The 72,089-nt window shown below is 37.6% G+C and overlaps 2 protein-coding genes and 1 non-coding gene across 14 annotated transcripts; 2 read left to right on the forward strand and 1 right to left on the reverse strand.

Annotated features, from left to right (window-relative positions):
* Window positions 1–3,146: 3,146 nt before the first annotated feature.
* Window positions 3,147–6,208, forward strand: LOC141671085 (uncharacterized). Of its 12 annotated transcripts, none has more exons than XM_074477181.1 (4): window positions 3,147–3,288; window positions 4,816–4,930; window positions 5,189–5,779; window positions 5,935–6,208. In XM_074477181.1, exons 2-4 carry the CDS (start codon window positions 4,856–4,858, stop codon window positions 5,998–6,000), a joined length of 732 nt encoding a protein of 243 aa, XP_074333282.1. In that variant the 5' UTR covers window positions 3,147–3,288; window positions 4,816–4,855; the 3' UTR covers window positions 6,001–6,208. The 12 variants fall into 12 exon arrangements, with proteins under 12 accessions (XP_074333282.1, XP_074333290.1, XP_074333281.1 ...); XM_074477180.1 differs by lacking the exon at window positions 3,147–3,288 and adding an exon at window positions 3,327–3,798; XM_074477183.1 differs by lacking the exon at window positions 3,147–3,288 and adding an exon at window positions 3,327–3,798 and having other exon boundaries at window positions 4,822–4,930.
* A 149-nt stretch (window positions 6,209–6,357) lies between these two features.
* Window positions 6,358–14,499, reverse strand: LOC141671084 (coatomer subunit gamma-like). The gene is made up of 18 exons (XM_074477178.1): window positions 14,342–14,499; window positions 12,139–12,233; window positions 11,985–12,035; window positions 11,344–11,457; window positions 11,045–11,245; window positions 10,862–10,963; window positions 10,448–10,555; window positions 10,132–10,362; window positions 9,774–10,024; window positions 9,486–9,657; window positions 9,226–9,381; window positions 9,060–9,110; window positions 8,199–8,339; window positions 7,924–8,124; window positions 7,705–7,836; window positions 7,451–7,624; window positions 7,138–7,377; window positions 6,358–6,762 (listed from the first exon to the last, which is right to left on the reverse strand). The coding sequence occupies exons 1-18, from the start codon at window positions 14,382–14,384 to the stop codon at window positions 6,568–6,570; spliced, it is 2,658 nt and encodes an 885-aa protein (XP_074333279.1). The 5' UTR covers window positions 14,385–14,499; the 3' UTR covers window positions 6,358–6,567.
* Window positions 14,500–41,246: 26,747 nt separating this feature from the next.
* On the forward strand, window positions 41,247–41,353 carry LOC141675701 (small nucleolar RNA R71). Its single transcript, XR_012556341.1, has one exon. It is a non-coding gene; the product is annotated as a small nucleolar RNA R71 (small nucleolar RNA).
* Window positions 41,354–72,089: the final 30,736 nt, after the last annotated feature.

The following is a 72,089-nucleotide window of genomic DNA, read 5'->3' on the forward strand; positions in this document are numbered from 1 at the left end:
AGACGAATTAGTAATTCAGAAAGAATATTCATGTACATTCTTCCATGATTCCGTGTATGACACTAATGGTCCAACAGAACAACACAAGACACTTATGTGCGCAATTAATAATGTTGAAGTAACAACAGCCCCTCCTGGCCTACCACATACATATTGGAAGAAGCCAAATATTCTCCCTCATCACTATGTGACAACAATTCAAGAATGCCAGTTCAAGTTAAACCTGGAATCAGCAACTACAGAACTAGATGACCCTGACCATCCTGATTTCAGGCTCCACAAAAGAGAACTTCCCCTGTTTTATAAATATCTTCCTGGCCTTAAATACTCGGTTCCTGTTTCGTCCGACAGCGAAGAGGAAGATGAAGAAGAAAACATGGAGCCATGACCTTTTTTCACCAGGGGAAAAAAATATAAATTAATTATTATGCTTGTAAAATAAAGTTTGTGGTGTGTACTAAATTAAAGTGTGTGGTGTATTTGTAAAATAAAAGGTGTGGTGAGTATTGACTAGAAAGAGATATTATTATCTTGAAAAGATGAGATATCCTTACACGTGTTTAAATCTGATCTGCTTGTAAGATTTTATCCTATCAAATTGTCCCATGGAGGACTACTATAAATAGGATCCCTTTGTAATAAACTTCAGTGTATTCTTAGGGGTGTATTCAATTGGAATTTTGAAGGATTTTTATGGATTTTAGAAATAATGGGATATTCAATTTGGATTTTAAATAATCCTTTAAAATCTAAAGATATTCAACAAGAATTGGAAAAAGTCTTTTAAAATCTGAGTGTATTCAATTTAGATTTTAAAAAATCAATCAAAATTTGATGGTATTCAATTGGGATTTTAAAAAATCCATCAAAATTTGATGGTATTCAAAAGTTCATTTATTTTCTTTTATTTAAAAAAGTTGTGGATTTTGAGGGATTTGCTAGAACATTTTTAATATTCTGAAATCTCTTCAAAATACATGAGATTTTGATGGATTTCTAAAAAGCTCCACAAAATCTGCAAGACTTTTGGATCGACTCCATCAAAATCCACTAAGAATTGATATCAACGAAAATCTTATAAAATTCATAGATTATTAACATTTCTTTAAAATCTGAAATGAATACACCCCTTATATCTTTTCTATCTTTCTATATTCTTGCTTCTTTATGTATTTTTTTAACCTCCTTAGTGGTTGTATGTTTCTTAGTAAATTGTATTCTAAACATCTTTTTGTAAATTATATTAAGAATAATTCAAGATTGTGTAGCTTGGTTGTAATCATTGATTTACCTATAATCAATAATAAATTTGTTAAAAATAAGCTTCTGAGATCCTTTTTTCCTTTACGCCAGAAAAACAAGGTAGCAACGGAACTAATTTGAAGCAAATTACTGTGGTACTCGATTTTCATTTATTCATACCAAAGACCACTTACAGAACTAGCCAAACTAGCAAACCTTCTTATTGCAGCCATAACATTTGCAATTGAAGAAATAGAAATACTGTCGGCTAAGGCTCTGGCTAAAAATAGAGAATCCATCTCCTCCACCCACCTTCCAAAAACATTACTCGATAGCTGACTCGATTGCACGCAAGCAACCATTGCCAGAGATCTTGCCCTTAACAGTACTCATTTCCAGGTTGATATTAGAATGTAATATGCAACATCTTAGTATCTGGAGAAAAAAAAAGAATGATAATCTATCAAGTTACATAAAGCATGCCATATTCACTTAACTAAAAAGGATGAAAAAATGGATAATACTCTTGACCCCAGGAAATCGAGTTGTGTTCAGGAATTCTCTTGACACCTGAATGATAATTGATAAGGTATGAGAGACCCGGGTAGGCGTCAACCTAGACTAAAGGGAGGCAGGCTCAACTGACCTGCTAAGACCCCCCTCTCCCAGGCCAATCAAGCATAGGAGCCCAGGCCCGGGTCTATCCTATTTCCCGGATCCAAATCCGCCTGCATACCCGGATCCGGATCGGGGCCAAAACCACAGTGAGGGACGTCCCAACAAATACATGCACATCCCACAAGCCGCGAAGCAAAGGTACGTGGGCACGTGACTATGACAACTATCAACAACCAGCACACCAGACAAGCACGGCGCGTGTCAGAGGCCGTTAGGACACTCTGGAGGTGGTCCTCCCCTGGACACGTGTAAGCAATCCACCCAAGTCAGACGTCCTCTGGTCCCAAAATCCAACGGCCCAGATTTAGAGGTAACTACCCCTAAACCCTACCTTGAGGCTATATATACCCCCAAGACTGAAGGGTTTAGGGGTTGAAAAATATTCACTTTTGCACACTCACACACTCTCGTACACCCAAAAACACACAGCAGCCATCACATATACACATCTACACACAAACACACAGCAGCCATCACATACACACATCCACACACAAACACACAGCAGGCTCTAAATTACATAAATTTACATACCTTCATCTTCTCCAAAGCCTGTTCTTATTCTCACACCGGAGGCGTCGTGGGAGCCAAACCCCCCTTCCGCTGTTATTTTGCAGGCGCCCAACCAGCAGCTACACCTCGCCCACGCACAGAAGGTCCAGGAACGCCGTCGGACGGAGCCGCCCGCTCACCGGAGTTATCAATAATACTCGTTGTAAAATAAAAAATAGTCTGATTGAATAGCTCTCTTCCTGTAAACCACATTACACTATCCATGCATCCCCAGCTGGGATCCCAAAAATTTGCATAAATTAGAGAAAAAAATTATAGAATGCAATAAACATTTGTGAGTGAAAAGATATAGTAAGCCATGCGTGCAAGTTGATTGAGCACCATAGTTTACAAAGTGTATTATTCTGATGCATGTGCTTGTTTCATTTTATCTAAAAATAGCTATATAGATATATCATAAAAGTTCAATTTTATTCCTATATATGTATGCATGAGTAATGTTTTGGTGATGGATGGTTGAATGTCCTTGTACTATTTCTTAATTTTGGATAGTTCAGAGATGTCTCCATGAATTCTGTAATTTCACAGAATTATCATCTATAGGCAATTAGCATCTCCAAATTATTTGAACAACAGATAATCAAAATACAATTTTATAAAATGTTGACATAACTGGAAAAGGCTTAAAACTTAAACTTAGCATATGCTCTCCCAGAAATGGTAATTTCCAACCCATATCTAACATCTTTGTTTTAGATCACATCAACTTGAATTCTACAGGAAGTGTGTTAAACTGGATTGGCTGTCCCCTGCTCTTCATATTCTCATATCTGGTCTTTTAAAAGACTAAGCAAGGTATCAAATTTCGTCGCTCTTTTACTCTGTGAGTTTAACTGTTATTGTTATGCATTTCGCCACTCTTTTACGCTGTGTGTTTAATTGTTCTGGAGACTAAGATAACTAATTCTTAGTTATGTTTCTCTTCAAATTTCCTCAAGAAATTTGTAACCGGAAAAAAGACTTGTCCATCAAATATTTTTACATTGTAGTTAAGAATTAGTTAGCAGACTTCATTATCTTCTTTGACATTAAGTATGCTAAGAGCATCTCCACCTCTTCTATCCCATTATGTATAATTGAGGTGGCAGATCAAATACAGAGAGCTGAAGCGTGATTTTCGACTCCAACGAAACCTCCCCATTATTTATAATTTTACAATTCTGTACATGAGTTCTTTCTCCAGAACTCTCCACATGGACTCCTGCCTCTTCTCAATCTCCCTCCCGCACTCTTCTTCTTTTTCATTCTAGTTCCAGCAAAATTTTGAGTTCCTTTATATTTCAAAAAACACACATTAAAATCAAGGTATGTTTAAACTGAACTAATATTTGCAAATGCTGTAATTTTGTTTAGATGGTATTTTTGTTAAATTGTGGGTTAATTTTGTGATGTTGAAAGCGAATTTGAAGGGGTTTTCATTTTTGAGATCTTGCTGTATTGTGGAGATTTTTTAATGTTTTCTTGATCTCTTACATATCGCGCTTTTTTGATTTAGTATTGCACTATGTTTTGAGAGTACAAGTTTTTGCCACTTTTCTGCAGAATTTTACAATGTTAACCTTTCTGCATCAAAATTTTGGAATTTGAATAAATGTAGTATAATATTGATATTGGATTATAGATAACAAAAATGTAGTAAAAGCATGTTGGAGTTTGCATTGTGTTTTTTAAATGGACCTCAAGCCTTATAGTCGCAGTCACCCGTCTCCTTATTTAGCTCTGAAATTACAAAGCAACGCCTTGATAGTATCCTGGTTTCTCAGTCGCCATTGATAAAGAGGAGCGTAAAGATGCTCAGCATGTGTGGCTTTATTACCAAGAGTTTTGTAGCTTGCAAGGCTTTTTAAATTAGCGACTTGCAATCTTCTTCTAATTTTCAATCTCTATCTGTATAACCAATAGCATTCTATGCAAACGGAAACTCTCTCGCAGTTGTTTGTGATGAATGACCAGTGAATGCAAGTCACAATTTGGCTCAACTTGTTGCTGAATTCTCTTTGATTGCCTCTGAATTTGCTTAAGATTCTTAGAGCTGAGTTATGTGGCATGTCACCAAATTTATGCATCAAGTTCTATAGAGCTAGTTTCCAGTCGTCGATTCTTGTTGTTGGTATGTAAAATTTGAAAGTAACAGAATTACAGTCCTCTTCCTTTCTTCTTCTACCATATACCCCAGAGAATTTGCTGCAGTTCTAATGCTATGCTGCCATATGTTAAATTTCTGAAGTGTTTTTTTTTCTCGCTGCCATATGTCATTAACATACCTAAACTGTCAGTAGGTTATTTTCTGTTGAAATTCTCTTAATATTTTCTTTAATCTAGAGGTAGGAGGATTTGAAGAGGGAAGCTTTTAAGATAGAAAATGGAATCAATGAAATCGAAGAAAATTCCAGCGTTTTTCAAGCCATTTATTGCAGAAGATAGGGAACAACGATTAGTAAGTTTTTTGATCACTAGTAAAGTAGTAGTTGTTTTCTCCAGTTGGGTTCTGGTGAAAAATGCTTTGACAGATTGTTATGCTTATGTCTCTAAACTCATATGCAATTTCTTTCAATCACAATGATTTAAGTATGACTGCTTTGATATCATATGATGGGTTTGTTCCAATAATCATAGAAGTAAGTTCTGCTAAAAAAAACCTTAACTTTTGTAAGTTTGTTCATTGTTGTTTTACTTTTTTTGTGCTCACCTTCAGCTGATCCCAAGTTTTTTTGTAAAATTCATGAAAGACAGAATGCCACACAGTGCATTCATGAGGGACGGTAAAGGAAATCATTGGCATGTGGAGGTATCAAAAAGAGAAAATAAAGCCTTTCTTGAAGCTGGTTGGTCAAAGTTTGTGCAAGAAAAAATTGTCCAATGGGGAGACTTTTTGCTTTTTGAGCATGACGGTGAATCGTTTTTTGATGTTAAGATCTTTGGAGACACAACATGTGAGAAGGAGTTTAATGCTGAGGTTTTTGAAGCCCGGGTAAAGGAAGAAGAAGAGATGGAAGAGGAAGAAAGTGAAGAAGAAGAAGAAGAAGAGATGGAAGAGGAAGAAAGTGAGGACAGTGAGAACGATGAAGATGATGATCAAGATGAAATTCTTGTGTTGAGGGATGAAAATAGAAGACATAAAAGTAAAAAAGGAGATAGTAGCTGTAGTGGAGGGAGAGGCAGAGGGAGGGGGGACAATATGAAGACCACTACTGAATTATCTGATGAAATGATATTTGACCACGTTGATCGACCTAAGAATCCTTATTTTGTGGGAAAACTAGATCCCAAACGAAAAAGTGACTTGGTAAGTATCATTTCTTTGCTTAATGTACATTAGAAATCAAAATTTTCAGTAGGGTTTTAGGTTGGTTTTTTAAAACCATATCAAGGTTTGTCCATATCACTTTTTTTCTTTGTAATCAGAAATTGCTTGCAAACTACTAATTGATAATATTGCAGCGTGTCCCGACAGATGTGATCCGGGACTTCAAATTGAAGCCTTCCAAAACATATAGACATTTATGATGAAAAAGGGAGGGCATGGTCTGCAGTTGTGAAGAAATGGGGTGATGGTCGAACCTGTCTTACTCGAGGGTGGAGCCCTTTTTGCAAGTGGAATATAGTTAAGCGAGATGATTATTCATTACAACTGAAGGGTTTTTCTCCTTTTAATAAATGGCATTTCAAAAAGAAAACTGGTTAAAACTTGATGATGAAAACAATTCTTTCTTTTTCAATTCCTGTAAAGATATCCACGGCTGTTGCACTGCTGCCTAAGGTTAACTGCCTCTGGGCATACAAAAAATGACATTAACAGAGATGTGAATGCCATCATTCTCAAATTCAATTGAACCTGGTGTCTTAAAGCACTATCATCCTTCACACAAAAAAAAAAAGCTGTACCACATTTAATATTCAACTTTAGGATCAAAATTTCAAGAATAATTCACAAAACTTGACAAAGAGAAACCTAGTTCTTCAAAATCTACATATAAAGCAACGCTAGTTCGTGTTGCGGAGGTCTGTTTACAAGCCTTTAGTTGCAGATCTCATTTGCTCCAACATAAAATTCAACATATATCATAAAACCAGCTACCCACTTGCTACTATTTCATGAATCGCTTCACTGACAGCTATATCATCAGATCTGACAGCAAGCTTCATTGCCACCTCTTTTGGTCCATCGAATCCAAATGATACCCGGACAAGCACCTTGTAGTTGCCAATGTATATACCAGATAATAAACATGTGTGTGATCTAGCATTTTTTGGGACAACTTCAGTTCCCTGAGAAGCATAAAGAAATATCAACTTTATATTATACAACTTCTCATAAAACAAAGGACAAATCGCTCTAGGGTAGTATTTACACTTAAGCTACTTCCTATCATGACTCCTAGTTTCATTACTTGCGGTATCAGATGATAAATGCTAGAGGAGGAAATCCAAAATAACTCCCTACTCCCTTCAACATTAGACAAGAGCCACTTTTTAATTTGTTTGCATATATTAACGAAGTAATCCTTCTACATTATCAGTTATCAATAGTGTATAGTAAGTAAACTGTACAATTGATAGTAGCGGAACAAAAAATTTGGTGGCATTGAGTGTTTGGAACAGGAATATGATAAAGATAAAAAAACATAATTAACAATTCCATACCTCGCAAGGCTGCATGCCAAGAAGGTTGTTAACAACAGCGACAGCCTCTGCCAAGGTTTCTCTTGGTCCAAGGCCATACTCATCTATACGCTCACAATCTGGGTCCATACTTTCCCAGGCATTCCTGAAATTGGAGACCCCCACTTTTACAATGTAATCAGCTGCAACTACCTCAAGATCCTCCAACTGGTATTCATCTTCCACCCCATCATCCTCAGCCTCACCAGAAGAAGTATCAACCTGAAAATGATATAAAACATTGAATTTAGCCAAGTATAAGATGCTAAAAATTAATCTATGTAACGAATAGTACCTCTTTAACAAGAAACTTCAGAGTATTTGAGAATCTGCCAAATGAAGTAACACCTGCTGGCTTCTCAAAAGCCACAAATGTCTGTCCAGGTGAATCATATGGAAGAGAATGTATAGGCTTGATAGCTACTTCAGAAAATTCCTCAGCTTCAGAAGCATCCACTATAACAGAAACCTAGCAATACGCAGATCAAGATATTAAACAAACATACTAGTGTAAGGCACTGATATTTATTCATAGCATACGAGACATACATTTTCTAACAATTGTTCAGGAATTGTGTTGGTGCAGTTATACTGGAACACCACATGCTCATCAAAAATGTGTTTGACGGCATTGACTGCATACTCTGTTTCAGCTTCTGTGAGCTCCACTGGCGTCGAGGACTGACAATTGAAATGATTGTGTAGATCATATTAATATATGAAAAGGAATAAGCAATTATACATCTAAATCACAAACTATACACTAACCTTGAAAAGCTTCCCAAAACTTGAAAACTCCGGGATAGATGATAAGAGTTTTTCGTAGGAATCTGCGGTAGAGGTAGGAGCAGCTAGAGGAGCACCCAAACAAGTATTAATATTGCTGATATTACGATTATTCTCTACATATTGATGAGATTTGACTTCCTTAGGCACAGTATTAATATTAAAAGCTTCCTCGGAAGGCTCCTGTAATTCCATAAGGCAATTTTGTCAATTAATCAATGCACAATGCAGGAACGGAAACTAATCAGCACACTCACATAGTTCTTTAAACTTGTCTCCAGGTTGACCAGAGGAACATCAAGTGACCCGAAGAGAAATTCCTTCACATCTTTATCAGTTTCAACAACTGAACCATCACCTCCAAGCGTATTCAAATATAGTGTAGCCCTATCACGAACCTGTAAACACAAGCAATAATTATTTTTCAAATGCTGAATTTTCAGGAAAATTTCCTACTTTTAAACTTCAGGGTTATCTTCTTAATTAAAAAGCTAGACAATTTAATAATATTGTACACATCAGTTCCAAAAATGATGACTTCTGACTGTATAATAAAAAGACAAAATCATAGATTAGAAAGACAGAATTCACTAAATGAATGGTTTATTTGACAATGAAAGCCACTGGAGGATATTTTTTCGGCAGAGGTAGGATAAAAATCGCACCACTTGTGTAAGTCTCAGTTTTAACTTTCAACATAAGGAGGGTTAACGCATAATGCTAGAGGGCACAGAATAACAAATGAAAATGAGTAACATATGGTAGAAGAGCATAAACTACAACACTGACAAAAATATTTTAGTGACGGGAGATTCATGCCAAGGAAGGAGGAAGTAAGACAATTGCTAAGATGGTAAGATAAGAGATCAGTCAGTTGGTAGGAATTATAAATGTGATTAGAAACAATAAAAACCACAAAATTTATAACCTCCTGCTAATGACCCATTACATAATAAAAAACCATTATATTTCCGAGAAATCTAGCAGAAACAACAATGATTAGAGACAATCCTATATCATAATCTACAGCCCCATTTGACAGATATAAAATTTAAATAAAAGCAGATCCTCTAAAACATTGACAAGAAACCAAAGCAAATAAATTTAATGATACTGACCTCATCATCACTGTCATAGAGACAACGTCTTAGAAGAATGAATATGCGGGGCTGCAACACAGTATATCAAAGCGTCTCTAAATTAGTGGCATAAAATTAACTTAACGACATTATTAAGAGAAATTTGACATCTTTGTTTTTCTATAAGTATAACGGTGAAGTTTACCTTCAATGCATCGACCATTGCACCAAACTTTGCTAATGTGCTCACAGCACTGGCACGAACAGTTGCATTCTCAAGTATCACTCTGTTATAGATATACCTTATATATTTGCTCGGGTCAGAAGTTTTAGGTCCTTCGTTTCCAAGAAAATGGAGTATCTAACAACAATAACACAATACCCTTTAGTAACCATACTAATCAGATTTCTGCATCATGTTATGACAAAAATGGGAACAAAAAAAGATGAGGAAAAAACACCAACCTGAGTAGAAAGATAAGTGAACTCACAATCCTCGATGAATTCACAAAGATGAAGCAACCCACTCTCTTTTGCATCTGGGATCTCTCTTATAAAGATCACAATTGAATCAACAATTGCTTTTTTGTATTCAAAACCACCTTCCTCCCTTAATATATTGCTTAAGAAATTCATCCTGAGAAATGAAAATGACAATAAAGTATGAATACTACTTTAAATGCCATAACTTGCCCAAGTGAAGAAGTATGCTAGCATTTAACTTAATAAAACATACATAAATTACACACTTACAAAGATTTGTACTTGAGGGGGAACTTTAAACACAACGATCTGATGGCTTCCACCACTACGATTTTAAACTCATCAGCAATATCGGACATAAAATTGGTTATTTGTTTCATCAAACGATCAACACTTGATTCATTGCCTGTTTTGAGAAGTGTGGTTATGGCAAGTGTGGCTATGCTTCTATTCTGGTCTGAAATCAAGCTTTCCATATCAATATTGCAATTGGTTACAGCCAATGGATGGGTCATAGCCACCTGTAATCATTTATATAGCTAAGCAATTAGGACAGATCAACCATTGACATAACAGGTTTCATAACTGATGTAAAATGACCTTTATTGTCACATTTTATAAGGATTACCTTGTTCAAAGTACGAACAGCAGCAAATCTAAGTACTGGCTTCGAAGAAGTTAGGAAGAGTTGTAGAACAGTAATTGCAGGAGTTAGCTCTCGATTAGTCACACCACTCAACTCAGTAATTGCCCTAGCTGCTTCAAAAATAACCATTTCTGCTTTGTGACGGAGACAGCCTTCGAGGTAGTCATAAAAAGGTCTGTCTCCAGCTTGGTTCACACCTGACTCTCTGATGACCTGCACAATCTATTATTTATCACGCCTGCATAAAAAGATTTAAGAAAGTACTCCAGCAACAAATACCACATCATTGTTAAAGCACCTGACTAGTATAGCGAATCAGCAAACATTGTGCTAAAGGTGAGCGAACAGTTCCCTTGGTCAAGCTTGTTACTAGCTTATTAATAGCCAACCGATCATTTTGTCGGACCTGCAGATGTGCAAAAGGTATCATCAATAACATTTAGCTGTATCTTAATAATGAAACAACACCAATCTACTTAATTATGTTGACGATTTAGATGACATTGACCATGCAATGATAAATTTTAGCTTTATTTATTATACGCCTAAACAAATGAAGAACAAAACAGTTACTTTGTAGTCCATCAAAAACCAACTATTCAGTGAAGTGCTCAACACATTCAACCATGTCACAGAAAATTATTTGACGAGAATGCAGCAGATAACGTCTGAAGTTAAATTTTTCCCAATAAAACCATAACATATTATGCACCTGATGAAGAAGAGCCAGCGCGTGAAACTGTACAAGTGCCGCCCTTGATTGAACAGCTTCCTGTACCTCATTACTCCACCTCCTCACAATTTCTGGGTTTGTCTACAAATATTTTAAGGCAAAGGATAAGTAAAGAACTCCAAGAGAACAATTCAGATCAACACATACCAGAGTTAATTTTACCTGCAACAAATGAAATCCACTAACAAGGGCGGCACTTGCAACTACAGGATTTTTATCAACAATAGCTTGCTTCAAGTATCTCTCAATTTGTGTGAGAAGTGTACCATCAACTATATGACAAAGAACACGGATAGCATTTGCCCGGTACATATCAGTCTTGCTATTCATGTCCTTCATGAGGGAGCTTGTGACAATGATAACCTTCAATAGACAACAGAAAACATTTGTATCAGCATTTATTTTTCAACAAATAAAAGATAGGGCACATGTGAATACATATACATAAGTATCTGTTGCACCTCATCAGACGATGGAGACAGCTCTTTAATAATCAAATAAACCATTCTCCTCAGACCAAGATCTCTTGACTGAAAAAGTTTCGTTACAGCAAAGAATACATCTGTTGCTTCAAACTACATATTGATGGCAAAAAAATTGGGTTAAATAATCACTTCCAAGAAAAGCCAGATAAGACGAACCTGCTTATTTTTCAAGCTACCATATTTCTAGATGAAAAACACAAAGTTATCTTAAAGTAACCAGTTCAAGGAGCCCCTAAATTGTCAATGCAATTGCCTGCCCTCTTTCAATTTTTGTAAAGTCACACTTAAGTTACAATTTTCAAAAGTCACTATATAAGTACTTTGTTCCTAACTTTAAAAATTCAACCTAAAACTAAACTTTAGATAGAATTACATTTAACCAAAAAAGACGAAAAAAATGATTGACTTGTGTTAACTTATAAGTTACTTAAAAACAAACATGCCCTAATCTATTTACCTATGGCCCATGATATACAACTTCTAATTTTACGATATAAGATGCATAGTAAAAGGATGCATAACACCAGCGACGATATATCCTTCATAAAAGAATTAAGAGTGTCTTGATGGTTCTCTCATCACTTTTAAAGAAAAAATAGGCAGCAAAAAAGGCCAACCTTTGTAAATGACTCTCCCTGATTCAGAAGATACAGCAGCTTTGTGATGACCTGGAAATAAAATAGTTCAGATACAGTTTAGACAGCACGTAGTTAATTCCAGGAAAAGAAAGTTCAAGGACTAATCACATTACACAACGAAAAATATATTTACCTGTGAACATCTTCTTGGATCCAGCTGAGGATCGTTAAAAACTCTGGCTTCTTGAAGAACTGCACCCTTCTCGATTCCAAGAAATGGAGAGTACTCTGCAGAAGAGCACAGTATCAAGATCAGACGTGAAACAGTAAAAAGTAAGTAGCTGGAAATCGAAATATTCATCATACTAAAAACAAGCTATAACGGATTAACTAGACTAACAAGTGTACATTTTAGTCAACCTTTCTGATAATTCTTTTCAAGTATTTAAAAAAGATTTATGGAAGCAAATAAGGAAGAGATTATACTAGGGTGATGTAACGGAATCAAAACCTTAGAGTTTCCCAATGAAAAGATGATGGATAGCAACACATCAAAGACGCTCACTTCAATCATTTAAATTGAATAGAATCTGCTAATGAAACAGAAAATATAATCTAATAGAATAACTTGGGATACACAACCAACCAAATATTGGCACCTAAGTCCTAAGCATTTGGACCCAATTTCAGACAAAATTTGGGACCACTACCATATTTCATATACCAAATTCCAGACGAGGTTTGAACCCAAACTGAATGTAGCCTGCTACTAAAAGTTACTTTCCTAAAAGTGCGCAGGAGAGGGGGACAAAGAACAACTTTTATAACATGCAATAAAAAGAGCTTACAATTACTTTCAGGTCAAAATCCGGCACATGTAGCAGGTATCTTTTTGAATGTGTCGTGCTCGGTAAACTGGTCCTAGAATTATTTTTTTAAAAACAAACCAGTTTAACTTAACTAACTACAGTTATAAATGGCTTTAGCATTAACTTTAAAGCAAAAAATCTATTTTTGCACCAAAAGCTGCTTGTTTGTGTCAAATATTAAGATAGCTATAGCAATATATTAGTGCTAGCATTTAACTTGCGCTGGCAGGTATCTTTTTGAATTTATCCGACTCCTAAACTGGTCACAACTAGTCTTATAGCTATAGTATTGGCATTAATTTGACATCTTATACTAGCAATGTATATCAAAAAAGTAAAGAGGGATAAGATCAATTATTCATTTCGAAACAACAGGATAATAAATCTGTTTGTGAAGGGAGGCCCCAAATTGTAATTGAATTCTTATCCACCCAGAAATCTTGGTCAGGGACTCAGATGTAAAACCTAATTTCTAAAAAATTTCATGTCAAATTATAATAAACATTAGTGCGTCTTTTATCCCTTTTTGAGGGGCAGTCCCAACTTCCAACAGCATCCTCCAAAATGCCTATTTGATTTCTAAAACATATTTTTTACGAGGTAAATAAAAATGACTAATCTTAGTTATTTTGAATCAAAGAACTAGAGTTCTGTTCAATAAAAACATTCCTACTGATGCAGTACAGGTAACTAAAACCAAAGATTCCACAATCGAGCAATTTCGTAGACTTTGGAACCCAATAACTAGAATTTTATTCATCAGCCTCTTAAGGCTAAGAATCGACTAATTTTATACCATCTATTAATATATTAGTTGAGTTAGGAAAGTAATTTAGACTTCTTATACATTTACAGAATTCCAGTGTATTTAGCTCTAAGTTCATTAGTGGGGATTGATATAATCGTCCCATGGCAGTTTTTTTTCTTAAAACCCTAGAATCGCTAATTATATAACCCAGTCTAGATGCCTCCCCATCACCTATAGATCCTAAGATTGACACGACAATGGTCACCAACATTCTTTATCCCTGCAGAATTTACGCTACAGCAGCACGTAACAACAATCCCAAACAGTCCCTTCCCAACAACTCTAAACCTGCCCTACTCTTAAACTAGCCACAACTAGCATTCCAAACCTATCACATTTCAAATATCCGTCAACCCATATCATCCAAATCGCAATCACACTAATATAACCAAATCAAATTATCATCTATAAACAAATCCTAAACACGAAAAGTAACGAGCGCACTAATTTCACAAACATTACAGCTAAACCTTTATACAAACACATCGAGATCAATATTTCAACAACTACTTTCGAATAACAAGTAAATCTAACAACTAAACCATCTAATCATCAAATCAAACAACACAGATCTATATATACACACAATTACATATAAAACATCGAATAAATCGCAAATGTGAGCTGAAACAACAACGAATTGAACAAATTGTATCGAAACAAATAGAGATATTGTAAATGTATGTATATATAAGTTATGTAAATGTATTGATTGATACCTTCGCCGTCGAGATCATCATCTTTCTTCACAAACTGTGCCATTTCTATAGATACAGAGATCTGTATGTATATGTGTATGTAATTGTGTTTAGAATATGAATGGAGATCTTGCAGATCTGTAGGGAGGTAGTATGTAATAAACTAATAACTGTGTGTATAATTTTCTGCTTCTCAGTTTATTAGGCCCTCAATTAATTATAATTTAAAACCTAAATATAATCATTAATATTTTAAATAAAATTTTAAAAGAAGTAATAAAATATCAAAATTAGTTAACATAGAATTATTACCATGTTATGAGATTTTTAAATGAATTATCAAATATTGTAAAATACTATATATTTGCTTTTTATAAATAATATTATAAATATATATGATATAAATATTTGTTATTTTTGAGATCTAACCCAAAATTTTGGATAGTTTATTCACATATTATTTGAAATCAACGATCATGATCATTTATTAAAAAGAACTAATGCGCGTAAGATAATCACAATAATCAAAATGACATTTGAGTATAAATATAGATATATTTGTGATATTAACATATAACTCAGAATAATAATAATAAGTTTAAAGATGTATGTATTTGTGAATTATAAGCGGGAGGTAAATAGTATCTTTATTTTAAAAAGCGTCATTATTTTTTCTATCTTAAACTGAAAAATGAAAAGTCTTGACCATGCCTTATGATGATATTTAAGTATGTATATTTGGGCTATTTCAAAATTTCATATATATATATATAATTACATTTTAACCCCAAATTTTAAACAACTTGTTTTTATTATCTTTGTAAATGGTTGTTTTTTATTATTAATGTATTGGTACATGATTGAACATTATAGGTACTTGTGAGAATATTCCAAAGACAGTTATGTTAGATATATTTGAGATGTCATGTCTAATATGTTTCATGTTTAGTTTTCAGATCTTAACAAACAGGAAATATCATTACTTACTGGAAGTCAGAACTTAAGGTCATATCAGAATTTAAGGTTATGTCAGAACTTAAGTGCGGGAGGACTTACAGTTAAGGAATGAAGCTGATTTACAGGATAGAAGATCGAGACTAAAACAAAAGAAGATATGCATGGAAAGAGTTAGAAGATAATAAGACTTGTATAAGATATCTAATTGATATATTTTAGGAGACAGAATTATATTTCATATCAATTAGAAGTTATCTTGTAACTGTGTACTATATAAACGCAGACATATGTTTACACTATATGTGTTATCATTATCGAGAAGATCATACATTGTAACCTAACAGCTCTTAGTGATATTTGTTCATCACTGAGAGAGAACAGTTCCATTGTAATAGAGTTTATTATATTGAATATATTTGTTTACTGTTACTTGTGTTCGAAATTGATTTGATTGTATTAAACACTGTATTCTACCCTCTTCTACAGTGTTGTGTGACCTAACAATCGGTATCAGAGCTTATCTATAAACACACATACAGTAAAGATCCAAACAATCATGTCTAAAGAAGAACAAACTCCAACCAAGCCCACTAAAACTGAAGAAACTCAAAAGACTCAAACCCACAATCGATATGAGACTATTAGGGTTCTCATACTGAGACCTTCTGAGTATTCCCATATGGAAAGTGAAGATGGCTATGTTTCTGGAAGTTACAGATCCAGAATACCTTGACAAAATTAATGAAGGACCATATAAGCCAACCAAGATCTCTATTGTAGTTGCAGATCAGCCAGCAAAGACCATACCAAAGGAGAAAAGTGAGTATACAACTGAAGATATCTCATCCATTGCCAAGGATGCAAAGGTAAGGCATTTGCTGCATAGTGCCATTGATAATGTCATGTCAAACAGAGTAATTCATTGTAAGACCGCAAAGGAGATAGGGATCTTCGCTACCAACAGGTTCCTTCTTACCTGGAAAAGAATATAAACAACATCACACAAATGAGCTAACTAGCTCAGCAAGTCACATTGACAAGACTGAGAATTATGATCATCAAGTGAAAAGAGTTATGATATCAAGTGAACAATGAATAATGATTTAGAATTAAATATTATATTTTTATTTTAAAAAACAAGGTTAGGTTGCTGATCATTCACGCACTAACCCCGAGCAAGGCACATAGCTCTGCTCTAATTACTGGATCCAAGGCACACATTGGCCTAACTTTACCACCAATCTGTTCTGACCACGAATCCGGTCCACAATTTTATAAAACAATCCAATTCTAACATAATAACAGAATAAATAATGTAAAGCAGTAAACAAATCATATGCAACATTGGATGTCCAATAATGAGATGGTTCCAATTTTCACAAATGAAATATGGCTATCAAATGGTGAAAGAAATGGATAACAAAAGAATCAAAGTTTCAAGGTTATAAGGATTTGGTCTTTCAGAGCGAAAGGTACAATGGTTTGAATATGTAAGCAATCTGATTCAGTGTTTGGTATTTAGTTTACATATATTTGTGGAGTAGTATCGTATATATGTGGTTTGTATTCGGGGATTTAACAATCAATGATTCAGAAAGAATAAGGTTTACGGCTCAAAGATCAATAGCTGGAATCAAGATTTAGGGTTCAGTGCTTCAAAGCACTTGCAATATAGGACTATCAATAATCTACAATATATCTCGAGAAAGTTCAGAACACTTGCCTGGTACTAGCTTGCTATACTTCACCAATTTCCAATCACAATCTCCTACTCCTCGACTATCTGTTTCCCTTTCCTATGCCTTGCCTCTTCTGCTCACATAACATAAGTATCTATCAATACTCAACTCATACAATTCTATTTAATAAACACTTCTATCTACCCTTCGTTTTACCCAAATCTGACTAACGGATTGAAAGTTATGCTAAAAACAAGTAAACGTTGAACATATAGACCGACAGTCAAACAAACAAGTCACATATAGCACATAGCACATCAGACAATCAATGAAATTTCATTTATAAGGAAGTCTCGGGTCATAAACAGTCTTTTGGGTATTTAATATGATTTTTAAAACATTTTTCGGAGTTAAAACGGGTCGTTGGGTAGATTTTAAAGCAATAAACAAGGTTCGGTTGGCCACATCTGGCTTCAAAATAATTTTCTAATAATTATCAAGACTTGAAAACAATTTAAAATAATATTTTAAAGCTCGAAACTATTTTTCGGAATTTTTAAATCATTAATAAGTAATTAAATCTAATTAAATAATTAACTAAAATCAATTAATAATTAATTAAATCAATTAATCAATTAATTTTCGAATTAATTGACCAATTAACTAATTAATTATTAACTAAAATTAATTAACTAATTAATTCAGATTTATTTTTGAATTTAAAATAATTTTTGGAATTTAAAATAATAATTTTTGGAACTTTCAGTAATTAAAAATGAATTTTTATAATAAAAATAAATAAAAAATATGATTTTTAAATAATTTATAAACAGGAATCCAATTTTTGCAATTTCTGGAAAGTTCAGGGACCTACCTATTTCTTCTCCAAAACTACACGTACTAAACTGCAAGTTTTACAGGGGTTCGCCGGAAAACACTCTTATCTCGCCGGAGAAGACGATCCAGGGATGCACAGGCCACCACCACCTCCAGATTACATCCACACAATACCAGGAACACAACCATGCCATCAATTCATTCTAATAATCCATGAGTTGGTCGGAAATTGGCCGAGAAGTTCGCCGGTTTCCGGCGAGCTCGACGTAAACTTCAAATCACAACTCACTCCTCTACAGACCTCGTTGATTTGCAAAACTTATACTAATCGATTGCAAATTTCATAAGGAACACAACCCACCCCTCTAGAACATCTATCTATCCCGAAATAAGAAACCCCAAAATTCAATCAAGAACATTCAAACGAATTATAAACCCTAATTTCAAAATTCGAAGATCAAACTCAATTTTGAACATATTATTTAACTTCAAATCAGTCATATGACATATCAAAATCATCAGGAAAATAAGCTCTACAACATGCAATCATCAAATCATTCAAACAATCATCCGTACAAAAATTCATATTTTTAATCAAAATTATTCAAAATAAATAAAAATTATACAAAAATAACCTTTGATTCTGCAGTTCTGACACACTTATATAATCTGATAGTACTCTTCAAACCCTTCGATTTGGTTACTCGAGCTTTCCAAACAAAGATCAATAACACCTCCGATTTGCAGTTTGATTCTTGAAAGGTTATATGAATATATGTATTTTCTCTGTAAAATTATATAATTACTGTTTGCAAATGATTTTTGGTACAAAATAAAATACAGTAAAGGCTATTTATAATTACGGAAAATTAGTATCCCGATGGATCATTCCGGATATAAAATAGTACGTTTACTTATAAAAACAGATGCAAACGGTACCGGTTTTCGGGATAATTATCCAAATGAGTACAATTTGTACTGCGGTCTGGGTCTCAGCGCCTGGTTACACGTATTACGAGGTGATAATTATAATAGTTTAATAAAAAGATCTCGTTTATCGAAAATACGAGTTTTATTGATTTACCGAAATAAATTTTGTATCGAAAATATTGCGCCGGGACCCGCACAGGACAAACCGTACGCCGGATCGAAAAAGTCGAAATATGGAAAATGCTCGGAATATTGCAATTAGGTTAGGAACGAGTTCTCGGAAGAGTTTCGGGTTATAAAAACGTAAAAATGGGTGAAGTCGGTTGGTTCCCGATTATATAAAATAGTTTTTAATTACTTGGAAAAAGAATTTATAAAATCCATAAATGTCCTATAAAATCATAAATCAACATAAAAAATAAATAGGAAGATATGACAATTATCTATATTTTATTTTGGACATATAAAAATTAAAATACTCAATTTATATTTTTTTTAAACATCCAAACACATATACTACTTAGCAAATACTTCACAGAATAAATACGGAACATGCATAATATTTATATATTTGCAAAATAATTACACGATAAATCTCAGATATTACAATTGGCCTATTATGACCACGAATCTGGTCCGACCATGAATCTGGTCCATATTTAAACACAATCCAATTCCAGAATAACAATATGATAAACAATATAAATCAATAAGCTGAATTATAAACAACATTTATCGCGAAGCGTAGGGTGATTCAAGATTCCAAGAAATTATAACAATGGAATCATAAAGGTTGGCTTTCAATTAAAGAAAGAATCGGAAAGTAGAAGACCAAGGGTTCAAGGGTTACAAGGATTGGTCTTCTGTTAAACAAAAGCAAAAGGTTGGTGTATCAAGCAATTATGTATCAAGAATCAGTGTGTGGTATATACGTATTTGTGGAGTAGTATCGTATAGGTGTGGTTTGTATCTGAAAAATCAATAATTAATGGTTTATGAAGAATCAAACTTATGGCTCAAGATCAATAAGAATCAGGGTTTAGGACTAAGTACTTCAAAGTACTTGTAATATAGAATAAGTATTGTTTGGAATAATTGCAACATAATGAAGAGAGTTCAAAATACTTGTAATATAATCAAGAAGAATATGAACACTTGCCTTATCAATCCGCTTTTACTTTACTAACACTTGTTAGTTGGTTCCCACTCGTCAATCACTTGCTTTCCCTTTTTACATCTCGTTTCCTCTATTAAACATCACATTTACTTATCAATACTCATTCTCATCTCATTTTATTCGTTATAAGTTTTTAACTACCCTTCGTTTCACCCAAATCCGACGTACGAATTGAAAGTTATGAATAAAACAGTCAAACAATGCATGTACAGTCATATTATGCATCAATCGGATCACATATAACATGTAGCACGTAAGATATTCAATTAAAATAATTACTCAAAGAAGATTCGGGGTTAAAATGATTTTCCAGGTATTTTATATAAATTTTTGAAAATTTTTCGGAATTAAAACGGGTCTCCGAGTCATTTTATAATTAAATAATAGGGTTCAAATACTCGAATCTGACTTTAAAATAATTTTATAATAATTATCGAGCCTTGGAAATAATTTTAAATAATATTTTAAAGCTCGAAACTATTTTTCGAATTTTTAAATCAAAAATAAATAATTAAATCCAATTATTTAATTAATTAAATTAATTAATCAATTAATATTAAATTAATTGATTAATTAAAATAATTAAAAGCTAACTAAAATTAATTAATAAAATAATTAAAACAATTTTCGGAATTTAAAATAATTAAATAAACAATTTTTCTGATTTTTAAAATAAACTAAATAACAATCTGGTTTTTACAAGTTTTTAAAACTAAAATACTAGATATGCAAACTATGTACAAGTTCGGGGGTCAGAATGTAAAACTACAGACATCCCCCCCCCGGTCGCCGGGAAGCCATGGTCGCCGGCCATGAGCTTTTCCAACGACCTGATACCCGCCCAGAATCGCTTCAAAATGGCCAGGGATAAACTACGATCACCGAGGAGTCGATCTGCAGGATCAAAACAGCTGAAAAATCAAAGATTTGAACGGAACAATCGATTGAAGTTTGCGCCGCCGCAGGGCTCGATTTTCCGGCGACGTCGTTCCCGGGACCCTCCATCACAACCAAGCACATGAATCGACTGGGTTTTGAATGATCTATCAATTGGTATCATCCAATCGAGCCCAGAATCATTAAAAATGAAACCCCCAAATTTGATTTAGAACATTCAAAGTATTAAAACCCAAATTTTAAAATCTGAGAATCAAACATCAATTTCTATATGTTATTGAACTCCAAATTTGAAGTATAATATACCAAAATGACCAGAAAAAGATTATCTACACGATGAAATCATCAAATCATATCAATAATATCAAGAACAAAAATTCATATGTTAATCTTTAATTAATTCAAATTAAAATAAATAAATAAGAAGAAAACCTTGATTTCTGCACTTGAATAGATGGTGGGGATGGATAGAATTTTTCGAGAGCTTCGATTTGATATATAGCACGCTTGAATCGGAGTTCGATAACGCCTTCGTTCTTGCGTTTGATTTTCAAGAACGTAACGTTTTTAGGGTTTTTCTCTGTAAATTAATAGTTTTAACTGACTGATTGTGATTATACGACTAAAATGAAATAATAAAAGGGCTATATACTTATGGAATATTGGTTCGTGTTGGATCGTTTTAGATCGATAAATTAGTTGCTTAGCCGCTAAGTAACTGCAAAAATGATCCGATTTAATACCCGTATTGGATAATTATCCACACCGGGCTTCTTATAAAACACTTTATACGAAAATAATGTAATATTATCCCATCTTTTGAGAATACGGGTTTTTGTTGATATATAGAAATAATTATCGTAAAGTCGTAATTCGGATCGAAAAAGTCAAAACATGAAAAATGTCTGGAATTACCATATTAGGTTAGAAAGGAGTTTTCGAAAGAGTTTCGGGTTGTAAAAACGTAAAAACAGTTGAGGTTGGACGATTTGCGGCTTTATAAAATAATTTTGTAATTATTCAGAAAATAATTATTGAATTTGTAAATCATTATAAAATCATATAACGATCCAAAAATTACCAGAAAAATATCACAATTATCTATATTTTATTCTAGACATATTAAAATTAACATACTCACATTTAATCACATATATACATCTATTTATCAATATCAATCAACAGATAATTCTCCAAAAATCACATAATAATCATATAATAATCATTTATTGATAAAATAATTACATGCGATATCCTGAATATTACATCCTTCCCTCTTAAAAGGATTCTGTCCTCAGAATCTCCTATGTAAATATATGAGGGTACTTTTCTCGCATATCACTTTCTAGTTCTCAGGTTGACTCTTCAACCTTTGTGTTTCTCCACAATACTTTTACTAACTTTACAACTTTCTTTCTCAATACCTTCTCTCTTTCTTCTAAAATCTCTATTGGATTCTCTACATAGGATAAATCTGCCTGAAGTTCTATCGGCTCACACTCAATTACATGCTTAGAATCTGGATTATATCTCTTAAGCATCAAGACGTGAAAAACATTATGAATGTGCTCCATGTGCAGGGGTAACGCCAACTCGTATGCTATCTTGCCGATACGTTTCAAAGTTTCAAAAGGTCCAACGTATCTAGGACTCAACTTTCCTTCTTTCCAAATCTTGACAATCCTTTCCATGGTGACACTTTTAATAACACAAGGTCTCCTTCTTTGAATTCCATGTCTTTTCTTGATTGAGGCTTTGAATAGCTCACAGCTGCTTTACAAGTTGAACAAACAAACTAGAGAGAAATTCTTGCAGAATACAACTTGATATGTTTCTCTGAAAATAAACTTATTTTGTTAAGTGTTCTACTTGCTACACTTGGGTTATATATCACCAATTTACAGGATAGTAAGACAAGATAATAAAACAAAATATATCTAACCTAACTACATGCTGCTTCACTACTCTATTCTAGCATCTTTGAATATCTTCACATTTGCATGGAAATGGTAATGTTTCTTTGTTCTCAAAATCCTGCTTAACAGGCTGCCACATTCCTTTTGTAAACACACAACACATGTGACTTTGTTGTCACTGTCAACAACTATTTTGAATTTGATCATCCGTCGGGACTATGTTGGTCATCCGTCGGAAGCCATGATGATTATCCGTTGGGAGCTTTGTTGATCATCCGTCGGGAGTCTTGTAGATCATTCGTCGGGAGTCTATCTACCACTTGACTCTATTTCACTTATACAGAATTACAAGACATTTCATATTTACAATTAGTCAACCTATTCTGCATATCAATGTAGTAGTCAACATGACTTAGAGAACCCTACACAATCTACCAGACTAAAACATGTTATTTACAGAAATGTGCTACAGTACTTATTTGTTACATAAGCTACACTCTCGATGGATGTCAAATTATCATCCGTTGGGACTATAAAGTTCATCCGTCAGGACTATATTAGATCATTCGTCGAGAGCTACAAATTTCACTAAGTTAAATCTACTAAGGTGTTTTGTTTAACTTATCATCAAGTTCACAACATATTCTAAACAATCTCCCCCAATTTATGTCTACTAGAATTGTAACCTTAAATTAAAAGAAACTTGATGATAACAAAACACCCCAAAAATACAGATTAAAAAGTAGTAGATAAAACTGATAAGTGCTACAACTTTATTGAAAATTGAACAAAGCAAAATGTACAAAGAGTTCTCACAATCATTATCAAGGTGCTCCTCTAGTCTGAGCAGATGATTTCTATTTCCTTGATTGTCTGGATTTCTTCCCAAGCTTCCTGTTATTCTCTTCTATTTGATTCTGGAGTTGTCTGTGGAATTCAAGTTCATCAGCTTCAGATAGATCCAGCTTTTCTTGCATTTCCAAAAGAGTCTCATTGCTAGAGATACTCAATTGATCATCCAGTCTGAAGAATCTTCTAACTCCCTTATCATCTATGAATTCCATTAGCCAATAAGGCCTTAAATTCACTCTTTTTCCTGTGAAGGGAATTATAAGAGATCTTGGAAGTGCATTTTTGGCTTTATCACTCCTTAGATCTTCTATCTTCTTTAGAACCAACTTCTTTGCAATTATATTGAAACCAAAGTTCTTCTTGAAGGATGAGAAGATCTTAAACAGTATAGAGCAGGAAGAATCCTGTGAAGTGGCCATGTGATTTCTTTCCCTCCCTTGTACTTGAACACTATCTTTTTAGGAAGATGTCTATGAACATCAATCCCTCTTACTTCTTCCAATTCATCCAAGTAGAGGATTATTTCAGAAAACTCCTTGATGTCACAGATGTATAAGAGATCTCCCTTGTTGACTGTAGGTTGAGATTTGGTTAGGGTCTTGGATCTAAGAGTTACAGGCTTCACTTTCTTGATTGCTCTAATCTTTGTCTTCTTTGGCTTGTTGAAGATAGTTAGATTGAATTCAGAAATTGGCAAGCTTTCCCAGTCTATCGGCTCATTCTTGGGAATTATAGGTTTATCATGAAAGTTCTTTGTTGGATCTACCTTGAATTCCTCATGTACCACTGAGGGTTGGGATGTTTGAGTTGAAGTTGTAGACTGTTTGGGAATGTAGTCTTCCATTTCCTCATCACTAAAGTCCAATTTTCTTTTGGAGTGAAGCTTGTATCTGAATTTTCTTTTCTATGGAAGTTCATTTTGCATTTGTTGATCTTGAGCTTCAGTAATCACAGGTGGTTTTTCAAAAATCTCAGTTGTAGATTTGACAGCTTGAAGTTTGGCTAAAATAGCAGCTTGCTCCTTCTTTTGTTTGAGCTTCTTAGCATCTAAATCAGCCTGCTCCTTTTTGTTAGGAATATGTTATGAACTTGATGATAAACCAAACAAAACACCTTAGTAGATTTAATTTAGTGAATTTTGTAGCACTCGACGGATGATCAAATATAGTCCTGACGGATGATTCAATATAGTCCCGACGGATGATGATTTGACATCCACCGGGTGAGTAGCTTATGTAACAAATAAGTATTGTAGCACATTTCTGCAAACAACTTTGTGTAGATTCTGTAGGAGCATATGAGTCATGTTGACTACTAGTGGATATGCAGAATAGGTTGATTAATTGTAAATATGAGATGTCTTGTAATTCTATATAAATGAAATGGAGTCAAGTTGATAGGGATTAATAAATCCTGATTGTGTAAATTAAATATTATATTTGGGTTGCTAGGCCCAATAAGAAGATGTATGACATTCAGACCAAAAGGGTAACACATTGATCAGGCCTGATGGACCAGATCAGGCCTGATGGAACAAAGAAGGCTCAAAAACCCTGAATATTAATTAATTTCGTAATTAATTAATAAGGGAAAAATCATCTAATGAGAAGAGTCCCAATAAGGACATAAATCCTTGCAGATTAGCCTCTAAGGGACCTAGAAGGATTAGGAATCAGTTTCCTACTATTTAGGACTCCAAAGTCCATTCTAATTCTGAGACTTGACTACCAAGTCTCCTATACCAAGTCCAATTCAAGGACCATCAACATCTATATAAGGGGCCTCACCCCACAAATCAGAACTACGTTTTTTGACTTGATCTTTGACAATCAGCAAGGTACGTAGGCATATTGTTACGGCAGATCGAGTCACGAAACACAAGAGCAGTCAAATCGAGCCTCGAAGCTCACGTTCCTTAGTAATAAATACAACAATTATATATCTTAGTTTTTAATCCATAACATTTGGCGCCGTTTGTGGGAAAACACAATAACAACCATGGCGAAAACACGGAGAACAGTTAGAGCCCTTGAAGGAGGAACACCAACGGGGACAACCCAAGTGATTTCGTCAACTGTGGAGGTACCTCCTCATTCGAATTATGCAGCCACACAAGGAGAAACCCAGATAGGGGCAACTGAACCTCAGCCACAAGGGATGATTCCCTCGGCTACTCAAGGTACGAATCCCCAAGTTCAACAACTACATGCACCTGTGAATTCTCGACCCATTGGGTACGAGTATTCAACTATTGTGACTACTAACCCCCCTTATGGGATGCCCCTTTACCCCGAGGTTGGAGGAAGTGGACATGCTAGACGGAGTGAAGCACGGGGGCGATCTCCCCCCTACATACGAAGTTTGGCTCCTATCCCTGAGGATCAGGAATTTTCTGGTCCTTACACTGAGAGAGACTCCGAATCTTCGGATGATGAAGTAGCCCCAAGAAGGATACGTGCTGGCAAATAGTCGATGGCTGATGGTAGCCAACGTCCTAAGAGCACCCAAGGGACGAATCCCCAAGAAGTGCAGGAAAGGATCAGGGCTCACGAGGCTGAGATTCAAAGGCTGAGGCGCGACTTGGAGGCGCACCAGTCCACCAGACCCCCAATACCTCCTAGGGGAGAAATCCTCCTCCTGTCATAGACCTGGATGGTCCAGTACAGAGAAAGGCTGTTGTCCCAAGGGCTGATCCAAGCAATCTTCTTCCCCTTGGAGATCCGGATGATCCTACTCCGCCCTTCACTGAAGAAATAATGAATGCCCATATCTCAAGGAAGTTCAAGATGCCAACTATCAAAGCTTATGATGGCACGGGAGATCCCGCTAATCATGTTAGGACATTCTCTAATGCACTGCTGTTGTAGCCCGTGAATGATGCTATTAAGTGTTGGGCCTTTCCTCAAACCCTGTCGGGTATGGCTCAAAGGTGGTATAGTCGTTTGCCCCCGAACTCTATTGGGTCGTTCAGAGAATTAAGTCAGGCTTTTATTAAGCAATTCATCAGGGGGAGAGTACATGAGAAAAGTTCAACATCTCTTATGAGCATTGTGCAGGGAACAAAGGAATCCTTGAGAGACTACCTGAATCGTTTCACAAAGGAGGCTTTAAAAGTCCCAGACCTTGATGATAAGGTAGCCATGATAGCACAACAAAAAGGAACTAGGGATGATTTTTTCAAGATGTCCTTAGCCAAACGCCCCCTGAAAGCATGTTGTAGCTCCAGGATAGGGCAGGGAAGTACATCAAGGTGGAAGAGAGCATGAGGAAGACCGTAGTGAGTAATGAGCCCACTGGAGGCAAGAAGCGGAAGACTGATCTGGAGTATATCGCTAAGGAAAGTATCCTAGAACCGAGAAAAACCTTGATTCAGCCCCCAAGAAGGGAGGACCTGGGCAAAAGTTCACTGAATACGCTAAGCTGAATACTCCTAGAAGCCAGATCTTGATGGAGATCGAGAAAGATCGAGATATTCATTGGCCTAAGCCCTTGAAGGCTGATCCTGCCAAGCTAGATAAGAGCAAGTATTGCAGATTTCACAAAGATGTTGGTCATGACACCGATGAGTGTAGACAGCTGAAAGATGAAATTGAGTTCCTCATTCGAAAAGGAAGATTGAACAAATACACTGGAGAAGGAGGGGATAGGAATAATAATGGAAGGAAGAACTTTGAAGATCGTAGGAGGGACCAAGACGATCAGGGGCGGAATCCCCAGCCTAGAGGACCGGTTATAAACACAATTTTTGGAGGGCCGCGACCTCGAGGGCCTGTGATAAACACAATCTTTGGAGGACCAACTGCTGCTGGATTATCCAGGAACTCCAGAAAAGCATATAATAGAGAGGTAATGCATATTGTTGGAGAAGCCCCGAAGAGGGTCAGGATAGAAGTAACATTGGCTTTTGATGATACTGACCTAAAGGGTGTGAAATTCCCTCATGACGACCCGTTGGTCATAACACCGATAATAGGAAATAGCCCGGTCAAGAGGGTCCTTGTGGATAATGGTGCTTCAGTGGATATCTTGCTCCATGACGCCTTTCTAAGGATAAGATATAACGACTCCCAATTGACCCCAACCGACATGCCGATATATGGATTTGCGGGAGTAGAGTGTCCCGTGGAAGGGATAGCAACGCAGATGTTGGACTTTGTGGTGGTAAAGGCTAGTTCAACTTATAATGCTATCATGGGGAGAACAGGGATACATGCCTTCAAGGCAGTCCCTTCTTCCTACCATTCAGTTATGAAGTTTCCCACCCGGAATGGGATTAGAGAAGAGAGAGGAGATCAAAAAATGGCTAGAAGCTGTTATGTAGCCTCTTTAAGGGCAGATGGAGTTGGGGGCAGGTTCTTCCTATTGAAGATATGGATATCCGAGAGAATGATGAGAAAAGACGAAAGCAAGCAGAAGACTTGGCTTCGATTTCTTTAGCCCCCGAGAATCCTGAGAGGGTGACTTTCATTGGAGCCACACTCGAGGAGCCCCTTAGAGGGAAGTTGGTGAGATTTTTGCAAGAAAATAGTGATGTATTTGTATGGTCAGCAGCTGATATGCCAGGCATAGACCCGGAACTGATTACCCACAAGTTGAATATGGACCCAAATCGGAAGACGGTGAAGCAAAAGAAAATAAACTTTGCCCCGGAAAGACAAGAAGCTATAAAACAGGAGGTTGAGAAGCTCTTAGAAGCTGGTTTCATTGAGGAGATACAGTTTCCTGAATATTTAGCAAACCCTGTAATGGTGAAGAAGGCCAATGGAAAATGGAGGATGTGTATAGACTTCACTGATCTGAATGATGCATGCCCTAAGGAGTGTTTTCCTTTACCTAGGATTGATACTTTGATAGATGGCCTTGCTGGGCATGAGATGCTAAGCTTCATGGATGGATTTAGTGGATACAATCAGATTAAGATGCACAAGGATGACATTCTAAAGGTATCATTCATCACTGACTTTGGTATTTATTGTTATCTTGTTATGGCATTTGGTCGTAAGAATGCAGGAGCCACCTATCAAAGGTTGGTAAATAAAATTATTAAGGATCTTATTGGCAAGACTATGGAAGTCTATGTTGATGACATGTTAGTCAAGAGTCTATTAAAGACTGATCATATAACCCATTTGAGGGAAGCTTTCGAGGTCCTGAGGTACCATAAAATGATGTTAAATCCTACGAAGTGAGCTTTCGGAGTAGGATCTGGAAAATTTTTGGGGTTGATGGTCTCCAAGAGAGGGATCGAGGCCAACCCCGATAAGATAAAGGCAATCCTTGACATGGAGCCACCAAAAAATGGCAAGGATGTTCAGAAGCTCACGGGAAGGGTTGCTGCGCTGGGACGATTCATCTCCAAGTCAGGAGACAAGTGCTTGTCATTCTTTAAGTCACTAAAGAACATTAAGAACTTTGTATGGAGTGAGGAAAACCAGAAGGCATTTGAGGAATTAAAGAAATATATGGCCCAGGCCCCGTTGTTGGCCAAGCCAGTTTTGAATGAGGTTTTATAATTGTACTTGGCCATTTCAGAAAGTGCCTTGTGCGCTGTATTGGTTAAAGAGGAACTGAAAATCCAGAAACCTGTATACTATGTCAGCAAAATTCTGCATGTCGCTGAGTTGAATTATTCAACTATTGAGAAGTTTGCTTTAGCCTTGGTAATGGCTTCAAGAAAGTTGCGTCCTTACTTTCAGGCTCATCAAATTGAGGTGTTAACAAATCAGCCCCTGAGAAATATCATTCATAGTCCCAAGGCTAGTGGGATGTTGATCAAGTGGGAAATAGAGCTGGGAGAATTCGACATCAAGTATAAGCCACGAACGATAATAAAAGCCCAGGTGTTAGCTGACTTCATGGTGGAATGTAACATACCCAACCAAGAAGTCGGGGGGCAGGAAGATACCATACCTCAAGACAAGGAAGTTGATAAGGGGGACAAAGAAAAGGATGATAAGGAGAAAGAATATTGGGTTATCTATTTTGATGGAGCATCAAAAACAAATTCAAGTGGAGCAGGTTTGGTTTTACAAAGCCCTGATGGGTTCTTAATTGAGTATGCCATAAAGTTAGACTTCCCAACTACAAACAATGAGGCAGAATATGAAGCTCTGATAGCTGGCCTCAGCCTAGCAGGAATACTTAGAGTCAAGAACTTAAAAGTCCGTGGAGACTCGAAGCTGATCGTATCCCAGGTAAAGGGAGAGTTTGAGGCAATGGATGATACGATGGCTAAGTATGTCCTCCTGGTAAGGGCTGTGATGACCCAATTCGATGAATGCCATATTGAGCACATTCCAAGGGAGGAAAATGCTAAGGCAGATGCATTATCAAAGTTTGCTTCATCTGAGATGGAAGAAAGTTCAGGAAGTGTATACTTCCGCGTTTTGAAGACACGGAGCATCGATGTTAAGCTTGTAGCTCCTATAGGCCTGGGGACGTCATGGATAGATCCCATTAAGGCCCACATTCAAACTGGTTGGTTACCAAATGATCCAACTGAAGCACGGAAGTTAGCTGTTCGAGCACTAAGGTACTCTTTGATAGATGGGATTATGTATAAAAGATCTTTCTTGGTTCCTTACTTAAGGTGTCTCAGGCCCGATGAGGCACGCTTGGCTCTTGAAGAAGTACATGAAGGTATTTGTGGGAAACACTTGGGGGGCAGGGCCTTAGCTCATAAGATAACCCGTTTAGGCTTCTATTGGCCAGAAATGATGGCTGATGCCAAAGAATATGTGAAGAAGTGTGACCGCTGTCAGAAGCATGAACCGGTCGTTAGACAACCCCCCGAGATGCTGACCTCCATCAACTCGCCCATCCCCTTTGCTATGTGGGGAATGGATATACTGGGACCTTTCCCCATGGCCACGGCACAAAGGAAGTTCCTGATTGTAGCCATTGATTATTTTACTAAGTGGATTGAAGCCAAGCCTTTGGCCAAAATCATAACTAAACAAGTTGCACAATTCCTGTGGGAAAATATTATGTGCCGGTATGGAATTCCCCGCATCCTAGTCACTGACAATGAAACACAATTCAACAATGAAGAATTCAAGAAGTATTGTGAGGAGAATGAAATTGAGTTACGATTCACCTCTGTGGCTCACCCGCAAGCCAATGGGCAAGCGGAAGTGGCGAATCGAATAATCCTGGATGGACTAAAGAAGAGGATCGAGAAGTCAAGGAATAAATGGGTGGATGAAATACTCCCAATACTATGGGCTTATAAGACTACATGTAGAGTCACGACTGGAGCAACTCCCTTTATGTTAGCATATGGTGCAGAAGCAGTTGTTCCTGTAGAGATATCACATTCCTCCCCCAGGATTCAAGCTTTCAATGCTAAGGAAAATGAAGAAGGGCAAAGGTCAGCCCTGGATCTAATTGATGAAGTACGAGATGAGGCACATGCGAAGATAGTGGAATATCAGAAAAAAGCTTCGTTCTACTACAACCTAAGGGTTAAAGAAAGGTTCTTCAAACAAGGTGACTTAGTCTTGAGGAAAGTGGAAGCTTCTGGCATAGGGCAGAAAGGGAAACTTGCCCCAAATTGGGAAGGGCCATACAAAGTCAAGAGCGTTCAGGGTAGAGGAACCTACAAGCTGGAGACTATGGATGGTTTTGAAGTCCCGAGAACTTGGCATGCCCAAAACCTGAAGGTTTACTATGTGTAGAACAGTTAAAGTACGATTCTCACTTGTCAGAGTGACAAGTAGGTTTAAAAGCACCTTGAAGCTTTGCTTGCTTAGGATTTTTTATATAGAAGATATGTTTTAGATTTTATCAGGGTTGAACCCATTTCATGTAAGGTATCAAGAATACCAAGTTATAATAAAAAGCGTTTGACTTAATCTTAGCCTATTAGATTGATGGATTCTGAAGGATAAAACCAAGTTATAAAATTGAGTTTGAAAAATCAGAAAAAATACGATGATGCTTGGGCAAATACAACTGAAAATAATAAAAGTCAATTACAAAGTTCAAATATTGTCTAAAAAAGAAGAAATACATAAAACTTAGGCCTCGGAAGGCTCAGACTCTTCGGAACCACTATCCGAAGTCTCCTCGGATGTCTCTCCAGTCGGTCCCTCAGATGTCTCTTCGGAAGTCTCCGCAGAGGTTCCCTCGGAACTATCCTCGGACGCCTAGGAGGCCGCAGAAGACACTGGTTTAGGAGACGCTGGCTTTGGAGGCTTATCTACCCTGGCCTTCTTTATAACGGGCTCAGGCTCCTCCTCAGAAGAAGATTCCTCCTCTTCAGAGCTGGATTCAAGCTCCTTCCTTTTTTGGCCTTGGCCTTGACTCCCCGATGGGCCGTCCTTAATCAGATCGGCGAGCTTATCTGCAACGCCCCCAAGTGCTGGGACTTTCACAGGGCAGGGGAAAGGAGATTGTTCAAGAACCTCAGGAAATTCTTCCTGGATAGCCTCCACAGTAGCGTCCCAACCTTCCTTATAGCTGACTGGATGTAGGAGGGCATCATGCTCCACCATTAAATCCTTAAATTCCTGAGTATCCATCCAGCCGTCAAAAGCTTTGTCTTTTTGAGCCTTGAGGATAACATTCTCAGCTCGGGTCGTTTCAAGGTTAGAAGTTGATGAGGCAAGTTGGGCTTCAAGAGCCTCTATCCTCTGGTTGGCCTCCTCCAGCTTCTTGTTTGCATCCTCTAGGCCAACTTTCCAAGCCTTGGCTTGGTGAATCTGTTAGGGCGAAAACACGCGCTAATAACACACGCAAGTATACGCATTCGCAAGTATACCCGTTCGCAAGTAATATATAATACTTTCTAGTTCGTTCCCACAGAGACTCAGACTAATTATGTTCAATTAAACTCACTCACCAATGTATGATTACTTCTCAATGTTAAGATAATAACACTTAGATTGATTAACTAGTTATTAACTACAATTAACTACGAGAATTAAACGCTTAATTAACACTTGAATTAACAATATTAAAACACTCATGAGATCACAACTTCATTACTACTTCCTTCAATAGCCATTGTTATTACCCTTAGCATGCAACAATGATGATATTAATCGAATAACACGAAACTGATAAAAGCCAACTTTCATTATACTAATACCATTCTACCAAGCATCCACAATTAAGATAGAAGTTGAATAGGCATCAATTATGTTGAGTCCCTATATGTCTATAGAAATTGACAACATAATGATTCAAGCACAAGTTATTCCTTTTGATTACATAGGGTGAATAAAATGGTCAGAGTTACCCACTAATCATGCATACTCGTACATGAACCTATGCTAGCATGGCAAGTTCTAAATCTCAAGATCCATCGTCGCTTCACAAGAGATTAACACCCTATCTTATATGTTCGCGACGCACATAAGACGAATACGCACAACCAATACTAGATATCATACAATCATCACACACTAAGGTATTAAACAACTAACTAAAGAATTCCATAGTAAATCCGCTACGACCCCATGATCACGATTAGCCCATGATAGCACTCATCATCATCATGGGTTCATATGAAAACATGATAATAACTAAAACTACTTATATTAAACCAGAGTACATCACAAGAGTAAATAGGTTCAAAGTAAAGAAAACTAGCATCCAACGTTATAACGAAATAAAGAATCACAAGAAAATATGCTTCCTCTTCGTTGTGGTGTGCTAAAACGGTCTTCTTCCTTATCTCCTCGCTCTTCGATTAATACTACGATCCAACCATTGTGAAACGTCTCTGAAATCTACTTATATAGGGGTCCCATAAAGCCCAGCTAACTCAGAAGTTGGAAGTCAAACATAAATAGGAGTCTAAAATATTAATTCTAAAAATCCGACCCTGCGCGGCCGCTCAGCATTCCTGAGCGGGCGCTCAGCCCCCTTCTGGAAACTGATCCATTTTTCTTCCGTTTCATCGCTGCAATCTGCTCCTATCTTCCCACTTGCAATGCTAAACACATGCCAAGGCTTATTATTGATGAATTCTCTTCCGAAATGCAATTAATACCCTGAAATGCACAAACACTAGAAAAATGCATCAAATACACAAAATACTTGATTTCAAGACACCAGTTCAAGCTATTATAAGACGTTCTAAGTGGTATAAAATGCCACTTATTACACCCCCAAACTTAAATCGATGTTTGTCCTCAAGCGTCACAGACTCAAAAACAAAACAAAAATATGAATGAATGCAATCTATATGAAATGCAGCGATCCCCCTTACTATGACCAAACCAACCAACTTACGACATCTCAACAAATGCAATTAGGCGAATAAAGTTCAATCAAATCATGCAAACTAACATACAGCCAGAAACGTGGTGTGTGCAGATGCTTAACAGATATGCTTTGAAACTAGATCCATTATCATAACTCAACTATCCTCAAGGCAATCGCATGATTATACGAAGAATAAAAATTCTAGGCACAAAGTGATTTATAACACTTCAAGATTTCTAGAGCTTATTACGGAATCATGTTTTTTATTTATAACAACAAATGCTTATTTGACCGTGCAATGAGTGAGGTCCACAAAAGACTTATGCAATGGCATCCATGTAGCGAGCGTTAGGATAGCGGATCCCAGACTATAAAAGCCTTAGGTCACTAGGCACAAAGTCCCCTAAGAACTTAATAACTCGAATACCAAAGAGCCCACTCGTGATCAATTATGCATTAACTCTCTTTTTTTCTTTCTTTTTTCTATTTTTTTTCTTTTTTTTTTCTCAAAATTTTTGAGCAAGTGCGTTTCGCTCCATCTTGCTCAACCCTAGACTACTCACATAAAAATATGAGCCGGCTACTAGCCATTTGACGCCTAGCCACAATTAGCAATGAATTCCATTTTTCACTCCATTTTTTCTTTTCATTTCTTTTATCACTAAGAACCTATTATAAAATTCTAAGCATAATCAATAGATTAACCTCGAAAACCATCGAACCATAACAACAATCTAGTCCTTAAGCATTCTCTAAGACTTAGTGAAATTACAAGTATTTCTAGCATGCATATCAACCTACACGACTCAACATCACTTCAACGCTATCACTACACTCGCATCAATATCACAAATTAATTGGTAAATCAGCGCAAAAGGGATCATGGTATATGCATGAGCTACATGACATGATAAATAAAGCTATAAATAATAAAAAAAACTATATACCAAAAATTACGCAATTATATGAACTAAACTATCATGAATATGCAACTATACGACACACATAAAAAATATTCCTTAACTACCACCCCCAAACTTAAAATCTTCACTGTCCCCAGTGAAGGTAGTAGAAAGGAACACAGAGTATACCTACTCGGAGAGATCATCATCATCATCACCCTCAGAGGGTGGTGTATCAGGAGGCGGATATGCAGAGTCCTCACCAAAAAATGGCCACTGGATGTCAGCTCCAAGGCCTCGAAAAGCAGTCCCAAGTGCAAGGGTGAGCTCCTGAGCAAACCTGCTCTGTGTCTCGTACATAGCGTCCATCCTCCTCGACAGCCTCCTATACTAGGCATCAGCCATCCCAACACCCTTCTGAGCTCTAGAAGAACCAGCCTCATCTCACCTTGGCCTCGCCATGGTAGCACCTCGTGCTGGACGCCCTCCTGGAAGATGATAACCCAGCCCATGCTCCTCGGGCTCACTACCGGTCCACTCCTGCATCGCATGCAGAGTCCCGGAGTCAATAGGAGCGGCCGGCAACTGCAACTGCTCATGAGACGGCCACTGAACTCCCACTGCTCGGCAAAGCTTTGTAACCGTGGATGCATAAGGGATGTTCATGTGCTTAGCTCCCCTCAAAAACTTCCGAATTCCTTGGTAGATGAACTCACCAAGGTCCACATAGTACTCCTCATTCAAAATTCCCCATAATAACTGTGCTCTCTCAACTGTGACCTCATGTGCATGTGAAGTAGGCAGAATATTAGCGCAAATAAAAGCATTCCATGCACGGGCATACCTGTTCATCGCAATCGCCGGAAAATGGCGATACTCGTTAGTCCTAGTTTTGAAGGTCCAAACTATGCCCGGCCTACAGAGAGTAGCACAAATCAAGTCTAAGTCAAAATCCTCAATAGTCTTCTCGTTCCAAATCTCCTCCGTGGGCTTCCTCTGTCGCTGCCCAATCACACGGTGAATCGCCGCAGGGTGATAATCCACCGTCATCCCCCGAACCACAGAATACCCATTCTTCTCAGCCTTCGCGTTCGCATAAAACTCGCGAACCACGCTCATCGGAACTGCTTCAGGAGACTCACAGAAAGTAATCCAACCCTTCTCAGCAATCATAGGCAACAACTCACCATCCCTCCCCGATGGTAAGAACCCCCTCTCCTTCAAAATCGGCTTACCCAGAAGCCTAGTGTACTCCTCCTCAGCAGCCCTATCATTCAAACAAGGCCTCGCAGCAGTACCCCTCGAAGACTCAGCAATAGGGACAGTGCTACTGCTATCGATAGTCCTGGATCTCTAGGGTACCATCGAAATTGAGTAAAAGTATTTAAAATTTGTGTTTTTGGATTTGGGAGAGAGTTTATGGTTTGAAAGTGTATGGGGAGTATATGGAATAGGTGTATGTATATATAGGGTATAGATTAGGGTAAAATTTGATTAGGAGTGGGTTTGAGGGTTAAAAACATGGGATAATGGGGAAATAGGTCGTGGGTAATAGGCTGTATTTTGTTTTTTTTATTTTTCAGATTTGTATTGAACTTAAAAAAAAATCTCCCAGTCGGCCCCTGAGCGGGCGCTCAGCTTGCTGAGCGGTCGCTCAGCAGAGCTGAGCGGGCGCTCAGGGGTTTTCTGGAATTTTTTTTCCTTGCCCTGTTTTTCTGATTTTTTTGTGGTTTTGGATAGGTTACCAACTTCTAAGGGTTCCTGTAACAACTAATCATGGGTTGCCTCCCAAGAAGCGCTTCTTTTTCGTCATTAGCTTGACGTAGCGTACCTTACTCAAGTTGACAATAAAATGGCACTAACCACTTCTCGGTTTGCAGTGTCCCCATAGTAGTGCTTCAAACGCTGACCATTAACCTTGAATACTTGGTCCGGATCATTCTCAAAAATCTCCACCGCTCCATGTGGAAACACAGTTTTGACAATAAAAGGTCCAGACCACCTTGATTTCAACTTCCCAGGAAAAAGTCGGAGACGAGAGTTGAATAAAAGAACTTGCTGCCCCGGTACAAATAACTTAGGATGAAGCTTCCTGTCGTGCCACCTTTCACTTTTTCCTTGTACATTTTGTTGTTCTCGTACGCTTGGAGTCGAAATTCATCAAGTTCATTAAGCTGAAGCATTCGCTTCTTTCCAGCTGCATCTAGATCCAGGTTCAACTTCTTCAACGCCCAATAGGCCTTATGCTCAAGCTCCGCAGGTAAATGACATCCCTTACCATACACAAGTTGAAACGGGGACATCCCAAGTGGGGTCTTATATGCTGTTCTATAAGCCCAAACAGCTTCATCGAGCTTTAACGACCAATCCTTCCTTGACGGACAAACAACCTTCTCTAAAATGCACTTGATCTCTCTATTAGACATTTCCGCTTGACCATTTGTTTGCGGATGATAGGCAGTAGCAACACGATGATTCACATTGTAGCGCTGTATCATAGAAGTAAACTTACGGTTGCAGAAATGCGACCCTTCATCACTTATGATTACTCGTGGCATTCCAAACCTTGTGAAAATCTGCTTATGAAGAAAATTCAACACTGCCTTTGCATTATTTGTCGGTAGAGCTTTGACTTCTACCCATTTTGAGACATAATCGACTGCCAGCAAGATGTACTTATTATTGCAGGACGAGACAAAAGGCCCCATGAAATCGATTCCCCAAACATCAAAGACCTCGACTTCAAGCATCACATTTAACAGCATTTCATCCTTTCTCGTAAGATTTCCCACTTGGCAACGATCACACCTTAAAACGAACTGATGAGCATCCTTAAACAAAGTAGGCTAGAAAAAACCTGCTTGCAGAATACGAGCTGCCGTCTTCTCACCACCATAGTGTCCACCATAAACTGTGGAGTGGCAGTCTCGTAATATCCCCTCCGTCTCACAGAATGGGATACATCTCCTGATGATCTGGTCAGCTCCCTGTCTAAATAAATCCGGTTCATCCCACATATACCACTCCGCCTCATGCAGAAACTTCTTCTTTTGAGATGTGGTCAGATTAGGAGGCATTATATTGCTTACAAGATAATTCACAATATCTGCGAACCATGGCTCTTCCTCCTGAACTGCGAACAACTGCTCATTCGGAAAAGATTCGTTGATCAATGTCTTATCATGTGAAGTAGACTCGGGATTCTCCAATCTAGAGAGATGGTCAGCTACTTGATTCTCAGTACCCTTTCGATCCTTGATCTCTAGCTCAAATTCATGTAGTAAGAGCACCCAACGAATGAGTCTTGGCTTCGAATCCTTTTTGGAAACCATATAGCGCATGACCGCATGATCCGTGAACACTGTCACCTTTGTCCCAAGCAAATAAGATCGAAATTTTTCGAAACCAAAGACTATAGCCAGGAGCTCCTTCTCAGTAGTGGTGTAGTTCATTTGGGCCCCATTTAAGGTCTTGCTAGCATAGTAGACCACATGAAAGAGATTATTCTTGCGCTGCCCAAGAACTGCGTCCACCGCATAATCACTCGCATCGCACATCATCTCAAAAGACTCTGTCCAATCAGGTGCTGTAATAACTGGTGCAGTTATCAAACTCTGCTTGAGAGTCTCGAAAGCCGTCAAGCAGTCATCATCAAATTTAAAAGGCACATCCTTCTCAAGCAAGTTGCACAACGGCTTAGATATCTTTGAAAAGTCCTTGATGAAACGCCGATAAAAACCCGCATGACCAAGAAAACTACGGATTCCTTTCACAGAAATGGGCGGTGGAAGATTTTCAATGACTCCCACCTTGGCTTTATCCACCTCAAGACCCTTGCTAGAGACCTTATGCCCAAGAATAATGCCTTCACGCACCATAAAATGACATTTTTCCCAATTGAGCACCAAATTAGTTTCCACACACCTTTTGAGTACTGCGCGAAGATTATTCAAACATTCATCATACGAATGTCCAAAGATGGAGAAGTCGTCCATGAACACCTCGACATTATTTCCAATCATGTCAGAGAATATAGCCATCATACATCTCTGAAAAGTGGCCGGTGCGCCACATAACCCAAATGAAACTCTGCAAAAAGCAAATGTGCCAAATGGACAAGTGAAGGTAGTCTTTTCTTGATCCTCTGGTGCAATACAGATCTGATTATACCCCGAATAACCATCCAGAAGATAATAATACTCATGCCCGGCTAACCTGTCAAGCATCTGATCAATAAACGAAAGAGGGAAGTGATCCTTCCTCGTGGCCTTGTTCAACTTTCTGTAATCCATGCATACCCTCCATCCTGTGACTGTTCTCGTGGGGATGAGCTCATTCTTTTCATTTGCTACCACAGTGATACCTCCTTTCTTAGGTACACATTGCACGGGGCTAACCCAAGAACTGTCAGAAATAGGATAAATTATTCCTGCATCCAGCCACTTCAGAATTTCTTTCTTCACCACTTCTTTCATGATAGGATTAAGTCTGCGCTGTTGCTCAACAGTCGGCTTACTACCCTCTTCTAGCAGAATCTTATGCATACAGTATGAAGGGCTGATCCCTTTTATGTCTGCTATAGTCCGTCCGATAACCGATTTGAATTCTCTCAAGATCCTTAAGAGCTTGTCCTCCTCACTACCTAAAAGGTCATATACAGTAATAACAGGTAAAGTAGATGCATCACCTAAAAAAGCATACCTCAAGTGTTAAGGCAATAGTTTAAGCTCCAAGGTAGGTGCTTCCTCAATAGTTGGTTTGAGCTTTCCTTCAGCATTTTTGAGGTCAGAGGTACCAAGAGATTCAAATGGCATGTCTAGCTTTTGCCTCCAGGGTGAAGCATTTAGATATTGTAGTTTCTCATTGCCATCCTCATCATCACTGTCAAAATCCCCCACTAAGGCTTTCTCTAATGCATCAGTCATTAGCATATGATCAAGTTCTGAAGTAACCGCAGAATCAATCAAATCCACTTGAAAGCACCCCTCATCTTCTGTAGGGAATTTCATTGCTTTGAATACATTGAATGTCACATCCTGATCCTGCACCTGCATTGTAAGTTCACCTTTCTGCACATCTATCAAGGTACGGCCTGTAGCCAAGAAAGGTCTTCCCAAGATTATGGGAATCTTCTTATCTTCCTCGAAATCCAGAATAACAAAGTCTGCAGGAAAGAAGAGCTTATCCACCTTTACTAGCACATCCTCCACTATGCCTCGTGGGTATGTAATAGAACGATTAGCCAATTGTAGAGACATGTAGGTGGGCTTTGGATCAGGAAAATTCAACTTTTTAAAGATCGACAACGACATCAGGTTGATGCTTTCTCCCAAATAACAAAGGCACTTGTCAAAAGACAACTTGCCAATAGTGCAAGGAATGGTGAAGCTACCTTGATCTTTAAGCTTTGGAGGTAACTTTTGTTGCAGCACAACACTGCATTCTTCCGTTAGAGCAATGGTATCAAGGTCATCCAGTTTCACCTTCCTTAAAAGAATACTCTTCATAAATTTTGCATAACTAGGCATTTGCTCTAGAGCCTCAGCGAAAGGTATATTGATATGAAGTTTCTTGAACACCTCCAGAAACTTATCGAACTGCTTATCCAGCTTTTGTTGTTGCAATCTCTTAGGGAAAGTTGGTGGAGGATAGAGCTGTTTCTCCCCTGTATTACCCTTAGGCAGAGTGTGTTCAATAGTAGTCTTCCTTGGTTCCGCCGCTTTCTCCTTTTGCTTAGCTTCTTCATCACCAACTTCAGCTTCTCCTTCTTTTGCTTTTTCAGCATCAGCAACTTTTCCAGACCTTAAGGTAATAGCCTTGACTTGATCTTTAGCTTCCTTCCTGCCTGACACTTCAGTATCACTGGGAAGTGTGTCAGGTTGACGATTGAGCACTGCATTGGCTATTTGACCGATTTGATTTTCCAAGGTCTTGATAGAAACCGCCTGACTATTGCACAATAGCTTAAGTTCCTCAAAATCAGCACTAGAGGGTGGAGCTGCACCTCCTTGTTGAGGATATGATTGCCTTTGAGCATAATGCTGTGGTTGCTGGAATCCAGGTGGATTGAACTATTTACTCACGCCTTGCTGATATGGTTGCTGAATAGCATTCTGATTATTACTCCAGCTGAAATTTGGATGATTTCTGTTGTTAGGATGATACGTAGCTGGCACAGGCTGCTGCTGTCGCTGATAATTGTTCACATACTGCACAGATTCATTAACAAGAGAACACTGATCCATAGCATGAGAACCTGCACAAAGCTCACAGACCATAGCTATCTGATTGACCCCATAGGTGGCTAGAGAATCGACCTTCATAGACAGCGCTTGGAGCTGCGCTGTAATAGCTGTAGCTGCATCGACTTCTAGAATATCTGCTACCTTCCCAGGCATCATCCTTTGAGTTGGGTTTTGATGCTCATTTACAGCCATAGTCTCAATAAGATTATAAGCCTCAGTATAGCTTTTGGCCCACAAGGCGCCTCCAGCTGCTGCATCGAGCATGGGCCGAGATTGGGCCCCCAAACCATTATAGAAACCAGTGATCACCATCCAATCAGGCATTCCATGATGTGGACACTTTCTCAACATCTCTTTATAGCGCTCCCAAGCTTCGCACATAGATTCTGTAGGTTGCTGCGCAAACTGAGTAAGAGCACTCCTCATAGCCGCAGTCTTCGCCATTGGATAAAACTTAACCAGAAACTTTTGCGCAAGATCTTGCCAAGTAGTGATAGACCCAGCTGGTTCAGAATATAACCAGTCCTTAGCTTTATCCCTCAGAGAGAATGGGAAAAGCCTCAGCTTGATAGCCTCATCAGTCACACCATTATACTTGAAAGTACTGCAGATCTCGACAAAATTCCTTATGTGCATGTTGGGGTCTTCAGTCGTAGCACCTCCGAAAGAAACATAATTCTGCACCATCTGAATAGTGCCCGGCTTGATTTCAAAGTTATTGGCCTCAATAGCCGGTTGCATGATGCTAGACTGAATATCATCAATTTTAGGCCGAGAAAAATCCATAAGAGCTGGATCTTCCTGAACAATACGATCACCCATGATTAATGGTTCTTTCTGCTCACTTTCTGAATTCGAATCTTTAAAATCTATCTTCTCCAGAATATCAAGAACTTCGTCTGTCTCCTCAGCCGTATCTAAAGTCCTCTTGCGAGTACGAGAACGAGTTTGCATAAACGCTCGCTAAAGTACCTGAAACACAACCGGAAACAATAAGTAACATGTCTTAATCACTGAGTCCTAATGACCAATGATGGTAAGTACATAAACTAAACAAATACGCCGAGTCCCCGGCAGCGGCGCCAAAAACTTGTTAGGGCGAAAACACGCGCTAATAACACACGCAAGTATACGCGTTCGCAAGTAATATAGAATACTTTCTAGTTCGTTCCCACAGAGACTCGGACTAATTATGTTCAATTAAACTCACTCACCAATGTATGATTACTTCTCAATGTTAAGATAATAACACTTAAATTGATTAACTAGTTATTAACTACAATTAACTACGAGAATTAAACGCTTAATTAACACTTGAATTAATAATATTAAAACACTCATGAGATCACAACTTCATTACTACTTCCTTCAATAGCCATTGTTATTACCCTTAGAATGCAACAATGATGATATTAATCGAATAACACGAAACTGATAAAAGCCAACTTTCATTGTACTAATACCATTCTACCAAGCATCCACAATTAAGATAGAAGTTGAATAGGCATCAATTATGTTGAATCCCTATATGTCTACAAAAATTGACAACATAACGATTTAAGCACAAGTTATTCCTTTTGATTACACAAGGCGAATAAAACGGTTAGAGTTACCCACTAATCATGCATACTCGTACATGAACCTATGCTAGCATGACAAGTTCTAAATCTCAAGATCCACCGTCGCTTCACAAGAGATTAACACCCTATCTTATATGTTCGCGACGCACATAAGACGAATACGCACAACCAATACTAGATATCATACAATCATCACACACTAAGGTATTAAACAACTAACTAAAGAATTCCATAGTAAATCCGCTACGACCCCATAATCACGATTAGCCAATGATAGCACTCATCGTCATCATGGGTTCATATGAAAATATGATAATAACATATGAGAATAATAACTAAAACTACTTATATTAAACCAGAGTACGTCACAAGAGTAAATAGGTTCAAAGTAAAGAAAACTAGCATCCAACGTTACAACGAAATAAAGAATCACAAGAAAATATGCTTCCTCTTCATTGTGGTGTGCTAAAACGGTCTTCTTCCTTATCTCCTCGCTCTTTGATTAATACTATGATCCAACCTTTGTGAAACATCTCTGAAATCTACTTATATAGGGGTCCCATAAAGCCCGGCTAACTCAGAAGCATTCCTGAGCGGGCGCTCAGCTTCCTGAGCGGTCGCTCAGCAGAGCTGAGAGGGCGCTCAGCCCCCTTCTGGAAACTGATCCATTTTTCTTCCGTTTCTTCGCTGCAATCTGCTCCCATCTTCCCACTTGCAATGCTGAACACATGTCAAGGCTTATTATTGATGAATTCTCTCCCAAAATGCAATTAATACCCTGAAATGCACAAACACTAGACAAACGCATCAAATACACAAAATACTTGATTTCAAGACACCAATTCAAGCTATTATAAGACGTTCTAAGTGGTATAAAATGCCACTTATCAGAATCGCCCCTTAAAAATGGATGTTCGCCTACAAGATACAAAGCAAAAATGAGAAATGAGAAAAATTACGGCAAAAAGCTATGAATGCCAAAAGAGAAAGATGTACCGTCGCCAAATCCTGAGCTCCGAAAAGATCGTTAGCCTCCATGTCCTGTTGAAGGACAAGGTCATGATAGTCAACCGGGGAAATGGAATGCATAGACCATTCCTTGGCAAGCGTTGTGTTGCCAACAATCGAATCCTTGCCCCGGATTCCCCAAGCGGGTTGGAAGAAAGCCCTGGTTTTTATTTAGTACGTAAAAGTTGGCTGGGGCCTTCCTCGCCTGGTTCCTTCACCTGGAGTAGGAACTCCAGGAAATGATCCCCGAGGCGCGGGTCTTTGAAGACCTTTCCAGCACGCTTCATCCTGGTCGTTTCCAGGTCTTTAGGCTTTATAGCCTCCTCAATCTTCTCAGCCACTGCAACAAATAAGATAAGTGAGTTGAGAAATTAGCAAAGTAAAAGGTGGAAGAAACGAAGACAACTAGAGAAGGAAGGAAACATACTCTTTTTAAGAACGGGAGAAAGGCCACGTTCTACAAGAACGGTCTCCCTGATAAGATCCCAAGAGTGGGAAGTCCCATTATCTTGAGTAAGGAGGTTGAAAGCTCTGGTCTCCTCCTCAGACAAAACTATATCATTAGGGCTCCCATCTACGGCTAGCCCAAAAGATGAATGAAATAGGGTGCCCCAATCGCCACCCTCCCAAAGGATGTACAGAAAATCTTTCTTCCACCCCAAATTGTTGTCAGGGATGGACTTCCCGTTCACTATGTGGGGAACGGTTGGGCGCTGGTTCAAAGAAACCCACCCCGGATTCTTGTCAGGACTATTCTTGAACTGACAAATCTTTCTAAAAACAGCAACCGAGGTAGGGACATTGTGCTTGGCGCATTGCGACATGTAGCACATAATCAACCTCCAAGAGTTATGAGGGAGTTGGCAAGGGCTGATGCCCACATCAGCTAGCAAAACAGGGATAAATGGGTGAAAGGGGAGTCTGATACCTGCCCTTAGAGTGTCCCTGTAGACGCATAGTGCGTCCTTCCTTCATTGACAGGCCCTGTCAGCCGGACCCGCAAGAACTAGCTTGAAAGGTTCCTTGATTTTGATACAACCACTCAACTTGTCCAGCTCTTTTGGATCCCGCAAGATACTGTTATGGTCGTGCGCGTCTAAATGCGCATCAGACGGGTACTCGTCCCCTCGGGTGTTGATCATATCAATCAAGGAAGTGTACCTTGATCAAATGGGGAATTCATTGGACTTTCTGGCCACGTTCATCTTGGCCAAACGAGTCATTTTCTTATCAGCCATCTGAAAAAAGGGCACATAAGAAGATAATTTTAAACGCAAACTATACAAAAGTGAGCACAAGAAGAAAAAGGGAAAAGTGTTTACCTGAAGTAATGCTGCTAAAAGAGGCTGGCTTGCTAAATGGAGACTTTGGGGCTCAAAATACTCCGACCTACAGTTATTTCTCTGGGATCCTTAACAGAAGAAAAAAGAATGAGAATTTAGAAATGAGAAAGTGAGGAGCAATAGACTCTACTCACTCCTTTATATAGAAGAAAAAGTGAAGTCGAAGGGACAAAAAAGCCCAGTAAGATTAAAGGCCTAAAGAAGAAAGCCCAGAAATGGAACGTTCCAGAATACTCCAAGGAATTCCAAAGGAAATAAATGAAAATTCCCGAGAATTCTAGAGAGTTATAAAGAAGGTGTTTTAATATATTAAAGTCTAGATTAATATGGAAGAGGCCCAATGGGAGGCCCAAATCTAATTAGGATTTGGAAAAATAGAAGGCCCAAATCCAATTGAGATTTGGAAAAATAGAAGGCCCAAATCCAATTAGGATTTAGAAGAATGCAGGCCCAAATCAAAGCCCTAAAAAGAGAAGACCTAAACAAGGCCCAATCCAAATTGAATTAGGAGGAAGCCCAATACAGACCAGGTTTGAAGTCGAATTCCAGGTCGTGAATTCTATTCGAATTCTTTTGAACAGACACCCGAAAATTATGGGTAAAAAATAACAGGATTGAGGTCGAGAAGCCAGGTAAATAAGACCAGGATTGAGGTCGAATTCCAGGTCGTGAATTCTATTCGAATTCTTTCGAACAGACACCCGAACATTACGGGTAAAAAATAATAGGATTGAGGTCGAGAAGCCAGGTAAATAAGACCAAGATTGGGGTCAGATTCCTGAATCAAGCACAATATGTTTTGAGGATTAGCACAGAAACCTCGACTAAGATTCAGGTAAAAGTTTCAACTAGGATCCTGGTCAAAATCCAGGTCGTGAATCCTAGTCGAAACCTTACGACCAGGAAGCAAAGAAAGACACAAATTTCGTTTAAGATCCAGGTCGAAGGTTCGACTAGGATCCTGGTCGAAATCCAGGTCGTAAATCCTTGTCGAAACCTTACGACCAGGAAGCGAAGAATACACAAATTTCGACTAAGATCCAGGTCGAAGGTTCGACTAGGATCCTGGTCGAAATCCGGGTCGTAAATCCTAGTTGAAACCTTATGACCAGGAAGCAAAGAAAGACATAAATTTCGACCAAAATCCAGATCGAAGATTCGACTAGGATCCTGGTCGAAATCTAGGTTGTGGATCCTAGTCGAAATCCTTCGACCAGGATTGAAAGGCTGGCCCAAAATTCGACTAGGATCCAGGTCGAAATTTCGACTAGGATCCTGGTCGAAAAAGGGCTGAAAATTGAAAAATGTTTGTGAAAAATTGCAGAAAATTTGGAAAAATCTCGGAAATAAAGGGAAAATTCCTGAAAAATACCAGAAAATTCCTAAAAATAAGGAAAATGTGAAAAAATAAATAAAAAGGAAGTTTTTAAACGATCCTGAAGCCGCGTACAAGGCGAATCGTTGTAAACGTGTAGGTCGCTCCACACTTTACGCAAAACGATACCCTGTAAGGGAATGAATGAACTTAACTTTTGCGAAATCTTATACGGTTTCCCAAAAGTTGGGGGGCAAATGATAGGGATTAATAAATCCTGATTTTGTAAATTAAATACTATATTTGCGCTGCTAGGCCCAATAAGAAGATGTATGACATTCAGACCAGAAAGGGTAACACATTGATCATGCCTGATGGACCAGATCAGGCCTGATGGAACAAAGAAGGTCCAAAAACCCTGAATATTAATTAATTTCATAATTAATTGATAAGGGAAAAATCAGCTATTGAGAAGAGTCCCAATAAGGACATAAATCCTTGCAGATTAGCCTCTAAGGGACCTAGAAAGATAAGGAATCAGTTTCCTACTATTTAGGACTCCAAAGTCCATTCTAATTCTGAGACTTGGCTACCAAGTCTCCTATACCAAGTCCAATTCAAGGACCATCAACATCTATATAAGGGGCCTCACCCCACAAATCAGAACTACGTTTTTTGACTTGATCCTTGACAATCAGTAAGGTACGTAGGCATCTTGTTACGGCAGATCGAGTCACGAAACACAAGAGCAGTCAAATCGAGCCTCGAAGCTCACGTTCCTTAGTAATAAATACAACAATTATATATCTTAGTTTTTGATCCATAACACAAGTGACAAATAGCTACCCGACGGATGATCAACAAAGCTACCGACGGATGATCAATAAAGCTACCTGACGGATGACAAGCATGTACCCGACGGATGATCAAATTCAAATATCTATTGACAGTGACAACACAGTCACATGCGTTGGGTGTTTGTAAAAGAAATGTGGCAGCCTGTTAAGCAGGAATTTGAGAACAAAGAAGCATTACCATTTTCATGCTATTATGAAGATATTCAAAGATGCTGGAATAGAGTAGTGAAGCAACATGGAGTTAAACTAGATATGTTTTGTTTTATTATCTTGTCTTATTATCATGTAAACTTGGTGATATATAAACCAAGTGTAGCTAGTAGAGCAACAACTAACTAACTAAGCACACACATTTTCAGAGAAACATTTTCAAGCTGTATTCTATAGCATTTCTCTGTAAGTTTAGCTGTTCATACTTGTAAGCAGCTGTGAGCTATTCAAGCTTCACAGGGTTCTTATTCGATATATATATATATATGGTGGATACTTTCAAATCCACCAGAAAGTTTTAAAAGCTTGTGTTTTTATTACTTTGTGTTTTGATTCATATAAATTATTTATTCTGCACTCTGCAAATCAAACACTTATATATTATCAAATAAGAACTGTTTTAAAATCTTAAAAAAGAAGCCAGAATTACATTCAACCCCCCTTCTGTAATTCTTATTGTATTGTTAGGGAATAATAATTGGTATCAAAGCAATCTGTTCAAGTACAAGAGTGTAAAGATCACAACAAACAGTAAGATGAACAAGAAGGATGTTAGAGTCAAAATTCCTTTTCTGGACAAAGACAATTATCACCATTGGAAGGTGAAGATGCACCTACATCTTCTTTCCCAAGATGAGGCCTATGTGGATTGCATAGAGAGAGGTCCTCATGTACCAATGAGAGCTGCAACTGGCAATGAGCCATCTATTCCAAAACCAAGGCATGAATGGTCAGATCCTGATATTGAGCAAGTCAGGAAAGACAAGAAGGCCATGAATATATTATTCAATGGAGTTGATGGTGATATGTTTGATAACATCATTAACTGCAAAACAGCCAAAGAGGTTTGGGATACAATCCAAATTATTTGTGATGGCACTGAGCAAGTAAGGGAGAATAAGATGTAGCTGCTAATTCAGCAAAATGAGCACTTCCACTGTGAAGAAAGTGGGTCTCTCACTGACATTTTTAGTAGATTTAAAAAGCTACTAAATGCTCTGAAGTTGCATGGAAGAGTCTATCAAATAAAAGACTCTAACCTCAAGTTCCTTAGATCTCTTCCAAAAGAGTGGAAGCCAATGACAGTCTCATTTAGAAATTCTCAGGATTACAAGGAGTTCACCCTGGAGAGACTATATGCCATCCTAAAAACTTATGAGCTTGAAATAGAGCAAGATGGGAGGATAGAGAAAGGAAGGAAGAAAGGAGGATCCATAGCACTGGTTGCTGAGATAGAGAAGGAGAAAGAAATGAAGGTAGAAGCTGTTGAGTCTACATCAAAGGCATGTGAAAGCAAGGGCAAAGGGCTGGTAGCTGAAAATGAAGATCATTTGAGCCAAGATGACATGTATGATATTGATGAACATCTAGCATTCCTATCTAGAAGATTTTCCAAGCTCAAATTCAAAAAGAATTTTGGAGCAGCCAAGCCAAGTAGAAACATGGTGGATAGATCCAAATTCAAATGTTTCAAATGTGGCTTGGCAGGGCATTTTGCAAGTGAATGTCGAAAGTCTGATTCTAGAAAGAAGAAGTTTGAGCCTATTGATTATAAACAGAAATACTTTGAGCTGCTCAAACAAAGGGAAAGGGCTTTTATCACACAGGAGAATGACTGTGCTGCAGATGGTTTGGATGGAGATGAAGAAACAAACTATGTCAATCTAGCCCTGATGGCCAAGTCTGATGAAACAGAAACAAGTTCTTCAAGTAATCAGGTAATCACCACTAACCTAGCATATTTATCTAAAGCTCAGTGTAATGATGCCATAAATGACAAGTCCACAGAATTATATCACTTGCGTGTTACACTTAAGTCCCTCACCAAGGAAATTGCTAAAATTAAAGAAAATAATTTGTTTTTAAGTGAGAGGAATAATGTGCTTGAGTCTCAATTTATTGAATTTGAAAAATTGAGAATTGAATGTAAAATTGCTAAGGATGAATTAACTGAGTCCTTGAAGAAAGAAGAGATTTTAAAGAAGCAGCTTGAACGAGAACATGAAGTGATTAAATCGTGGAAATCATCCAGAGATGTCCATGCCCAAATCACTAAAGTTCAAGGTATTGAGTCCTTTTGTGATGCAGCCTGGAAAAAGAGTAAGGAGTAGCTGGAATCCAACTTGGTTGAAGGATTGTTGACAGATGTGGACTCGACGGATGATGAAAATCATCCGTCGGATAATCAAAAGGATTATCCGTCGAGTGACAAAGAGCCACATCCGTCGGCTGTGAGTAAACCTGTTAGTAAAGCTAAGCTTGCCAAGCTGAATGAGAAATATGCATCACTTTACAAAAACTTTGTTCCAGGAGAATCAAGTCAAGTGAAAAAGGAGAGGAAAGTTAATGTTGGTCATCTGTCCATCAAGCAATTGAATGACAGATTAGAAAAGATTGAGGTTAAAACAGAAAATAAAAGGATAAATAATAGAAATGGGAAAGTAGGAATTAACAAGCATAACAACTACACACTTGATAAATATGCACCAAGGAAAATCTGTGTTAAGTGTGGTAGTGTTAATAACCTGTCTGTTAATTACAAACTTGCCATGCCTACTCCCATGTCTGTGCCTCCCTCTTTTCCCAACACGCCTACCATGCCTATGAATGCTATGTCTACTCAGAATATGAATGCACAATTTGCTAATATGCCATTTGCAACTAATCCTTATTATGCTCTATTTAGTATGCCACAAATTCCATTTAGCATGCCTTACTGGAATAACATGTTTGCAAACAGCATGCCTTTTTCTGTTAATCAAAATATGCATGATAATTCTATTTTAATGACTGGTTTCAAAGTTCCAACTCAAATGACTAAGGATGAATCAGAAATTCCCAAGTCATATGAAATTAAACCTAAAAAACCAAAAAAGAAAGCTAACAAGGCAGGACCCAAGGAAACTTGGGTACCAAAATTAACTTGATTTGGTTTTGATGTGTGCAGGGAAACAGAAAGAATTTTTGGTATCTGGATAGTGGTTGTTCAAGGCACATGACTGGAGATTCTACCCTGCTCATAGAGTTCAAGGAAAGAGCTGGCCCAAGTATTACTTTTGGAGATGACAGCAGGGGTTATACTGTGGGATATGGCTCGATTTTTATAGACAATGTCATCATTGAAGAGGTTGCCTTAGTGGATGGTCTCAAGCACAATTTGTTGAGTATCAACCAGCTTTGTGATAAAGGCAATTCAGTAACCTTCAATTCAGAAGCCTGTGTTGTGACATACAAAAGAAGCAACAAAGTGGTTCTCACTGGAGTGAAAAAAGGAAATGTGTATCTAGCTGACTTCAACTCATCAAATGCAGAATCTGTCACTTGTCTTCTCAGTAAAGCAAGTCAAGATGAAAGTTGGCTTTGGCATAAGAAGTTATCCCATCTAAACTTCAAGATCATGAATGAGCTTGTCAAGAAAGAACTAGTTAGATGTATTCCTCAAGTGGAGTTTTCTAAGGATGGATTGTGTGATGCATGCCAAAAGGGAAAGTTGATCAAAACATCATTCAGAAAGAAGCTTGATTCAACAATTGAAGAACCTTTGCAATTGCTACACATGAATTTATTTAGACCAGTCAATGTGTTGTCCATCTCAATAAAAAGATTTTGCCCAGTAATTGTAGATGATTTCTCAAAGTTTTCTTGGACATATTTCCTAAAGTCTAAAGATGAAGCTAGTGAAATCATCATCAATCACATAAGGTAAGTCAACAATCATCTTGATTTTAAAGTAAGAAGAATCAGAAGTGACAATGGAACTGAGTTCAAGAATTCTGTGATGAGATCATTTTGTGAAGAGAATGGGATTATGCATGCGTTTTCTGCAGCAAGAACTCCACAACAAAATGGAGTAGTGGAAAGAAAGAACATATCTCTTATTGAAGCTGCAAGGACAATGCTTGAAGCCTCAAAGTTACCAACATATTTTTGGGCTGAAGCTGTGAATACTGCCTGCTACACTCAGAAAATTTCTTTGGTTAATCAAGCAAGTGTATGACACCCTACCAATTGTTCAAGAACAAGAAACCAACTCTAATTTTTTTTTTATGTCTTTGGCTGCAAATGTTTTATCTTGAGGAATCGAATTGATCAAAATGGGAAGTTTGATGCTAAAGCAGATGAAAGAATTTTTGTTGGATATGCTGTGGGAAAGGCATATAGGGTCTACAATCTAAGAACCAACATTGTTATGGAATCAATACATGTTGTGTTTGATGACAAAAAGATTGAAGGACTGCAAGATGGAGATTTCCATGAAAGTCTCAAGTTTGATAATGTGGAGATGGTTAGTGATGACAGTGATGATGAAAGTGATCAAGAAATAGTGAATAAGGATAATGCAGAAAAATCTACAACTAATAAAGCACATAATTCAACATCTGTCGAGTTGCAAAATGCTTCATCCATCGGGAAACAATCTGCCTTATCCGTCGGGAGACAGTCAGCTTCATCCATCGGGACACAAAGTGCATCATCCGTCGGAACATTAAGAGAAGCTCAAAGTCAAAATAAATCACTTACATAAAGTTCCCCTTTATCAAATCAAAGATTCATAAACTCAGGGGGAGTTTCTAATAATCAAAACTCAGTCACACATCAAGACAACAATGAGGCCTCTTCATCTAGAGCTAATCTACCTCAACAAAGAAAATGGACTAAAGATCAACCTTTTGAGCTCATCATTGGTGATGCATCTTCTAGAGTTCAAACAAGGAGAGAAACTCAAGAAGAATGTCTATATAGTAGCTTCCTATCTAAGGAAGAACCAAAGAAGGTAGAAGAAGCTTTGTTGGATCATGATTGGATTTTAGCTATGCAGGAGGAGCTAAACCAATTTGAAAGGAACAAGGTATGGAAGCTGGTACCTAAACCTAAAGGAAAGAATCCAATTGACACCATGTGGGTATTCAGAAACAAGATGGATGAAAATGGCATAGTAATCAGGAACAAAACTAGATTGGTTGCTAAGGGCAACTGTCAACAAGAAGGAATAGATTTTGATAAAACCTTTGCTCTTGTTGCAAGACTTGAAGCCATAAGAATTTTCTTAGCCTATGTAGCCCATGCTAATTTCAAGGTCTATCAAATGGATGTCAAAAGTGCTTTTCTTAATGGAGATTTGGAGGAGGAAGTCTATGTTAGTCAACCTCCTGGTTTTGAAGATCCAAACTTTCCAGAATATGTCTACTATCTTTTGAAGGCACTTTATGGACTAAAACAAGCACCTAGAGCCTGGTATGACACATTATAAAAGTTTTTTTTGGAAAAGCACTTCACAAGAGGTACTGTTGATAAAACTTTATTTTTCATAAATGTTAATGGCTCTAGTATACTTGTTCAAATATATGTAGATGATATTATATTTGGTTCTACAGATGAAAGCTTTGCAAAAAGTTTGCCAAATTGATGCAAAGTAAGTATGAAATGAGCATGATGGGAGAACTAAATTACTTTCTTGGTTTACAAGTTAAGCAAGTTAGTGATGGAATATCCATTAGTCAAACTAAATACATTCATGATCTTTTAAAAAAGTTTGATTTAATGGATTGCACATCTGCAAAAACTCCCATGACCACTGCAACTAAGCTTAAATTAAATACTACTGAAAAGTCTCTGGATATTTCAAGCCATAGGGGCATGGTTGGCTCACTTTTGTACTTAACAGCTAGTAGACAAGATATAATGTTTGCTACTTGTCTTTTTGCTAGATTTCAGGCTGATCCTAAAGAAAATCACTTAGTAGCTATTAAGAGAATTTTCAGATATCTTAAGGGAACACCAAAACTTGGCATTTGGTACCCTAGAGATTCTGGTTTTGATCTAACTGGTTATTCAGATGCAGATTATACAGGTTATAAAATAGACAGAAAAGGCACAACAGGAACCTGTCAATTTCTAGGGAACAAGCTTGTGTCCTGGTTCAGTAAAAAGCAAAATTCAGTTTCTACGTCTACAGCTGAAGCTGAATATATTGCTGCTGCTAGTTGCTGTGCACAAATTTTGTGGATGAAAAACCAATTGTTGGACTATGGTCTATAAGTGGATAGAATTCCCATTTTGTGTAATAACACAAATGCAATTGCCATCACTGAAAATCCAGTGCAATATTCAAGAACAAAGCACATAGACATCAAGTACCACTTCATAAGGGAACATGTGATGAATGGTACTGTGGAACTTTATTTTGTTCCAAGTGAAAAGCAGCTTGCAGATATATTTACCAAGCCACTTGATGAATCCACCTTTCAAGGTTGGTAAGTGAGTTAGTTATGCTCAATTATTCTTGAATCATTTCAGATATTTTTTGCAAGTTATTGTGCAGCCAGAAACTTAATTGATTTTTCTGTTTTGGATGAAATTTTGGCTAAGTCAAAATTTACATCCCGACGGATGCTTATTATCCATCGAGTTTGATCATCCGTCGGAATACTATTTGTTAATAAAAATAAATTATTTTTCTGGAGTATTTTATAACTCGACGGATAACTGATTTATCCTCATACGTTGAATTGTCTCAATCTTAGCCGTTAAAACTCTAAACATCATCCATCGAGTATACTTACAGTCTGTAAGCATGACACGACGGATCGTGATATAATTATTACAGTTTATTTATTTTTAAACGGCTATTTTGGGCTATTTTGAGTGGTCACTTTATTTCACTTTATTATTTTTGACAGTTTATCTATGAGATAGTATAAAAGCAGAATTCGTTTTTATTCTACTCTTTTATCATTCTCAATTCAATTGCTCTAACTTCCTTTCTTCTCCAAACCAAATATTTTCTCTGCAAATTACTCAGTCTCTAACAATGGCACCGGTCGTCAAAATCATATCTCAAACTGGATATATCTATGAAAAGAACAACTTCACAACTCTTGTAAACAAGGAGATTCAAATGTCTGGAGAGTTTCACAAAATGAGGGATTTTGTGAAAAGCTATAAACTCAACTGTGCGATGCTGGAATCTCCCATAATCTACTGTGAGGTTGTAGAGGAGAAATGGACAACTGCAGTATATAACTCTACTGACAAGACCATCACTTTCACTCTCAAAGGTAAACAGTTTTGCATTAATAGTGACATTGTCAAAGCATGCTTTAGAATTCCTGATAATACTGCTACTGTTCCACACACAGACACAGATATAGTTAACATGCTAAATTCCATGGGCTATGCACTTTCCACTTCTAAGTTAAGTAAAATTAGAAGGTTAGGTCTTAGAAAGGAATGGAGCTTTTTGTGTGATGTGGTAACTAAGGTATTTTCTGGTAAGATTAGTAACTTTGATCTTGTTAACATTTCTATGCTTAACATACTTTACATGCTAGTTACTGATAAGTACTTCAATTTCAGTGACTTGGCCTTGTTTGAATTAGGTTATAAGTTAGGAGAACTGAATAAAAGAGGTAAAAGTGTCTACTATGCTAGATTTTTCATGATGCTTGCTAACCACCTCATTGAGAACATTGAAATTGAGAACCCAGCCAACAAGCTGAATTGTTGGGTTCAAGAAAGGAGGATCATTGTAGATCTCAACAGGACAAATCACCACAAAGAGGTGCCTCTCCTTTATTTTCCAATCATGGAGGGACCTCAGGTAAGTGAGGTAAGTTCTACTGTCTCCGCTCTTCCAACCTCAACACATTTTTTTGCCTTCAACTGTAGCAATGGCATCTGTGTCAATAACCCAACAGATGCCTACCCAAGCTACCAAAACAACTTTTAAACCCAAAAATAAGAAAGCCCCCTCTGATTTCTTTCAAAAGAAATCAGTCGCAAATTCCACTAAACACAAAGAGGGGAGTGTGAAGGTGAGTAAGCAAGGTGAGGGACAGGGTGAAAATCAAAGAAACCCTAAGGATAAGGCTGGTGAGATGAGTGTACCCAAGCCTAGCCACACCACAGTTTTCCAATAAACTGTGGTTGTTAATAAGGAAATTAGCTTAATTCTAGTTTCATCCTCCCAAAAGGATGTTACTATTGAAACAAGCTCCCAACCAGGAGTACAGCCAAGAGGGGTAGGGACACTAGTTCTCCACAAACTTATGCTAGAAAGAAAAGATCAAATACTCTTGGGGATGCACAGGGAACACACACAGTGCAAACTGGTGCTAAAGACCTAGTGACTGCACCTTCTCAAAGTCAGATTGATGTGACTCCAATAAATGTGGAGTCACAGCCAAAATCTTTAACAATTGAAGCACCTGAAACACCAAATTCACCCACACACTCACTGGATGTTGACATGATCAATATATCATTTCCAAATTCTCCAACTTTAACTCTTGTGGAGAAGCTAAAAATCCAAGCAAGTGAGCATCATCTTTTAGATGATTTGTTGGCTCACTTGCCATTTCTTTCTGAGTCTGTTGAGACATTTGTGCCTAAATTTTCATCAATCTGCACAGAGTCTACAATAGTCTCCACTCCAAACTCATTCATTTCTTCTATCCCGATGGATATTCATCATCTGTCGAGTAGCGATTATATCCCGACGGATAAGCCTAACAGCAGTCATCCGTCGGATAGCCATACTACTGTCCCGATGGATATTCAACATTCATCGGGTGTCTCTACACAACTTCAAATTTCTTCAATTCTTACAAGTACAGAAGACAGTGGTAGTGCAATCACTTTTAGGACTGAGGGAATGAGTGAATTGAGTGAGAGTCTGGGTTGCTCCCAGGAAAAAGGAGAGAAAATAAGTGATCAAATGCAGACCATTTCTTCAGGTTTGGAAAAAGTGAGTGAGAGGAGTCCCACCTTAGATGGTGAAGGTGAGGGTGTGAGGGTGGGAAGCCAAGGGGAGCCCTTGATGCAAGAATAGAGAGATCATAAGAGAAATGCAGGTACATGAGAAATAAGGGTGGACATCATTATTAGTGAGTCAATGAATGTCAATGAAGCAGACAGAGATGAACTATCTCAGCATAGTCAAGCTGTTATAGATTTCACCTCTTTGGATGCTGAGGCATTTACTCATCCTGTTCCAGCATATCAACTTTTGGCTGGAGAGGGCAATAAAAATGCAGAAAGGATGCTAAATTTGGTGCACACCACTCAATGCATGCAAAGAGCAAAGGATGCCATCACAGCTATGCCTTCTACAGCTGGTGATGACATAGATTATGAGGCTGGTGGGTCAGAAGAATTCTTTTGTAATGAGGATGATGATAGTGAAGAAGAGTCACTGGACATAGGGGGAGAAGTAGGCCCTAGTTCCAGATCTGGTATGCCAACTTGGGCATTTTTAAAGAAATATTATGAACATTATTTCAAGACCACCCTCATTCAACTCATCATCCAGACACAATCTGCTCTTCAATCAACAACAAATGCGAGCACCAAGAAGCTCCTACAATTACACCTTGCTTCTCTTCAGTTACAACAAATCCAAGGCTTTCAACATAGTCAGAATGTCACTTCTATCAAAAATGAGGTTGATCAAATGAAGAAGGACATTTCTGAAAGATTGGATGCTAAACTTCCAGAAGCAACAATGATTAATATTAAGAGACAACTAGGGAAGAACTCTGATCTTGCCATAAAGGTGGAGTCCTTGGACAAAAGGATGACTGCTATGGAAGCTTCTATCACAGCTATATATCTAAATCAAGCACAACAAACTCAACTGCTGCAATAACTGGTGGCTGCACAATCTTCTTCCTCCACTCTACTTGATGATAATAAAAAGGGGGAAAAATCATTATCTCTAGTCAGTCAAGCAGAGCCATCTAGTGAGGGGGAGAAAGTGGTAAATGTACAAATCATCCAAGTTATTGTTCCAGAAATTACTCTGCCAAAACTACCAGTATTGGACAACATTGATCTGATCCACATAGCAGCTGCTAAGCTTGAGTCAAAGTCAATTCCTAAGATGCTTGATATTGTAGCTGTGGAGAAGGAACTAGATGATAAATGGAGAAAGCTAGATGCAGAAATTCAACAAAAGTTTGGGCCAATTCAGAAGCCAGCCAAAACATTCATTCATCACTCTCAAGTCAAGAATATTTCTGTGAAAATGAGTATGAATTATCTGGAAAAAGGCCAAACATCTTGTATCAAATCTCCAAAGGCGAATCTGATCATGAAGCTAAAAAGTAACTACTCAAAGTTCTCAGACAAAAATCTTATGGATATTGTGTATGAGACACCTAGGCCAGATGAGAAGAAGCTATTGGTTAGGTCAATTGCATTTTACAAAGATCCAGCAGATTCAGCACTCAAAAGAAAATTAGCCAAGATTTACAGAAATGGTAAGGAAATTTGTGTGGTGGCTAGACACCATGTTTGTGGAAGCTAAAAAGGAAGAGAAGGAAATAATCATGCAAGAAAAGAAGCAAGCTGCTCTGGATGCTAAGAAACTCAAACAAAAGAAGAAGCAAGATGCTATCTTGGCCAAACTTCAAGCTGTAAAAACCACAACTGAGATTTCTGCACAACCATCTATAATTGTTGAACCTTAAGATCAAAAAGTGTAAGATGAACCATAACAGAAAAGAAGATTAAGATACAAGCTCCACTCCAAAATAAAATTGGACTTCAGTGATGAGGAAATAGAAGACTATATTCCCAAAAAGCCTACAACTTCAACTCATACATCAAAACCCTCAGTGGTATTTGAAGAATTCAAGGTGGTGGATCCAACTAGGAACATTCATGGTGAGCCCATTATTCCTAAGGATGAGCCAGTAGACTGGGATAGTTTGCCAATCCCTGAGCTAAATTTTCCTATCTTCAACAAGCCAAAGAAGACAAAGACTAGAGCAAGCAAGAAAGTGAAGCCTGTGACTCTCAGATCCAAGACCCTAACCAAAACGCAATCTACAGTCAACAAGGGAGATTTTCTATACATCTGTGACATCAAGGAGTTCTCTGACATAAACCTCTACTTAGATGAATTGGAAGAAGTAAGAGGAATTGATGCTCACAAACATCTTCCTGAAAGGCTGGTGTTTAAATATAAGGAAGGAAAATAGATAATATGGCCAATTCATAGAATTCTTCTAGAAAGCCAATCAGTTCTAATAAAGATGTACCCATCTTTCAAAAAGAAATTTGGATACAATGTGACTGCAAGGAGATTAGTTCTAAAGAAGATTGAGGAGCTGAGGAGTAATAGAGCCAAAGATGCACTACCAAAAACTCTGTCAATTCCCTTCACAGGAAAGAGAGTGCATTTGAGGCCCTATTGGCTGATGGAATTTAGGGATGAAAAGGGAGTAAGAATATTCTTCATATTGGAGGACTAGTTGAGTATCTCTAGCAATGAGACTCTACTGGAAATGCAAGAAATGCTAGATCTCTTAGAAGCTGATGAACTTGAGTTCCACAGACAACTCCAAAATCAGATAGAAGAGAACAACATGAGGCTTGGGAAGAAATCCAGGCAATCAAGGAAATAAACGTATATGCTCAGACTAGAGGAGCACCATGATGATGATTGTGAGCAACTTCTTTGTATACTTTGCTTTGTTCAATTTTCAATAAATTTTGTAGCACTTATCAATTTTATCTACTATTTTTATTATGTATCTTTTGGATGTTTTGTTATTATCAAGTTTCTCTTAATTTATGCCTACAATTCCAGTAGACATAAATTGGGGGAGATTGTTAGGAATATGTTGTGAACTTGATGATAAACCAAACAAAACACCTTAGTAGATTTAAATTAGTGAATTTTATAGCACTCGACGGATGATCAAATATAGTCCTGACGAATGATTCAATATAGTCCCGACGGATGATGATTTGACATCCACCGGGTGAGTAGCTTATGTAATAAATAAGTATTGTAGCACATTTCTGCAAACAACTTTGTGTAGATTCTTTAGGAGCATATGAGTCATGTTGACTACTAGTGGATATGCAGAATAAGTTGATTAATTGTAAATATGAGATATCTTGTAATTATATATACATGAAATGGAGTCAAGTGACAAATAGCTACCCGACGGATGATCAACAAAGCTACCCGACAGATGATCAACAAAGCTACCCGATGAATGACAAACATGTACCCGACGGATGATCAAATTGAAATATCTGTTGACAGTGACAACACAGTCACATGCGTTGGGTGTTTGTAAAAGGAATGTGGCATCCTGTTAAGCAGGAATTTAAGAATAAAGAAGCATTACCATTTCCATGCTATTATGAAGATATTCAAAGATGCTGGAATAGAGTAGTGAAGCAGCATGGAGTTAGACTAGATATGTTTTGTTTTATTATCTTGTCTTATTGTCATGTAAACTTGGTGATATATAACCAAGTGTAGCTATTAGAGAAACAACTAACTAACTAAGCACACACATATTCAGAGAAACATTTTCAAGCTGTATTATGTAGCATTTCTCTATAAGTTTAGTTGTTCATACTTGTAAGCAGCTGTGAGCTATTCAAGCTTCACATGATTCTCATTCGATATATATATATATATATATATATATATATATATATATATATATATATATATATATATATATATATATATATATGGTGGATACTTTCAAATCCACCAGAAAGTTTTAAAAGCTTGTGTTTTAATTACTTTGTATTTTGATTCATATAAATTATTTATTCCGCACTCTACAAATCAAACACTTATATATTATCAAATACGAATTGTTTTAAAATCTTGAAAAAGAAGCCAGAATTACATTCAACCCCCCTTCTGTAATTCTTGTTGTATTGTTAGGGAATAACACTTTTCTTGCTTAATCCTTTCTTTTTCTTCCTTCTTAGCTTCTACAAACAGAGGATGTCCAGCCACCACACAGATCTCTTTTCCATTCCTGTAAATTTTGGTAATTCTCTTCTTTTGAACTAAATCAAATGGTTCTTTGTAAAATGCAATTGACCTTGCCAACAGCTTCTTTTCATCTGGTCTAGGTGTCTCAAACATAAGATCCACATGGTTTTTGTCTAAGAACTTTGAATAGTTCCTTTTAGGCTTCAGAATTAGATTGGCTTTTGGATATTTGATGCATGAAGTTTGGCCTTCTTCCAAGCTACCAAGACTCATTTCATTCACCAGGATTTGTGTGACTTGTGAGTGGTGATGAAAAGTCTTGTCTGGTTTCTGTATCTGACCAAATTTTTTTTGAATATCTGTATCAATCTTCTTCCATTTATCATCTAGCTCCTTCTCAGCTGCTGCTACATCAATCTTTGTCAGTTTGTCATTTGATTCCAATTTTGCTGCTGCTAGATTGATGAGATCAATGCTATCCATAGTTGGTGGCTTAGTGAAAGCAATTTCTTGCACATTGCTTTATTGACTTGAATTTTGAGCAGTTTCTCCCCCTCACTTGATGAGCCTTTCTTCCCCTTTTTGTTAGCATCAAGTTGTTGAGAAGAGGGGAGTTGTGCAGCCACCAACTGTTGGAGTAGAGCAGTCTGAGCTTCCTGATTTGCAAGTATGTTGGCCACTGAATTCTCCACATTAGACAACCTAGAGTCCATGACCTCAACCTTTTTGTTTAGATCGGCTTCTTTCCTTAGCTTTTGGGCTATCTCAGTCATGGTGATTGCTGGAAGTCTGGCATCCAACCTTTCCAAAAAATCTTGTTTGACTTCAGAAATTTCTTGCTTCATTTCATCCATACTTTGACTGTGTTGGAGAGCTTGAATCTTGTGCAATTGTAGAGCTTCAAGATGTGATGTGAGTAACCTTTTAGTGTTGGCGCTTGTGGATGTCTGAATTGATGTTTGGGTGTCATGAATCATCTTGAATAAGGTGGATTGGAGATGTGAATATGAACACTCTTTAGTCAGGATCCAGGAAGGAATATCTGCATCTCCCCCTATGTTCATGCTGTCATCCTCCACATCTTCACCATCATCCCCAAAAGAGTCTTCAGCCAATTCAGGATCACTACCAGTTGTAGATGGCATAACATTGATTGCATCATTTGCCCTTTGTAATGAACCAGTTTTATGCACTAGGTTCAGCATCTTCTCAGCATCCTCATTGCCCTGTCCAGCTAGAGTTTGATAAACTGGAACAGGATGAGTAAATGTCTCAGCATCCAGGGAGTAGAATCTATGACAACTTGATATTCTTGCTGAAATAGTCTTTCCCTTTCTGCATCACTGACAATCATTGACTCACTAGCAATGGTTTCCATCCTTATAACTCTTGTACCTGCATTTCTCTCATTTTCTCTCTTTTGTTGCATAAAGGGTTCCCCTTGGCTCACATCCTCACACCTCACCTTCACCTTCTAAGGTAGGACTCCTCTCATTCTCTTTTGCCAGGCTGGAAGAAATAGCCTGCATGAGTTCACTCCTTTCCTCTCCTTTTGCCTGGGAGCAACCCACCCTCTCACTCAAATCACTCCCTTCCCTCAGTCCTAAGAGTGATTGTACAACTACTAACTCATCTACACTTGTAACAATAGTTGAAATGTCAGTGTGTGTAGTGAGTACCAATGGATGAGAAACATCCATCGGGGTAGTAGTTAGGATAGCCGACGGATGACTGCTGTTAGGCACATCCATCGGGATACAATCACTAACCGCCTGATGAAAAATATCCATCGGAATAGAAGAAATGAATGAGTTTGGAGTGGAAACTATTGTGGACTCTATGCAGATTGATGAAAATTTGGGCACGGATGTTTTAACAGTTCCTGAAAGAATTGGTAAGTGAGCCAACAAATCATCCAAAATATGATGCTCACTTGCACTAGATTTTGGCTTCCCCAACAGAGTTATAGAAGGGGAATCAGGAATTGATGTGTTGATCATATCCACATCCAGAGAATTTGTGGGAGAGTTTGGTGTTTGTGGTGCTTCTATTTCTAAAGATTTTGGCTGTGACTCCACATTTATTGGAGCCATATCAAACTGACTTTGAGATGGTGCAGTGACTGAGACTTTAGCTACAGTTTGCACTGTGTGTGTTCCCTGTGCATCCCCAAGGGTTTTAGATCTCTTCTTTCTTGCATAGGTTTGAGGTGAACTTGTGTCCCTTACTGTAATGCCCTCCAGACCCGGGGTATAAGTCTGGGGGTTACGAGCTAATCACCAAACTTGTACAAGCTTATTGATAAATAATAAAGAAATGAAATTAAACCCCTTAGCAACTACCAGGACCTTTTTAGGTTGAAGTATGAAAACAAGAACCACTAACTACTTTTATTACAAACCAACAATCAAAATCTCACAAACTTTCTTTATTACAAACCATTGTCTAACTCATTTTAAACTAAGTTCAGCTTTTATTCAAACACACATACTATCTATCAACACTCCACCTGCTCGGGCAACTCAAAGCTTTCTTCCTGGATTGGGATCAACACCTTGGGTATAAGAGGATCCCGAGGCTTGACCCGCTTCTTTACCACTCGTGTTCTGACGGGTTTCATATTCCTTCTTAACTGAAATAATAAGGTAAATAACAACAAAAATGGGTGAGCCAAAATTGCTCAACAAGTCTACAAAATATATACAATGTTAAAGCAATATAACTGAATCCGTATCCGAGGTATATCTGCAAAGATATAGCCTCATAAGAATCAAAAGAAGGCCATTGCTGGCGAATACAAACGAACTACACTGGACTCAAGTTCGCAGCTATACCCTGCTGATCAGCCAGGATACAGTGCAGATCTATATCTCACTATATAGATCCCGTCGGGCACCCAGGCACTACGGCCCATCTCAAGGATCCGGTTATGTCCCGGTCCTTAGGATTAAGTAACCTTAATCCCCAAAAGTAATGTTATCCAGTCCCTGGAATAGCAACCGGAACAATCGGTATACTTTGATATATTCTAATCACCAGAATATATTAATAATTGTGAGTAATAATTGGAATATGAATAATAAATTCAAATGAAAAGAATAATTCAAGAATCGAACTGAGATATGAATAAAGGAAATTAAAGTAATGCAAATGTAATAAGAATTTGAAGAGAATATCACTATTCTGGAAAATAGAATAGAGGAGAAACTTGCCTTCTGTGCGACTTACTGCAATTAAATCACTTCCGTCTATTCCCTACTTGACCTGCCTTGCTGGCTTAGTTTCTGTTAGCAAAATAGATTGGTTAAGTCATTTTGTACTTCAGTTGCACCTTAAATCGACTTTATTTTGTTCCTACTATTTACCCATACGTTTATAATCAACTCGAATATTACATATAAGCAAGTAAGACTCGATTAACCACATAATACACATAAGCACATAAGCACATAATCATTTTTATAGTTAAAATAATTTTTAAAATCGAAATCGATTCGCTGATTGTTCCGTTGATCACCTTTTGCTTCATTTCCCATTTTTCCGGAATTTTTCGAACTCGTCTCGGCACGCATTTCGACTGATAATCAAGCAATCAATAAAATCAACTAATTTCGAGAAGAAATTAGGTCTTCATATTATTTTTAGTGAAAAGAATTCATTTTTCTGAGTCAACAGGCTTTCGTTTCGCTCAAATCGGACTAACGGTTGAATTATTATCAATTAAACACTGATAATTCAATTTATTATTCAATATAAATAATTATTGCTAATTTTTGAATCCCAAAATAAATTTTAAATAATTATTTAAGAAAAATCAAAGTCAAAAATAATTGTTTTTATAATTTTTGGAGTTAAAATGAAGAAGTTATGATTTATCGAAAATTATGTGACTAATTATCAAAATAATTAATCACTTTTTAAATATTTGATAAATAAATAACTAATAAATAATTCATAGATAATTATTTACTAATTTAAAATAATTAATCCCTAATTATTAGGATTAATCACAATTTATTACAAATATTTACAACTCATCGTTATTTATTTGATTAGATCGATTATTTACAAATAATCAATCGATTTAATTAACTTATACGCTATTTATCGAAAAACTACGAATTACTCGAATTATAAACCAACTTAACGATTAATCACTCGTATAAATACGAGCTACGCACTATTCTCGAATACTACCGAACTAATATATTATTATTGGAATTTAAACGATTCGTTAATCAATTAATTATCGGTATTTAATTATACGGTACGAATAATTACTGTAATATTATTCGAATAACTAACGCTCGAATAATAATTCTCATTATCGAATCACTATTCGTAATATTAACTAATTATCGGATCATTAATCGTATTATTTAATCCTTAGTTATTAATTAATTACCTAATAATTAATTAATTACCTAATTATTAATTAATTAGATAACTAATAAATAATTAGATAAATAATTAAATAATTAAATAAATAATTAAATTCGAATTTATAAATTAACAAAATAATCCAGAAACTAATAATATTATTTTTCAAAATTCAAAACTGATTTTTATTTAATTTTTAGAATTACTAAAACTAATTTCTGATTTTTAGAAAAATAAAATAAATATATATAATAACCAGAAACACAAAACAGGGTTTCAGGGTTAGGGTTTTTGGATTAATCCCGGGTCGAAACCGGGTTGCAAACTGGGTCGACGCCGGGTTGAACATGAACACGCCGACCGACTGCCTGAACTCGGCACCGGCGGAGAAAACTCCGGCGAACCAAAACAGCGTCCAAACGACACGGTTCCAGGCTGGTTTTGCTCCGATTTCAATCTCCAACACCACAGAAACATCACCCCACCCTTCGATACAACCCTAGACCTCAGCCTCGTCGTCTTCGGCGAAGAAACGAACGAAGGCGCCGGCGTCGTTTTTCCGATGACGTCGATACATTCGACCCAACACTCACCCATCACCATCTAACACTTTACAATCATTATACACCCTAATTAAACCTAGAAACTCAGGAAATCATTCAACATATCAACGGAAAATCAAGAACTCCGGTGGCGGCTAAAAATTCCGACGAGCCTAAATCGGAATCAACAGTTAACAAAACCAACACGAATCGACTAGAAATTGTACGATCTACAACTCTATAACAATCAAATTCATCTCAGCAACTTCTAACAAAAACACCCAAATCGAAATTAAACCCGAAATTACAAAATAAAAATCGAGTAATCAACAGATGAAATTGATAACAGAATCAAAAATTAGATTCAATAAGCTTTATAACGACTACTTACACGTTCAATTTGGTTAACAGAATCACCTTCAAACTCAGCTTTGATTCCAAGAACTCCAAACCCTAATTCTGGAAATTTGGGGATTTTTCTGATTTTTCTAATTATTTTCTGATTTTTAATGAAAATTAACTGAAAAATTAATAGTAAATCAGGTATTTATAATTATGAAAATAATACCCCTAAATAAAATTAAGGGTCTAATTACACTCCTAATAAAATATTTGGCCCCAATTTTTATAATTTTTGGGTATTAATATTGAATTTTTAAATATCCAATAAATACAAAATTAATGCTAAAAATTCCCAAAAAATGTGATTATTACAAAAATGCAAAGAAAAATGATATATGATAATTTCATGATCATATAAAAATAAAAATGTGATTTTTGTGGGGTTTTTGGTACCCGGAGGGGCCCGGAAAAGCCGTTTTTCGCGAAAAAGGTCAATTTGTAAAACGTCCAGGGGTTCAGAATAACGATATGGTATAGGGCATTTTTGGCAAAATAGGGCCAATGATTTTGTTTGAAATACGGGCTTTTAAAACATGATTTTGAGCTGTACGGGTTTTGATATAAGATATCTAACTTACAATAAAACACTCAATAAATGTCCAAAACACGTTTGGATCAAAACAGATAACACGTAACACATAGCAGTTATGGTTTAATGACTCAACACATTTAATGACATATAAATGACATATTAATACACATATTTTATTATAAATATGATATCATACAACGTAAATTTCCCGGTCGTTACATTCTCCCCCCCCCCTAATAGGATTCTGTCCTCAGAATCTTCTACGAAAACAAATGAGGGTATTTTTCTAATATTTCACTTTCAAGCTCCCAGGTTGATTCTTCAACCACTGGGTTTCTCCACAACACTCGCACTAAATATACAGACTTATTTCTCAACAATTTCTCTCGCCGATCTAAAATTCTTACCGGCTGCTCTATAAAAGACAAATCTGGTTGGATATCTATCGGTTCATACTCTATTACATGCCTAGAATCAGGATTATATTGCTTAAGCATTGACACGTGAAACACATTGTGAATGTGTTGCATATGAGGCGGTAAAGCTAATTCGTATGCAAGCTTTCCTACTTTCTTCAAAATCTCAAATGGTCCGACATATCGTGGGTTCAATTTACCCTTATTGCCAAATCTAGTCAATCCTTTCCATGGTGATATTTTGAGTAATACGTGTTCTCCTTCCTGATAGTCCATATCCTTCCTTGACTGGTCTGCATATTTGCGTTGCCTGTTTTGCGCTGCATCGAGTCGTTTCCGAATAAGTTCAATCTTTTCTTTCGTCTGCTGAATTAATTCTGGTCCCAAAATTTTACGTTCTCCAACTTCATCCCAATGCACTGGTGATCTGCATTTTCTCCCATATAGTGCATCATACGGTGGCATTCCAATGCTGGCGTGATAGCTGTTATTATAAGAAAATTCCACTAGGGGTAGATGCTCCTCCCAACTGCCTTCAAAATCGATCGCACAAACTCGTAGTATGTCTTCAATCGTTTGAATAGTTCTTTCACTTTGCCCGTCGGTTTGCGGATGATAAGCGGTACTCATGTTTAATTTTATTCCAAGGCATTCTTGAAATTGTCTCCAAAATCTTGAATTGAAGCGAGGATCTCGATCCGATACAATAGATATTGGAACTCCATGTCGCATCACAATTTCCTTAAGATACATATGCACTAATTTGTCGAGCGAAAATCTTTCATTAATTGGTAGAAAATGTGCCGACTTTGTAAGTCTGTCAATGATTACCCATATCGCATCATGATTTGCCCTAGTCCTCGGTAGTCCTACCACAAAATCCATCGTTAGATGTTCCCATTTCCATTCGGGAATGTCTAACGGTTGCAATAACCCGCTCGGACGTTGATGTTCCGCTTTAACTCGCTGGCATGTGTAGCATTTACTCACCCATTTTGCTATTTCCTTCTTCATATTCGGCCACCAAAAGTTTTCCTTCAAATCGCTATACATTTTTGTGCTTCCTGGATGAATGGAATACTTCGAATTGTGCGCATCTCGTATTATTTCTTCTTTTAATTCTGCCACGTTAGGGATCCAGATTCTCGATGCAAAGCGTAAAATTCCTTCATTATCTTTCTGAGTTGTGATCTCTTCTCCTGTTAAGTCGTCATCTTGACTCATTACTTCATTTTGACAACGGCGAATCTTTTCTAATAACTCCGGTTGGAAAGTCATAGCGTAGATAGTTCCTGCAGATTCATTGGGAATGCGAATCTCAATTTCTAATTTGTCAAATTCCTTGGCCAATTCTTCGCATGAAGTTAACCGATTCAATCTTTCTTTTCTGCTTAGCGCATCTGCTACAACATTTGCTTTTCCTGGATGATAACTGATTGTGACATCATAATCTTTAATCAATTCCAGCCATCGACGTTGTCGCATGTTCAGTTCTCTTTGCGTAAAGATATACTTCAGATTTTTATGATCCGTGTAGATTTCGCATTTTTCACCGTAGAGATAATGTCTCCAAAGCTTCAATGCAAATACGATCGCTGCCAATTCCAAATCATGCGTAAGATATTTCTGCTCATGGGGTTTAAGTTGTCTCGAAGCATATGCAATGACATTACCGTGTTGCATCAATACACATCCTAGCCCGTGATACGAAGCGTCACTGTAAATGATGAAATTTCCTTGCTCGTCTGGCAATACCAATACTGGTGCGGTCACCAACCGATTCTTTAACTCTTGAAAACTTTTTTCATATTTATCATTCCATTCAAACTTTTCACTTTTTCGAGTTAACTTAGTCAGCGGCGTTGCTATTTTCGCAAAATCTTTGACAAATCTTCGATAATATCCTGCCAATCCCAAGAAACTTCGAACTTCTGTCGGCGTCTTTGGTCTTTCCCAATTCAACACAGCTTCAATCTTTGCTGGATCAACTTGGATGCCTTCTTTACTAACGATATGCCCTAGAAATTGTACTTCCCTTAACCAGAATTCACATTTTGAGAATTTTGCGTATAATTGCTCTTTCCTCAGAATTTCCAAAACTATTCTCAAGTGTTCTGCATGCTCTTCTTCTGTCTTGGACTAAATCAAGATGTCATCAATGAATACAATCACGAATTTATCCAAATATTTCTTGAATACCCTGTTCATTAAATCCATGAATGCTGCTGGCGCGTTTGTCAAACCGAATGCCATTACCAAAAACTCATAATGCCCATATCTCGTACGAAACGCAGTCTTTGGAATATCTTCCGCTTTAATCTTCAATTGATGATAACTTGAGCGTAAATCTATCTTCGAAAACCATGCAGCTCATTTTAGCTGGTCGAACAAATCGTCAATTCTCGGTAAAGGATACTTGTTCTTGATAGTGAGCTTATTCAATTCCCTATAGTCGATGCACAATCGCATGCTGCCATCCTTCTTCTTCACAAATAACACTGGTGTACCCCATGGGGATACACTAGGTCGTATAATGCCTCGGTCTAGAAGATCTTGCAGTTGCGTTGACAATTCTTTCATTTCGACTAGAGCCATTCGATACGGAGCTTTCGAAACTGGTTCTGTACCTGGTGCTAGATCAATCGTGAACTCGATTTCTCGATCTGGCGGTAACCCTGGAAGCTCGTCTGGAAAGACGTCCAGAAATTCACATACAACTGGAATGTCTTCTATTCTAGGACTTCCTTTTTCAGTATCCAACACATAAGCTATGTACGCCTCACATCCTTGTCGAAGCAATCGTTTGGTCTACACTACAGTGAGAAATTTATTCTGCTGCTTTTCGCCCTTGAATATTACCGTTGCATTTTCCTTAGTTCGCAATTCAACTTTCTTATTCGCGCAATCTATCTGAGCCTTATGACATGCTAACCAATCCATTCCTAAAATGATATCGAATTCTCCTAGCTTAAAAGTAATTAAATCTACAGAAAAATGATGTCCGGCTACTTCTACATCACACGCAGGACATACTCAATCTACCGGAACTTGGTCGTCATTCGCTAATTTTATAATTAACGTCTCGCCCAACCACTCAATTTCACAATGTAACTTATCAAGAAATTCTTCAGAAATAAAGGAACGGGTAGCTCCAGAATCAATTAATACTTTTGAATCTATGGAGTTCACCAAAAGCGTACCTGCAATCACACTTGGATTCTGTACTGCTTCTTTTATGGTCATGTTAAAAGTCCTTGCTCTGGGTTGATTTGGCGGCGGTGGCGGAGGTAATGCCAATACTTTCGGAATACTGGCTGCCATTGTTGGTCCTTTACAATTCCTAGCGATATGCCCTATCCTTCCGCATTGATAGCAAGTGATTTCTACTATTTTTCCTGTCGGACATTCGTTAGAGTAGTGCCCTTTCTGCTTGCATTTGAAATATGTCACCTCTGCTTTAATACATACGCCGGTATGCTTGCGTCCACAAGTTTTGCAATACGGCACTGAAACCTTAACAATTCCCTGCTGGTTGGAGACTTGGAAATGATTACCTACTTTTTGTGTACCCTGTCCTATCCTTTTGAAATTCAGATTTTCCCGGGCTTGAAATCCCGACTTTCTGTTGAAACGGTCTTGGAAACTTCCCTGTCCTCTGTCTCGTTGAGACCTTTCACTTTCCCCTTCGATGATCAAAGCTTTCTGGACCACAGCAGTATAGGTTGCTAATTCAAAAACTGCAACTTGTCCGCGTATCCATGGTCGTAATCCCTCTTGAAATCTCTGCACTCGTTTCCCTTCAGTGTCCACCTATTCCGGAACAAACCTAGCCAATTCATTGAATTTGGCTTCATATTCTGTTACAGACATACTTCCCTGCTTCAGCTCTAAAAACTTTATCTGCATCTGATTCCTTACGTAGCGAGGAAAATGCTTCTCTAAAAATAATTCTTTAAACTTATCCCAAGCAATAACATCTTCACCTTCTAAAGCCTTTTTAGATTCCCACCAATAATTTGCCTCTCCTTTCAACAAGTAACTAGCAAAATCAGTCTTCTGGTCCTCACCTACCTTCACTAGTACAAAAGCTTTCTCTATTTCCGTTAACCAGGTGGTAGCTTTAATAGGATCAGTAGACCCATCAAATTCTGGAGGTTTAACTGACTGAAACTGCTTAAAAGTAACAACAGGTTGAGGCTCAGGACGAGGTGGTTGTTGTAACATTTGTTGTTGTATCTGTTGTTGTTGATGTTGCATCTGCTGCTGCATCATTACCATCTGTTGTTGCATCAGATGGAATATTTGGTTCATGGTTTCATTAGTCTGGCCTTCGGAATTGTTGTTAGAGGTCTCAGCCCTAGTCTTTCTTTTTGATGCCATCTTCTTCTGATAATAAAATATGTGATATTTATTTAACAGTTTAATAAACAATTGACAGTATGTAAGAAAAACAATCGATCCGGTATTAATAACATGATTTATATAAGGAAAATAGTTGCTGAATAGAAAAACTAGAAATATAAGCAGTTAAATAAAATGGTTTTCCTTTTTTATTTTTTTTTCAACAAGAATTATAGTATATAAGACTGTAAAGCAGTAAAATGAAAGTAAATGCTGTAAAACTGGAAAGACTGAAATTTAAATAAAAGAAATTTGAAAAGTTCAGTTTATATATATGACACCAGCCTCAGGTGTAAATGTTTGATACAAAAAGTCTCGCTCCGCTGGAAGTCATCGGGGCTACAAGTCATACTACTACTACAGGTCAAAACCTACTATAGATTAAACTACTAGTACACACATACACACTACTCACTAGGTCATACTACGCTGCCTCTATGTACATCTATACTCTGAAGTCACTGTCTCATCTGTCCCTGACTCAGAACCCTGGTGGCACATGACTCAACTCCTCCTGCAATGCCTCTAGCACTGTCTCGGTAAGTCCCAATACTCTATGATATGGTGTCTCTGCACTAATATCCTGCTGTCTCAGATCCATAAGCTGCTGAGAACTAACTCGGTGAATCTGACGTAATCTCTCCCTCAGTATGTAATCTGATCGTAATGCTCGGACGGGACCATCTGCATGCGTCTCAAACAATCCAAGGATCTCTCTGCACTGGGTCTGCCATCGAACCCTCTCCTCTCTCTCCTCCTGAAAATGCTGATAAGTAACTATATGATGCTCATTTAGATCCGTGCTAGAACCTCGAGAAGGTAACGACCCACCGACTACTATCTCATCCATAAACTCCTGCTGTGGAAACTGATATACTACAGGAATAGGGGCATAAATAGCTAAAGGGGCAGGAAATAAGACTGGCTGCTCCATAGGTGCATACACTGGTGGCTCTGCCTCTGGCTCCATCTGTGGAATATCTGGAATCTCAGGCTGCGGTACTGGAATCTGCAGCTCTAAATCATCCCACTGTGGAAGATCAATCATATCAGGAACATCAAATATCGGAAACTCCAAAGGTGGAAAGTCAGGCATCTCTGGCTCAACATAAGGGAAATAATCAACAAAGTCTGGTACCTCTAGTGGAGGTGGTATCTCTGGTGCTGGTCCAAATGGTAATAGTGGAGGTGGTGGCAATGGAGGAAAAATCGGCACTGATGCTGGGGCTAGTACTGCTGCTGCTACTGGGTCTGACTCAGTCCGCTCTGACGAAGAAGCCATCTAATAATATACCAAAGAAAAGAAAAGGTCACTAAACAATTCTAAGATTTATACTTTCCTATTCTAATCTGACCTAAATCCTAACACTATTTTTCCTAATCTGACTATCCCTATCTTATGTGATCTCTCTATCCTATCTTAAT

Source organism: Apium graveolens, chromosome 7, assembly GCF_009905375.1.
Source record: "Apium graveolens cultivar Ventura chromosome 7, ASM990537v1, whole genome shotgun sequence".
Taxonomy (NCBI): Eukaryota; Viridiplantae; Streptophyta; class Magnoliopsida; order Apiales; family Apiaceae; genus Apium; species Apium graveolens.

Excerpts from the sequence above, each read along its gene's own strand:
- LOC141671085 (XM_074477181.1), top strand. The coding sequence starts at position 4,856 with ATGGAATCAATGAAATCGAAGAAAATTCCAGCGTTTTTCAAGCCATTT. Across the intron at positions 4,931-5,188 it reads AAGATAGGGAACAACGATTA|CTGATCCCAAGTTTTTTTGT; the intron begins GTAAGTTTTTTG and ends GCTCACCTTCAG. Across the intron at positions 5,780-5,934 it reads CCAAACGAAAAAGTGACTTG|CGTGTCCCGACAGATGTGAT; the intron begins GTAAGTATCATT and ends ATAATATTGCAG.
- LOC141671084 (XM_074477178.1), bottom strand. The coding sequence starts at position 14,384 with ATGGCACAGTTTGTGAAGAAAGATGATGATCTCGACGGCGAAG. Across the intron at positions 9,111-9,225 it reads CAATGGTCGATGCATTGAAG|CCCCGCATATTCATTCTTCT; the intron begins GTAAACTTCACC and ends ACTGTGTTGCAG. Across the intron at positions 7,378-7,450 it reads TGAAGTTTCTTGTTAAAGAG|GTTGATACTTCTTCTGGTGA; the intron begins GTACTATTCGTT and ends TATCATTTTCAG.